The sequence below is a fragment of the Ictidomys tridecemlineatus genome, chromosome 8, assembly GCF_052094955.1.
Source record: "Ictidomys tridecemlineatus isolate mIctTri1 chromosome 8, mIctTri1.hap1, whole genome shotgun sequence".
Lineage (NCBI taxonomy): Eukaryota > Metazoa > Chordata > Mammalia > Rodentia > Sciuridae > Ictidomys > Ictidomys tridecemlineatus.
In genome coordinates, this window is record NC_135484.1 from 120,672,343 (window position 1) to 120,742,426 (window position 70,084).

The following is a 70,084-nucleotide window of genomic DNA, read 5'->3' on the forward strand; positions in this document are numbered from 1 at the left end:
AGCTGATGTAAATAGAATTCCCAAACCAGATGCAGTGGCTCACACATGTAATCCTTGTGGCTTGGGAGGCTGAGACAGAGGACTGCCAGTTCAAAGCCAGGGTCAGAAATGGCAAGGCACTAAGCTACTCAGTGAGACCTTGTCTATAAATAAAATACAAAATAGGGCTGGGGATGTGGCTCTGCGGTTGAGTGCCCCTGAGTTGAGTCCCCCAGTAATACCCCCCCCAAAAAAGAAACAAAATTCACAACCGAGAAGCCAATACTTCAGAACATACTTAAGGAAAAACTCCACATGAGAAATTAAGAGAAACCCCATTAGCTACATGTGTGGCTCGGTGTCAAAGACTTGTCTAGCATGTGTCAGGCCTTTGGTTCAACCCAGGGGAGAGGGGTAAACAAGCAAGACTCCATGACTGGAGAATACATTACAAGTGTTGCTAAGCAAATAAGAAAGAGAATCACATTAAACATGAGAAATCAATCAAGATGGCTTGAATTCATGCACATATCTCTTCTTTTTATAGGAACACTGAATATAAGTGGTCACATCTCCAATTAAACAATGGACACCATCACAAAGTGTTTTTTTTTAATAAGACCCACTTGTGTGATGTTTACCAAAGACTCATCACAAAGACAAATGCTCTCATAGGGTCTTTGCTTTTTAAACTTTTGATGATCATGACTCCATGAATAAGATTGTCGTTCAGAAATACCATACTGTGAAGGCCACAACTGTGAACTGAGGAAAGCCCTGTCAATGTAAGAGCTGGCCAAAGAAGTTGACATGGTTGTACAAAGTTTGGTGGTGATTGTGGGGGTGGTTTCGATGTAAACAACAATTTTGGTTGTGGACAAAACTTCAGTGGCTTTGGTGGCAGCCATGGTGGTGTTGGATATGGTGGCAGTGGGGATGGCTACAATAGATTTGGTAGTGACAGAAGAAATTTTGGTAGTGGTAAAGGCTACAATGATTCTGGCAATGACAACAATCAGTCATCAAATTTTGGTCCCATGAAGGGTGGAAACTTTGGAGGCAGAGAAACTCTGGACCTGATGGTGGTGGAGGACAATACTCTGCCAAACCATGAAACCAAGGTGGTTCTGGTAGCTCCAGCAGCAGCAGTAGCTATGACAATGGCAGAAGGTTTTAATGTTGCCAGGAAACAAAGCTTAGCAGGAGAGAAAGTGACAGGGAAGCCACAGGTTACAACAGATTTGTGAACTCAGCCAAGCACACTGGGGCAGGGGCTCACTGCTACAAAAAAGATATGGTTTAGACAACACTCATGTGTATGCGCAAAAAAATTCAAGTACTGTATTTGTGACTATTGGTATAACAGATTATTTTAGTTTCTGTTCTGTGGAAAGTGTAAGCACAAAAGATTTTAATGTAGACTTCTTTTTTTTTTGCACCCCTGATGTTAATTGCTAAATGTAATAGTCTGATTATGACACTGAATAAACATGTCTTTTTTAATATGTGCTGTTTAAAGTTAGTCTACTCTGAAGCCATCTTGGTAAAACTTCCACAAGAGTGTGAAGTTAGAAGTCATTCGGGATAATACCAGGTTCACACAGCTTGGTGTAGTTGTGACCTTTTGAAGTTCACATTGAAAGGGTCACACAAGCACAGTCATGGAATTATTTGGTTATAAAAATGATTGTTGACACATCCTATTCAATATCTAAATTGAATAATGATACTGTACACTTAACAGATGGGAATGAAGTTTGCATATCATCCATTTTCATGTGTAATCAACAAACAATTTAATTCTCCTGAATGGAAAAAGAAAGCCCTCAAATCTTTCTACCTACCCACTATGTTTAACATTATATTCAATTTCCATTTATGTATCCACAGTACAGTGTTCTGGGTAAATTAATGAATTACATGTGGTGTCCTTCATTTTCTTATTGTTGTCATTTTTATAATGAGAATTAAACTACAAGTCATTTTTTTTTTTGAAACAGGATCTTGATATGTTGTTGAGACTGACCTTGAACTTGGGTTCCTCCTGCCTCAGCCTCCTGAGATGCTGGGATCAGAGGCATGCAATGCCAAACTGATGTCTGTCATCTTTTATGTCAAAATTGATACATTATTAAATATTGGTATGTTATATTCTAATAAATAATGTACTGTGTTTACACAGGCTTGCCTTCCTTTTAATTATCTTTTCCCCATGTGACATAAAATTACTGTGCTAGATTTTAAATTCAGGATGACAATAATTTTTAGAGTCGTCTAGACAATTATAAACAGTTTTCATAAAGAATTTAGTGAAAGAAAACTACTCAGTTAAAAAAGAAAGAAAGAAAACTACTTACTTTACAAATTTCCTAGTTACAGCAAGATTTGGGATTGGAAAAGTCCGTCAGTTCACATATAAATGAAAATTTGTTACTACATCTACAGAGAACAGTGATAGATACCTTTCTTGTGATTCAAATATTTTATTAGCTTCTGAATTTAAGAAAATCTCATCCCTGAAGAAAGCTTCAATCACCTGTGTTGACATTCTTCCCAAAAGTTTCAAGGACAAAGCTGTCATTGAAAGCCATTGGGGGACTAAAAAACCCAGGGACAATGGACCCTTCACTCATTTTGTTTCTCTAATGCTGCCCTGTTCACATGTGACTGCCTAAAATTACTTCAATTAAAATTAAAGAAAGTGTAAGATCCAGTTCTCACTTGTACTAGCCACATTTCAAAAGCTCAGTCACAGGTGGCTCCTGACTGTGCTGATGAGCAGCACAGACAGAATATCATCATGGCAGGAGGGACCACAGGACACTGGTGTTCTAGTGAATTCTGATTCTATAGATGGGCTCCTGAGTACAATTAAGAGATGACGATAATTCCTCATTTCAATTACTCTTCATGATCTCTTCTCTGGTTAGTCTGGGTCCATCTCCTTTTTGACCAAAATATTAATTTTTCCAGTTATAAATAAATATTTAATATTACTTTTTAAACTGATTTTACCCCATAAATGAAAAGAGAGTGAAGTATATTTATATATTATCAAAAGAATTTAGAAGAAAGAACCATGTTAAAAAATTAGAAATACATAAACACACCAGTTTCTGTACCAATTTCCATAGCAATAACAATTCATTGCTCCCCTGAGATATACCCATCATCTTGTTCCAGAATCATCCTCTTCAGCCTGGTCCATGAAATTTTAATCCTATTGGTGCATCTCTAAACAACACATATTACTTAAAACTCTATACACATTTTTAATTTTTATACAAATGTGATCATGTTATCTTTGACCTCATTTTGGCTCAATGTGTGTTTGTTAAGTTTTTATAGGTATGTATTGATCTTTGCTGCATTATTGCTTTCCATTAAATAAGCAATTCACATGTTAAATTGCTCCTTCTATTCTTGGTGGTCATGTGGTTTATTTTCAGGCTTGGGAAATGATAAACAAAGTTGCTCTAAGCCTCGTGGTACATGTCCGTTGCTGCACATGAGCATGTGGCTCTCAGAATTATGTGTCCAGGAGTAGAACTACTGGGTGTGTAACATCCACCCTAATAGGCGATGCCACACTGCGGTCCAGGTGTCTGTACCCCTGTGTACTATGGTGCAGTGTAAGGAAGCTCTTGATGGTCCAACTTCTCATCCACATGGAAGTATCATTGATTGTAATTTAGAAATTCCTTTGAATTTTTCATGAGATTTATTTCTTACAACTTGACTGAGTTATGATTCACATACCATTCACACATTTAAAGTCTACACTTCAGTACATTCACAGAGTTGTGCACCAGTCACCACATTCAGTTTTAGAATATTCCCATCACCCCAAGAAGAAACCCCATGCCCATCACAGTCACCCCTTCCCCTGTCCAGGACTTCACCCAGGCACTAGGCCCCTGCTCTTCTGCTCTCGATCTCTATAGGCTTCATTATCTGAACATTTCATGTAAATGGGGTCCTACAGCATGTGGTGTTTTGTGGCTGGCGTCCTTCACTTAGCCTGTTTTCAAAGTTCATCCAGGTTGTCATTGTGGTTTGAAGGGCATTTCCCTATTGGATAATGGGAAACTGATGAGCTAATGAGGTGAATTTATGTTTCCATTGGTTTGTTGGAAAATAGATTTATTTTCATTTTAGAATTTTCCATTCATCCTTCATCTGAACACACCATACTCTGTGAGCTGGGGGCTATTCTTCTCAGTTTCATAAGATGATTGTAATTCCAAATGTCCCCTCGCCTTCTGCCTCCCATTGGATTTGGTAAATTGGGTCCCAAGTCCATCTCTCTTTGAAGCAGACTGCCTTAGACTCATTGGCTGACCAGTTTTACATATTCTATTTACGAGTCCTTGTCACATTGGATGCTTGGCAAATATTTTCTCCCACTCTACCTTATTTTTTCACTTTATTTATTTATTTATTTATTTATTTATTTATTTGGTGTAGAGGATTGAACTCAGGGGGCTCAACCACTGAGCCACATCCCCAGCCCTATTTTGTATTTTATGTAGAGAGAGGGTCTCACTGAGTTGCTTGGCACCTCGCTGTTGCTGAGCCCGACTTTGCCCTCTCAGTCCTCCTTCCTCAGCCTCCTGAGCCAGGGATTATAGGCATGCTCCACCATGCCTGGCTCACTGGTGACTTTTTAAAGTTGAAGATACTCTTTTCCAACATTCCACAAAAAACGTTATTTTTGGTTGGAATTACACTTAATAAATAGGTTTGAAGACTGCTAATAATTTTTTTCCACATGGAGACTCATACATCATTCATGGATGTGGGGTAGTCCCCTATTAAAATATTTTAATAAAACATTACTGTTCGCATTGTCTATCTTCTGGTGGCCTCCTTCCAAATATCTTGAAAGCTTGCTCTAGTGATCACAGTCTCTTGCAATTACATTTTTGAAGTATTAATTGTGTCCTGTAGAAGTACAAGTGATTTTTGTCTCTAGTTCTTGTCCAATAACAGCTATAAATTTTTGTCAGTTCTTATATAGTTTATATTTTCTCTTGCTTGATCACACTTGCTAGGAAATCCAGTATACTTTTGAATGTAGTGGAGCTAGCAGGTGTTCAGTGTCTCCCTGCAGATCCAGTCTCCATGTAGGTCCCTGCTTGTGTCCTGGGAATGGCCCTGTATGGACTGCCTGATCTGCAAAGTCAGCCCTGCTGTCTGTCCCTCAGCTAGCCTGGGCTCCACAGGAGCATTGTGATGGGAGAGAGGGTGAAGGAGCATTGGTTTGTGTTTTTTCGTCCCCTGGATTCCTCTTACAGTATTGGAACAAATAGAAATGAGTCATGATTGGTCTGAATTCTTTTCTGTGTCCTCTCAGTAAGCATCTCAGATTAAATGTGTTGTTCTGAGTGCCAAGCTTTTTTTTTTTTAACAAACAGTTTAGCTAAATTCATCTGTGCACTAGACCAATATTTCTCAAACTTGTCTTCAAGTTAAGTCATCTTTAGATATTTTAAATAGGTGCAGGCAAGGATCAAACATCAAACTCTTAAACCTGATTCACCAAAAGAGTAATTCAGGTACCAATCCTGTCTGTGAACCTCCCTAGGGGATTCTAATGAGTAGCCAAGGGAAGAAGCAGAGGCTCAGAGCAAGAGCCTCAGTAATGGATGTGAATCAAAACAAGCTGGAAATTGCAGTAAACTCAGAGCCTGTACATTATTCTAGTCAGCTGAGCAGTGAACTTAGTGAAAACTACCATCCCATATCAATGAAGATGTATCACAGATATATATGTCAGATAAATTGTATACAAAGGTGTCTTCAGCAGTGCAGAGAGTTGGTAATGTTGGATGCAAAATTTATGTACAACCTGTTCAACTCTTTCCTCACCAAATCTCCTCAGAGGGTTGGAAGATCCTCCCCAAGAAGTAGATGTGCCATTTGACACATGTAGTTGTAAGAAGGTATGTTCTGCATAGTAACTAACCTCAAATCCCATGTCTTCTGAATTCTTACCCAGTTCCAACCAAAATCAATTTATGTCAGATGCCACCCACTGAGTGGAAGTCTGGTGCCTTTAAGAAAGATCCCTATAATTCATTCTGAGGTATATTCTCCTTACAGGGATCTTTCAGAGGGACATTTAGCTGTTGCCACTGTCCACTGAGGAATGGAAAATCTCCAAAAGATTTGTGGAAGCTGATATTTAATGTCTCCCTTAGGGCAAATGCTTTACTGTAACTTGAATAAAATAATTTTCCAATACTTAGGTCACAAAGGTAGTCTATAATATTAAGTAATATTTTGAAAGAGATGCATATAATTCCATTTTTTCCATATGGACCAATTATATTTAAAGCATTTGTTCAAAATTTGTCCTTTACACAACAGACTCTAATGATTCCAGTGTTGTACATTTACACTGTATATTACATACAGTATCAGTTTGTATGTATACATGGGTTATACGTCTCCATCTGTCTCTGTCATACACACAGTAACAAATGTCTAATGTCTAAATGTGTATTGTTTGGTTTGTGGCTTCCTACTCTGTTCTAAAATCTACTTGTCTAACCCTGAATCAACACCGTACTCTCTATCTATAAGAACTCTAATGTAAGTTTTGATATCTACTAAGACAATATCTATGCCCTTGTTCTTTTTGTTTAAATGTGTCTTGCCTATAATTCATAAATATTTCCAAACAAGGCATAGAATCAGTTAACCAGGTATAACAAAATGCCTAGTGGATATTTAACTAGATTTATTAGAATTCTTGTACATTTTAGGAATTTAATGTCATTATAATATTGAATCACAAGTGAGAATCTTGGCAATTTTCTTCAGTTAATTGTTTATTCTAATTGCTGAATAAGGTTTTTAAAATACCCCAATTGCTATATTGAGGAAAACTTGTAGGTTTCATTCTAGAAGTTTGTAAAAGAGTATTTTTACTATGCCAATGACTTCTCTGTAAGTTTTCACACTCTGCTTACTTCTGGAGTATAAAACACCTAAGAGGGGAAACTATGTTATTAATTCCAAGAATTTGTAATGATTTGGGATTTTATAAATTCAACATAGTATCATTTGCAATTTATGAGACTTCTGTATCTCAGTTCAAACCTTCTATATTTATTTATTTTCTCCCTTGACTGCATTGAGGAGGTCCTCAATTATAATGCTTAATAAGACTAGTAGGAAATAAGACTTTACCATAAATTTGCTCTTCAGATTTCCTGAATTACACCTGTCAAAGTAGAGCTATAACCCACAGGAGAACTGGATGACAGATTCTTAAGGGACAGCTTTTTGGGCCCATCCCAACACAAGGGATCCCTGGTGCCCCCAAAGTGCCCTTTGCAGCCTTTAACTCTAACTTTACCCTCCTGCCATGAGAGGCTCCCAGGCACTGGCCCAGCCAGCAGACACCTTAGGACAAAAGTGCAATGTGCTCCATTTCTAATTCTCGATTTCTGGATCCAGGCTTTGTAAACCTTTAGGGCTTTCTTAGGCTGTCCACACCTTCAACCATTTCCTTCAAGTATGTGCGTTTCCCCTCAGTTTTCCAGTTGTAGTCCATGGGAAGTGTCCTTTAGAGTAATTTGGAGTTGCTGGAAACCAAAGAACAATTTTATGTGTTAGTGTCATATATCAAGGAGAAAAACTGTAGGTACCAATAAATGGCCACTTAAACAAGGGTAACTTGGAATAAAAACAAAAGGTTTATATCATCTCCATAGGCCCTAATTAAAATATGTCAACAAATAATGACTCAAATATTGCATATTTAACATAGATGATGATCCTGATAGATAAACATGGGAGTAAAGACACATTTGGACACAAAATTGAAAAACACATGCACAATAAGTGTGGGAAGTTAGGGAAGTGAGTGGCAGTGTGAGGTGGGCTTGTGCCAAGGTGAAGGTGCAGCAGGGGTGGCCTGTGTTACACAAGGGCATGAAGACTGAGTGGCAGTGGGGTGTCGGTGACCTTCTGGAGTGGCCCTTGCATGTTGTAGCTAGAATACCAGGATGACAATTTTGCTAAAAACAGAATTAATCTGATCACAGCAGAGCTCACCAGCCCATCACTGCCCAGTATAAACCACAGAGAGCTCTGGATTGTGCATCTCATGTTGTTTACATGAGACTCAAAAAACAAAAGGTCTACCTTGAGGGCTGTAGTTGAATTTTTGTGTCCTTGCCATCTTCAAATTCTTGGGTACAATCTTTGAAAAAAGGAAGCTGTCTGTTCAGGATGCCCCACAGGACTTCCTCCTGGCTCGCCTCATCTCTGCCAGGATACAGAGCAACTGGGCTTAAAGGCCTTGCCTCAGCTGTTATAAAGAACACTGCAAATTCCTCAGAATTTGAAGCCATTCATTCAACATCATCCGCAAAATGCCACAGACTCTGGGTCTCACCATCATATATGCTAGATGAATATAGTAAATTAAATAGTTGTGGGAGACCAACCTTACACGTGACTGAGTCACACTCCCTGACTGGGTGCTGAGGTGCTCAGTCACAGAAATGTGGCAGAGATTTCCTCACCCTTCTTGAGTTCCAGAGTCAGTGTCTCATGCATGGGTGTGTCTTGCTACAGCCCCATGGGTAGAGCTATGCTCACCTATTCCTTTGTTATATAACCCCTTTCCCTGTTTAGGATACATTCTTCTAAGGAAGTGTCTTGTGTGTGTCCCCTTCTCTAACTGTGTCCTTGTGTGTGGCCTACCCAGGTGTCAGTCAACCTGCTGACAGTGGACATCCTGAAGATAGGTTCAATCCCCTGAAACCTGACCCCTTGCCTCATTTGAATAGCTTCTCCTCAATAAAAGGGGTCAGCCCTTGCTCTCTCGCTCTCTCTCTCTTTCTCTGGACTCTTAATGTCAGAGGAGCCATCACGGGACTCCAAAGAAGAAGGTATTTGAGTCTCTTATGTGGTTATTTTGTGCAGCCCATTTAGCCCAGTTTAACTGGAATGACCCCTGAGCCTTTTAGTCGCTAACCAAAACCCGGCAATTGGCGCCCAACAATCTTTACATATTTTATTAGATAATTATGAGATTTGAGAGAACATTTTATTAAAACTGAGATTCTCCAAATTAAAGTTGTATGTTACTTTTGAGCAATAAAGGTTACAAACTTTAAAATATCATTGATATTATGTAAGTTCTCTGACTGAACCTGTTTTCCATAAAAAATACAATAAGATTTATGTACTACTCCCTACACTAAAAAATAAGCTTAATCATATTTTTAAAAGCAATTAACAGATACCTATTTAAAGGATAAATTCTATAATATAGAGATATTTTGAGACCTACTGTCAAAAAGAGATTGGGAGTTCTTTCTAAATTGTTAGGATGGATCAACTAGTCTATATTGAAAAATTATAATAATAAAAGGTAAATCTATTCTTATCATCTAAAAACTTGTACTAAAATATATAACTTAAACTAATGATACTATGACTTATGCCAAGCTTTTACTCAACTTTATTAAATAAAGAAAAGGGGGAATACAGGACCTTAGAAACACACTAGATTTTACAAATATTTTAAAATTTTTTCTTAAATTTGTAATACTGAGAGTCTTAATGTTACTGAACACAATTCAGTAAATTAAATCAGGTATCAAAGGAGAGTTTAAACCAGTCATTATAATGACTGAGAAACCTGGCACAGGAAGTTAAATTTCAAGCTACAGAGTTTATAGCCATGCAGCTTCACGAGCTTGTCAGAAAAGTAAAAATTATGAAAAGACTTGTATGGACCGATTTTCCAGGTCCACCTTTAATGTATCTTGCAGTGTGTACTGGAAAGTCCACCCATAAAACTAGATTAATTGTCCCTGACTGTAATGGTCAGTTATACCTATATATTGATTCTATGGTAAACAGGCTGTCTGGAAGTATCTTTTGAGAAAAAGACAGTGTTGAAATAGTGGACTCTTCCACATCCATAAGGATGGTGGCTATGGACCAGATGTAAGTAACACCAACTAAGGGCCAGTTCTCTATAAGGGATCATTCCCCGAGTCTTAGAACTGCTCTCCTCTTCATCTATCTGTGTCTTTCAGCTTTGTCACAATATTACTGTTTGTCTGTCTATGGCTTTTTTCCTTCCTTCCTGAACACAGCCCCACCAGCCCAGTGCTGTGAGCTGGGCCCTCCGTGGAGAAGAAACCTGAGTTTGCTGATCTCAAGATAAATGCTGGTGTGGAGGCCATGGGGACATTATCTATCAAGGAACAGAGAGCCCTCTCAAGGACAATGCCATGTACACTCCACATCACCCTGTTTCGCCCTGGAGGATGGCTAATTTGTCAATGATGGGTAAGATTCCACAAGGGAGGGACAACCTAAGACAGACCCAGTCACAGAGGGGCCATCAGGAGAAAACTTGGGAGCCAACAGAGGTGAGGCACAGAATCTCACCCCCCACACACACTGGTGCAAAGGCCTAATTCTTCTCCCCTTCTGAGAGAGTCTCCTGCCCCATGGCTGCTTTGCTCCCCACATCCTGCTCAGATCAGAACCCAAGTGACAGAGACCTAGTCAACAGTGACTGCCTGCTCACCACAGCAGGAAACACCTACAGCTACAGGGATAGGCCATGTCTGGATGCTTTTCTCTTTCTTGGTTCTTCTCTGTTTTTTCCATGCTTTTCCCTTTTCCCTGTTCTCTCATCAGGGTTCTCCTTTGGCAACAAGTTTAATGAAAGGGAAGGAAATGTTGGAATAACTTTCAGTTGCAACTAGCAGCTATGAACAGCTTGGAGTGCTTGAGGGATCCACATTCCTTGAGGTATTCCTGATGGAAATACCTGTAGGGTGGGGCCTCTGCTTTAATGAGCCATCAATGAAACCATATGCTCAGCACTTGTGGTTATCCTTGCCAAACTACCAGGCCAAACTACCCAGACTCAGTAAGCCCCTTCCCTTAGGGACAAAGAGCCTTCCATATTGCTTTCCACCATGACATCAGCATTTAGAGTTTCTTCACAGTATGGTTATATTAGGCAGAAGATGATTGGCTTATGGATATTGTCTTGCTTACGTATGATTGAAGGGCACGCCCCACTGAAACCCTAAAACAGTTGAGTGCATTCCAAAAAGAAACTGAACTACTGGACATCAACTTGAGGTTTATCACCAGCTCCCATGACTGAGGTAGCCAAAGTAGCTGAGCAATAAATTGACCACACCAGTGACAGAAACGTATGCTAGACAACAGATAAAAAACCCTAAAGCAGCCAATTATGCTGGACTTTAGTGATTAAGACTACATTTACCTATATGGACAATTGTTGGAAAGATTATCAAAATAGATTTTTCCAAGACTATTTATATTACTTACAGACCTAATTAACTCCTTAAATGTGAGAGCGAAGAGAAAAAATGATAAATACCCTGTAGCCTGTAAGAATACAACTTATGGTATCATTAGTTATTGCCAGCTAATATTTCAGAGCTATAATATGCTGAAGTTAATATTCAGGCTTTAAAATAGGTGTATGTCAATTAACCAGACCTAGGCAAGCAGTTGTTCTCATAATCCCTGAAGTGGCTACTTTAAATATTATTCCTTGCTTATTCAATTGCAGCCTTTGTGGCTATATCTTAAAACTTACAATGTATGGATTTTCTTAATGTTTGACTTAAATTACTTAAAAAATCCTTCATGGTCAGATAAGTGCTGATGAAAGGATGAGAACTAAGTAATGATGCTCTAGAAGACAATGTAATAAACAATGTGAGTGAGCCCTTTGCTCTATGGTTTATGGAGAGGCCTAAATGCCATGGCAATGAAAATATCTGTTACTATGGCCAAACACAATGCCTCCCAATAAAATTGGAAAAAGATTAAAAATCTTCTGATGAGTGTTTGACAAAGTTGATTGTGTTATGAAGATGATATATTTTCTACTAATTCTTTTTGTGTTTCACTAGCAGATTGTGAAGAACTTGGACAAAGAGTCAAGTGACTGAAAGATAAAATTTCCCAGTTACATTTTTTTATATATATTAAGAAAGGGGAAATATATGGGAGACCTGCCAAAGGCCAATGTCTCGGCTTGGCACCAGAATCACGAGGCACTCACAGCTTTGTAGGTTCAAACAGCAATTCTTTATTCCAGCTCTCACACCGCCTCCACACAGGTCCAGGGGCAAACGCGTTCTGCTGTCTCCCGCACAAACCACCTACTCCACGAGGCTATCTCCAAATCCCATTTTAATCTCACGAGAACTCAATGGGAACAAGCAGCAGGAACACCCTAATCCCAGCAATAATCTTCAACTTCCAACTTCCCTAAAACCTATTATCTTAAACTGGCAATGCCTTAAACTCAAGGAGCCGGTTACTTCCTCAAACCTGATCAGCTCTAAACCCGGATCTGCCTTGGTCCTTGAGCAAGGTCACCTCATTAAAGCATGCATGCAATGTCCCATCAAATGTCCTCTAAGCAGCATGGGGTACGCTTGGCAAGGAAATTTCGATGCGTCATTCCTACTTGGTAATGGCCCTCAGCAAGACCAACCTTACACGTGAGTGAGTCACTCTCCACAGCTGGGTGCTGAGGTGCTCAGTCACAGAAATGTGGCAGAGATTTCCTCACCCTTCTTGGGTTCAGGGGTCGGTGTCTCATGCATGGGTGTATCTTGCTACAGCCCCATGGGTGGAGCTATGCTCACCTGTTCCTTTGTAATATGACCCCTTGCCCTGTTTAGGATAGAATTTTCCATGGAAGTGCCTTCTGTGTATCCCTTTCTCTTACTGTGCCCTTGGGTGTGGCCTACCCAGGTGTCAGTCAACCTGTTGACAGTGGACATCATGAAGATAGACTCAGTCCCCTGAAACCTGACCCGTTGCCAAATTTGAATAGTTTCTCCTCAATAAAAGGGGTCAGCGTGTGCTCTTGCTCTCTCTCTTCCTGCGGACCCTTAAGGTCAGAGGACAAGTCACAGCGACCCCAAAGAAAAAGATATCTGCATCTCTTGTGTGGTTATTTTGTGCCACCCAGTCAGCCCAATTTAACTGGAGTGACCCCTGAGCCTTTTAGTTGCTAACTGAAACCGGGCAAATATGGAACTTTTTGTTTCTTGAGGCAAAGCTGGGAATCAAAAAAGGGCCTCACATGTGCTAGGAAAGTTCTCTACTACTGAGGTTGTGGCATCTTAAATTCAGGTATTTCAAGGAAATGGAGAGGATCCCAAGAGTTTATGACATCATTATACCAAATACAGAGACATGGTAACAAGCTTTGGTTGAAGCACTTAGTACTTAGACAGACAGTGAAATTACTACTGGACTTGAACATATGCAGATAAATTCACAGGAATTTATTTCTATTGTGAGAATGGTGACTTCTTTGCGATATATTATGGTCAGAATAAATCTATTAAACATTAAAAAAATGACAATCCTTGTTTTCATGCTGGTCACATGGTTACAGTTCATTTGCTCTGCTCCCTAATCTGTGCTCTCTTTGCCTTGAGCAAACACCTCAGCTGGTCATACTTCTTCACCTGGTGGGTGAAGAACCTTGCCCCAGTCCTGTAACCCAGTACAACCTGGTTGGCACTGAAATGACTTAGTCAAAAGGACCTTCCACCCTCCTTCCAAATCAACTGCATCAGGATGGTAGAGAACATGGTTAAGATGTGTGACTTCCAGAAACATTGGACCATCGTCTCAATTTTGGGGCTGTGAATTGAGTTCCTTAATACATAGCAATGCTGTGTAGAACACCATGGTGGTGGACAGGGCATTCTGGAAGCCCACAGATGGTCATTCTGCCAAACATATTGCATATAGGAAGGGAAAATCCAAATGTGATTTTCTATGTTCTTGTAAGAAGAAACTGTCTATGTTCTTGTAAGAAGAAAACACTGATCCTTCTAACACTGTAGATGTCCAGCATAATCCAATTGCTAGCAGAGAACTGGTGATAATTAGTGTTGTTTGGGGATCTCAGGGTTGTCACTGCTGCTAGCAGATTGGACACTGCCACATGGTCCTTGGTGAGTGGAAGTCCTTCTTACTAAGCTCATGCATAACCTTCACCTATGGCACAATGGGCACATTTTGCACAAACCCACTGGGCAATGGCAAGAATGACTGGGGAAAGAGGCTGGCTGGTATATGCAAAATAATTCACCCTATCCTCTTGATGATTATAATCTTCCATGTGAATTCAGCCATTGCCCCAGATTCCCTTGTTCAGGAGTTACTAGAATATCCCTTCCAAACCTTTACCTATCCAACTAATCTGTTGGCCACATCTCATGGACTGATATGTATTAGATATATGCTCATTACTCCCTCCAAGCAAAGAAAACAACAAGTTTCACTGCTTCAAGTTCTGCCTACTGGAGATTTCGCTTCAGCACTGTCATTCCAGGCTGTCCCAAGAAGGGACTGTAGGATGGCAGCTGTCCACTTTTGCATGGTACCTGCATATCATGCAGAAACATCTGTAAATCAGACAGATTTCACTTATGCTTTCAACTGGTCATCAGGAAATGAGTCTCAAATTAAAGGCTGGGACAGGAGGTAGTATAACAGGAATGAAGACTATGGACCTGGGGCCACTTCTACATGTAACTGACTTTAACCTTGAGGGACTGCTCGGTCTGAGCAAATGCATACCACTAGCATTTGACGATGGAGTGCTAGTGTGCACGCACAACTTTAAGACTTGATGGTTGAGAGAGCACACAATTCATGCTGGGAAGCTCTGATGGAGAGTACTTATCTGTGGGGGATGGAGGGCTTTGCTCCAAAGTCATCAGGAGCCTATGCTTCAATTTACCTATGGGAGCTTCCAGAGGCTCCAAATAGCAGCTGTACATGCTACTTCCACAGCAGCCTACACTATCACAGTCTTCCCTTGTTTTGAGCCCCACTCAGAAACAGGAGCTTTTCAGGTCACTCCAAATAAACAACAGGCCTTTCCCACTCTTTTCTTGGGCACAGCCCTAGTGATATTCCAAGCAAACATTTCTGACCAGAGGAAAGTAGAACTAACATTCCCCTTGCTCCCCCTGCTGGAGAGGCCACAGGTGAGAGCAGCAGAGAGTGCACAGTTGCCTGGCCTACTAGTGGAGTCACCTGGAGGGACCCTGCTGTGGGGCAGTCTGCCCTAGCCTGTGGGGACCAACACCCCTAGGGGCTACCTGGGAAAATTCCTGACATCAGAGAAAATGAATAACCACAGCTGCCCCCAAATGGACTGGTCTCTTTCTCCAGATGGTCAGGGTCATCAGCTATTCTCCTGTCCATGTCATCTGCAAGGCCACTAGGAGGAAGAGCTGTGTGGTGGGAACTGGGAGGCCTGAGTGACCCAGAGGACATATTGAGGAGGCAACTCCTGAGGGGGGGCGGAGGTGCTGCCCACAGAACAAAGGAGGTGCCTGTGATGCAGAGCCATGGGCCTGCTGTATACGGGCCTCCCAGGGCCTGCACTGGTGGGACTCTGGCAATGTCAGTCTTTTTTTTTGTTTGCTCGTGACACCTGGAGAGGCTGGCAGAGAGCAAGGCAGACAGGAAGGGACCACAGGCATAATGTTCATGGGATTCTTCTTCTATTTCTAAGCACCCAAAAATAATGACTCTTTTATTCTGTGTCCCCTGGAGGCCATGATAATCTAGCCCACACCAATCAGCCCACCATTCCCAACACAGCCCCATGGACAAGGCAGCAGGGCCTGAGAGAGAGACAAGGACAGAGCAGGAGCCATGGCACAATGGCTGCTCACTCCTCACCCTGCAGCCAGAAGAGGCTATCGCTGGACAGTGAAGGAGTTGACAGCCCTGGCTTTGGGCAGCACTAAGGGGGTAGCTGGAGGCTTGGCTTCCATCCCTCACAGATACACAGACCTCCATCCTCTCTTACAAAGGCTGCTCAACTCCATGGCTCTCTGAGAAGCAGGAGGCATGAGGGGCCCTATATCCCAGACAGGCCCTGCCATCCTCAGCCACTGAATTATTTTCTCGCCTGAACCCTCTGCAGCTGATGTCCTCCTCTTCTTGCACGAAGGAATACAAGAAAATAATCCCAGGAGTAACAGTGGATACCACCACAAAGGTGGCCATTGGCTCTCCAGCAGCAGTGCAGTCCCTGAAAGCAGGCTTCTTACACTCTGGGTACCACAGTCTCAAGGCTTCTCCCCTCTCACCACCCAGGGTCACTGACTCACCTGGTTGGAAACTCCGGCAGGAATGCCCAGGCTCACCACAGGACACACGGCCAGTGCTGTTGTTCCCTCTGTATCCCACATAGCAGCAGAACCTCTGCTCTTGTCCTTGGGGAATCCTAATGGACACCCAGGTCTGGCAGGTCCCATTCACATAGGGAAAAACACCCCAAGACTGCTGGGTGTCCTGGCTCCGTGGTTCCCCATCCTGAAGCCAGGTCACAGAGATATTCTGGGGATAAAAGCCAAAAGCCCAACATATCATGTTGATGGTGTCCTCCAGCGCCTCACCACAGGTCACATTTACTGCTGGGGACACTAGAGAAGAAAGGGCAAAGTAAGTCAGACATGTGACCAAAGTTGTTCCCCTCTAAGGGATGGAACAGGGCTGACCTTCTCCACTCTTCTGACTATTGTCAAAGTCCTCATTGAGCCCAGACCCTGGAAAGTCTGTTCTCAGCCTGGGGCCTGAGTCCTCTAACTAGCAGGAGCATGGGCCTCGGGCTTGTGGCCTCGCATCCTCAATTCCACATATTGAAGTTGAGGAGAGGCTGTTTCAGGGACTCCTGGTTTTTGAGGTTCAGAAGGGCATTTTGGGGAGGTCCAGGGTTGTGGAGCCAAGTTGGAGCTCTCTATATTAGCAAGCTGGCAGGCACTTAGGCAGGGGGGGCTCACTAGTGTCTGGGCACATACAACCTCTTGTCTCTGTCTAGTGGTATAACAGGACAGGAAAACCACAACAGACACACACAAAAGCTCACACAAGTTCCCCTGGGCAGAGGCTCCAGAGGAGAGAGAGGAGCCCTTCCAGGAGACTTGATATCTCCTGAGTCTTCCACAAAGCTCTCCCTGCATGTGGGCCCGGTAATCCTTGCTTTGAATGCCATCTGCATCCCAGGAATTCTTGACTTCCATTGCCAAGATCTGAGCTGAAGATGGTTCCACTTTCCAGCTGCGTGTCTCTGGGTGGTAGGAGAGGAAGGGCTTCCCATCATAGTGGAAATTCCAGAAGCCCCTGGTGTGGTTGTCCTCTTCAATCTTGCAACCCCAAGTCTCCTGGAGGGAATGAGACCCTGCCTGCACCCTCCAGTCACTTTTCCATCCCCTGGCCCTTATGCCTCCCTGCCCACCAAGTAGAAACTCCAGCCCACAGAAGACCCCCAAAGTAATTCTCCTCAATATCCCATGTGCTGAGCTGCATGGAGCCCATTTCTTGCTCTCCCAAGTCAACTGCAGTGAAAAGAGACAGGACCCTGCTCTTTGCCACCAGTCTCCCAGGAGAAAGCTCATGTCACCCTTGCTCCCACCCACACTCACCTTCTTTCTGCTCCTGCTGGGCATTGATTTCTGCCAGGGTTGCTTTTAGATTCTTGCTGTGCTCTATCAACTCCCAGATCTCTGTGTCCCAGCTCTCAGTTCCCAAAGGTTTTTCTGCCCATAGCTCCTGGGGCTTTGCACTTTCTTTATGGTGACTATCATAGTGAAGGAAGAGCTGATGGTCCCAATAACAATCAGCAAAAAACCTTGATTGCACTGATCCACCTCGGGACCTCACTGTGAGGTTATAGTGAAGACTGTGGGTACCTGTGGAAGAGGAAACAGCTGATGACCCTTCTACCTGTGGACAAGTGCTCACCAATGCTCACCACAAAGGCTCTGCTGTCCTGAGCATCTGAGGAGGCAGCAAACACACAGACAAAGGGACAGAAAATAGATTTCCAATGCAATGAAGACAGGAAAGTAGAGAGGAAGGAGAGGGGAAGTGAGGGATGGAGAAAGGGGAATTGGAGAGGGGCAGCATGTAGGCCAGGGCCCAAGACAAGGCCACAGACTTGTTTAGGGTATAGGGAGTGTTTGAAATGAGAGGCTGGAGCCGGGTGCTGTGGCACACAACTGTAACTCCAGTGGCTTGGTAGGGTGAGGCAGGAGGATCGAAAGTTAAAAACCAGCCTCAGAAAAAGTGAGGCACTAAGCAACACAATGAAATCATGTCTCTAATTAAAACACACAAAAAAAGTCTGAGGACATGGCTCAGTGGTAGAATGCCCCTGAGTTCAATCCCTGGGAGAAGAAAGAAAGAAAGAAAGAAAGAAAGGAAGAAAGGAAGGAAGGAAGGAAGAAAGGAAGGAAGGAAGGAAGGAAGGAAGGAAGGAAGGAAGGAAGGAAGGAAGGAAGGAAGGAAGGAAAAGAAAAAATAATGGAGGCCAGGGGCCCAGAGGGGTGTGCTGCCTCTGCACAGACTTCTCACAGATAAGGTGGGACAGGCAGGAATTTTAGTGGGAGGGAGGGTTGTAGCCCCAAAAGTGTTGAGTGCTGTTGTACCCTAAAGGAATGTAAAGCTTTGGGCTGGGTCCTAATCAGCATCTTGAAGCTCCAGATTGAGAGATCCTGCTAGCATCTCCTGGGACTCCACAGGTCTCAGTTTCCAAGACCTGATACATCTTTTCAATAGATGGTGCTAGAACAAATGGATTTCCAAATGCAAACAACAAAGTTGGACAATTTACTTACTCACATACAGATATTTACTCAGAACTGGGGATGTAGCTCAATGATAGAGTGCTTGCCTACAATGTGCAAGTGCCTAGGTTCAATACTTAAGAGTGTGTGTGTACACACACACAAACTCAAAACGAAAAGTAAACTATAAAACCAAATAGTCTTAGAAGAAAACACATTGGCAGCTGGATGTGGTGATGCATGCCTATAATCCTAGCCACTCAGGAAACTGAGGCAGATGAATGCTAGTTCCAGGCCAAACTGGCAACTTAGTGAGACCTTGTCTCAAAATAAGTTATTGAAAAGTCCTGGGGGTAGCTCACAGGTAGATCGCTTACTGGCATGTGAGAGATCCTGGGTTCATCTCTCACTTTCATATATATACACATACATACACACACATAATGGAAAATGTGTTTGCAATAATCTTCACAACGAAGGATTTGACCACATTTTCAATGATATGACACAAAAATCACAGACACTATAGAAAAATAATTAATAAATTGGACTCATCCAAATTAAAATCATAAAAACTTCAATATAGCAAAGGATATCCACAGAAATGATGACCTGCAGGATGGGAAAAGATATTTGCAAGTCACATATATAATAAGAGGTGAACATTCAGAACATATGAAGAACTCCCAGTCTTGGATTAGCTCAGTTATGGGGGACTTGACTAGCCATGTGCAATGTCTGAGATTGATCCCAGCTCCACATACAAGCAAACAAAAAAGAATCTCAACAACTCAACCATATAAAATATTTCAACCTATTTAGAACTGGCAAAGGCCAGTTACCTAAGGAGTTATACAAATAGCCAATGAGCACTTGAAGAGATGCTCAACATTAGCAGTCATTAGGGAAATGAAAATAAAAGCACAATAAGATTCCTCTTTGGATCCATGAGGATGGCTACTGTTTAGAAAAAAAGAATGCAGAACAAACAAGTTCCTAAGTACATAGAAAACTGCAGCACGGGTGCACTGCTTCCTATATATACAATGGAGCAGCTGTTATGAAAATTGGATGGTGGTTCCTCCAAATGCTCAAAGGATACATTCTAAATGATCCAGTAATTCTATTTCTGGATATAAACACAAAAGTAATGAAGGCAGATAAGTGCAGAGATATTTGTACGTGCAAATATATAGCAGCATTGTTTCCAAAAGCCAAAAGATAGAAGTAACCTCAGTATCTATCAACTGAGGAGCATCTAATCAAAATATGGCTTTTATGCAGAATCGATATTATTCAGCATTAAAAACAAAGGACATTCTCACAATTGCTACACCATGGATGATCATGAGGACATTATGCTAAGTGAAGAAGCCAGTCATGAAAGGACAAACTCTGAATGATTGCACCTGTATGAGGCACTTAGGGAGCCAAATTCATAGAGACAGAATGTAGAATGCTGCAGAAAGACAACAGGGACTGGGGTGGGGAGGATGGATGCTTACTGTTTAATGGGTACAAAGTTTCAGTTTCCACAAAAATGTGAACACACTAAATGCCACTGAATTGCACACTTAAAATGGTTCAAGTTTTAAACTGTACATTATGTCTATTTTACCACAGTTAAACACCAAACAGAAATCAGGGCAGTGTACTACAGATTAATGTAGAATCAGAAAGAAGAAAGAGGTGTAGGCCTGAAAAGAGAGAATCAAGGCAGGTGGACAAGTTGCACAACCTGGGGGAGGCCTTTCAGAGTGGGAGGGGGTGGTGGGAGCTGGTCACACCCCAAAAAAGCACCAGGTTAGAAAACCATTATGGGTGGTTGAGGGGTTGCTCGGGGGGGGGGGGGTCATGGTTGAGGTCTTGAGTCCAATGACCAGAACAAAGAAACGAATAACCAAATGAAAACACTCCAGGAGGAAGCTGGTGCTGGGAGAGGAGAGAGTAAGGGAACAGCAGGAGCAACTGAGTAGCAGTTTTTGGAAACACAGATTTTGGATACATAGTGAAGGGAGCCAAAGTCCTCTGAGATAAAGGAACCATAAGAAGGGGGAAGGTCAAGAGGTAGGTGGACCAAGAGCCTTCTTCTGGTATGATGGGGAGGGGAGATAAGAAGGGCAAAGAGATTAGTGGTCTGGGCAAGGAATGACCTGGAGTATGCAGGGTGAACATGGCATACAGGTGACCCTAGGAGAACTTGGGTTAGGGTGAGAACAGGGGTGTTGTTTTGGATGAAGGCAGATGAGAGTGGCTGTAGTGACTGCAAAGTTCCCACCAGAGGGGGCTTGTGACAGATGGAAGTTGGTGAGGGCTCAGGGTAGCTAGGCAGGCAGTGTGTGCAGGAAAAGGTCCCACAGTGGAGAGATACAGAGGCACCAGGGAAAGAGAATAGGGTGAAGTATGGAGGCCTTGAAAGGGTGAGGGTTTAGATGAAAGCAGGCAAAGGTCCATCAAGAAGGAGATGCCTGCACTATAGGGAGAAAGAGGATGCAGAACTGAGAAGAGCAGGGAGGTCAAGGTGCCCTGCACTGTGCTTAAGGCAAATGTCAGCACCAAGATTTTCAGGGGACTCGGAGCAGTGGGGATGAAGAGAAGACCCAAGGACAGAAGGCTCCACCAGAAACTTAGGGTCATCAGGCTGGGAGTGCAGCTCAGTGGCAGAGCACTTGCCTGGCATGCTTGAGGTCATGGGTTTAATCCCAGCACTAAAAAAATGAAAAAAAAGAAAATTAAAAAGCAAAAACATTTAGGTTTCTAAAAATTCTAATTTCATTCTACATAGAAATGGGAAAATTTTTTTCTAAAATTCACAAGGAACCATAAAAGACCCAGTTATGGTTTAGATAGGAGGTGTCTCTCAAAGCTCATGTGGAAGATAATGCAAGAAAGTTTAGAGGTGAGATGATGATTGGGTTATGAGAGTCTTAACATAATCAGTGTATTAATTTCCAGAAGGTGTTAACAGTGGGTAACTGAGGCAGGTAGAGTGCCACTGGTGGAAGTGGGTCATTGGGAACATTTGTCCTTTTTGGGTGGAACTCACTCTCTCTGCTCCCTGGTACAGTGTCGTGAGCTGCTTTTCTTTACCTCAGTCAGCTGCCATGATATCCTGCCTTTCCTCGGGCCCTGTGGAATGGAGCCAGCGATCTATGGAGGAGACCTCTGAAACCATGAGCTCAAAATAAATCTTTCCTCTTCTAAAATTGTTCTGCAGGTCTTTTGTTCACAGTAGCAAAAAACTAGCTGACTAAAAGAGACCCCCCCAAAAAACAATGCAATATAGACCAAAAAGGACAATGTCAGATTTCAGCATAGATTACAAAACTACTGTAAATAAAACAGCATGGTATCAGCATAAAAACAAATGCTATGACCAATAGAAGAGAACTCAGAAATAAACTCACACATGTATAGTGCATGGATTTTTGACAAAGGTGCCAAGTATACAATATGGGAGATGAGTATCTCAAAAAAAAAAAAAGACTGTTGAGAAAATAAGATATTCACAAACATAAGAATGGGAATAGACCCTTATGTCAGCCCTTATATAATAATAAAACTCAAAATGCATTGAAGATTTAAATGTAAGACCTGAAGCAGTGGGTGATAGAGCTGGCCCGTAGTTCCAGTTACCCGAGAGATTGATGCAAGATGAGCACATGAGTTCAAGACCAGCCTGAGCAGAAGAGCAACAAACCTTCCAAAAAAATCCTACTTGAAACTATGAAATTGACAGAAGAAAACACAGGAGCAAAGTCCCTGACATGGGTCAGGACAGAACTTTCTCAGCTACGACCCTCAAAGCACAGGCCACCAGAGCAAAAATAGAACAATTGGATAGCTTTCAACTAAAATTCTTTTTCAGAGCATGGAAAACGAGGATGAAGAGATAACTCACACACTGGGAGAGTATTTACAAATCATACTTCAGACAAGGGGTGACTATCCAAAATATACAGGGGATTCAAACTTCCCAATAACAAACTAAATAACCCAACATAAAAATGGCCAAAGAAGAGACATTCAACATGGTGTGTTAGAGGCTGTTCTGCATTTCCAGTTGCTCTGTGGTTTGGGATTCAAGCAGTAGGAGTACTGCTTGTCAGGTGAGGTGGGTGAAAGAGGAAATTCACTGAAATTCAATGGACAGTCAGAGGCTCTTAGAGGCTTAGAAATTCAAGTGCATTAAACATAGTAGGAGACATACATTGAAACTAATCTGGTTGTGTAGGTGGCGCTAGTTCACCACAGAGGAGAGGGATGACAAAAACACACAGAAAAGCACATTTGGCACAGAAAAATATGGAGATCAGAAAAGCTTATGTATTCAGCTGATCCAGAGGTTTGCAAGGTGGATGGGTATTTGAAAAGAGCTTTGTGTTTCTCAACTGGCAAGCTGACAGTTGAGGTGGCAATCATTTTGTGGAGGCCATGCTTCAGCTTGCTGCTGCCAGAGCCCAGGAGATCCTAACAATATCACCATAAGGTCCAGAAAAGCACCTATAGTGTGGACTCGATTGCACCTAGAACAATTAGTGAAACAAGCATAGAAAGTACTTTGCTCAGGGGGCATAAAGTCAGAGAAAGGGCAACTCACTGTCCCATTGAGTCTGATGGCTCACATGACCTCCCTGAAAAGGGTTGGGAATCTGAAGGAGGGCATGAGCACACTCAGGGACTAACCCTGGGAAGGCCATATTTGTGGGCAGCTGAGTGTGTGACACCTGTGCAGGGTTGGCTCTCCTGCCCCACAAGTAGAGGTCTTGGGAGGCTCCAGAGATCCAGACTCCCAGCAGAGATATGCATCTTCCTGACCATAGAAGTGTGCTGATCTAATCTCTCCAGAGCAGATACCACCCAACCAAGTTCCTAAGGACTAAACAGACCCAAGCCACAGCCACCAGCTCTCCCCAGTTGAAACTCTGTAGCAGCCTCACCCTGGGAGTGCATCAGTCTCATCTGTGAGAGAAAACTCCAGTAAACAGTCCTTCCCATTCCATGGCCACTTACACTGGGAAGAAGCTGAGAGCTGTTTCAATAAACTTCAGTTTTAGACCACTCCTCCTGGCAATTTTGTGAGCAATAGAAAAAGAGGAATGGGATAACAACTCCCAGAGCTTGGTCTCTCTCTTCATACAGCTGAAGAAGAAATGGAAAGTAGGACAGTTGGACAAAGGCAGTGACCATCATCCTCATTAGCAGTTTGACTACCTCAATAGAGAAATTTTTTCTGTTTCTTTCTTTCTTTGTTATTGGCAGAGAGTGGGGGGTACTGGGGATTGAATGCAGGGACAGTCAACCACTGAGCCACATCCCCAATCCTATTTTGTATTTTATGTAGAGACAAGGTCTCACTGTCCTGCTTAGGGCCCCACTTGCTAAGGCTGGTTTTGAACTCACAAACCTACTGCCTCAGCCTGCCAAGCCAATGGGGTTACAGTTGTGCATCACGCTGCCTGTCTAATTTTTCATTAAGAACTATTTTTTTGGTGGTCTTGCTGTGCTGATTATTTCATGAATGCATATAACCATTCATTTATGTTTCCTTTTGTCTCATGTTGTTAGCATTTTTAAGCAATAGTTATTTTATCTTGTGGGTGATAGGGTTGTTTTTTATTTAGGTATTGTTTTGTTTTTGTTTGTTTATGCCTCTTGTTTCTCTTTTCTCCTCTCTTCTCTCACTAACAGCCATATTCTCCTGTCCTCTCTCTCCCTGTACTTTTTTTTCCCATTTATTTTACTCATTCTTCACAGCCATCACTTGCTACATCTCTTCTATATGCCCTCTGTTCACATTTTGAACATTCTAAACTTTCCATTACTATCCTATCACATTTTCTTCTCTCTTATTGAACAACATTTTCACCATTTTGTAAAATACCTAATTTATAAAACTCCTGCTCACAACATTCATGCTGTTGCAATGATTATTTCTGTGGCTAGCATAGTTGATACCTGTTGTTTATTTTAATGCTTGAACTAGTTCATGGATATGTGTGTTATTGTTGTTGGAAATTGCTGACCTGACCTAACTATTCCTGTTTTTGTGGTAATTAGTGTTGTACATGTGCACCATGTATTGATTTTAATGCTGTATATTGTTTGTTTCAGTTGTTGAGATTTTTTGTTTCCTTTTTCTGTGAAGTTCTGGGAATCTACAGGGATACCACCATTCACAGAATAGACACTCTATTACTGAAATAAACCCATCCAAGAGACAGCATATCTTAGTGCTGGGCACACCTCTAATCCCAGCTTGGGAGACTGAGGAAGGAGGACGGTAAGTTCAAAGACAGCCTCAGCAAAAGTGAGGCACAAAGCAACTCAGTGAGACCCTGTCTCTCAATAAAATACAAAAAAGGGCTGGGGATGTGTCTCAGTGGCTGAGTGCCCCTGGGTTCAATCCCCTGGTACCAAAAAAACTAAAACAAAACAAAAAACAAAAACAAGAAATAGTGTATCTTGCTACACATACAAATTAATCACACTAACTTCAGAATATCTAGCACAAAGAAGAGAAAAGAATCCAACTAAACATAAGATGCTATATGAGAATGATTCAGGGGGCCCTTGGTTCCCACTCCTGGGCATCCACTCCTATAACAAAAAGAGAGTGAAAACAAAGTCTGTGGGTATCATACTGCTGAGGGTTCTCAAATTAGAGTGCTCTAGGCCACTGTGGCAAGAGAAGGCTGTGCCCTAAAAAAGCCCACACATATGAGCAAAAAAGAAATCCATCCCCAAAGATGCATAAAACCCAACAGAGGAACACAAGAACTACAAAAAAATCAAGCTAACACAACACCTAAATTCATAATTCTCCAGAAAATTACTCTAAAGATATTTGAGTGGATGAAATATCAGAATAAGAATTTAGAAGAATGATTATTAAAATAATCAAAGAATTTTTAGACAATACACACACACAAAAAAAATGGAAGAAATCAAGGAAGTCACTGAAGAGTAGAAGAAGAAGTTCAATAAGGACTTTGAAATATTGAAAAAGAACCAAAGAGAAATCTTATAAATGAAAAAAAAATAAGTCAAATACAATCTTCAGTTGAAAGTCTTTCTAGTAAAGTAGACCATGCTGTAGACAGAATCTCAGAGTTTGAGGTCAAAGTGGCAGGCCTTGTACATTCAGACAATAATAATGAGAATAAGTAATGTGACCAGGATATATAAACTCTGGGACAACATTGAGAGGCAAATTTAAGAATCCTTGGAATTGAAGAGGGTTATGAGAGGAAGCCTAATGGTGTGGATAACCTCTTCAGAGAAATAACAGAAAAATTTCCAAAACATGAGAATGAGAGGACATCCAGTACAGGAAGCAATGAAAAAAAACAGACAACATCAAAAAGGAACCTCTACAGAACACATAATAATTAAAATGCCTAACATACAGAGCAAGGATAAAATGGTAAAAGCCTCTGGAAAAAATGTCACTTCACATTTAAAGTCAAGTCTATCAGAATTATATCTGATTTCTTAGCTCAAACACTAAAATCCAGGAAGGCTTTGAATGATGTGCTCCAAGCTCTGAAAGAAAATAACTGTCCGCCAAGTTGGCTATATACAGCAAAGCTCTCCTTCTGAATCTAAGTGGGAATAAAAATGTTCCAAGGTAAGAAACAAAAAGAATTCATGGGTATTCAGATGGTACTATAGAAGATGCTTAAACCAATAATTCATACAGAAGAAATATCAGCATAATATAAAAACCAACTCCAATGTTCACAAATGGGTAAGTGTCATTTGAAGAGTTGCCAAGCAAATGAAAAACAGGACAAATTAAACATTAGAAATAAATCAAAATGGCAGGCGTTAACAGATATCTCTCTGTATAACATCAAATGTAAATAGTCTCACCTCATCAATTAAAAAACATAGGCTCGCAGAATAGATTTAAAAACAAGACTCAACTACGTGTTGTTGTAAGAGGATTACCATACAAACACAGCCACAGGCTGAAAGTGAAAGGATGGAAAAGGATACACCATGCCAATGGAGCCCCCACAAAAAAGCATAAGTTTATATTCTCATACTCAAAACCTAGACCTCAAAACAAAATTAATCAGAAGAGATAAAGGTCACTTCATAGTGGTAAAGAGAGCAATTCAAAAAGAAAAAATAATGACAATAAATATATAGAATCCATAAGATGGTGCCCCTAATTATACAAAATAGTCACTACATACATGACTCAGGCCCCAGTACAGTAATACTTGTTGATTTCAATACACCTCTCACCAGTGGGTATGTCATCTAAACCTAAGTTTGTAAAGACTCATTGAACAAATATATATATATATATATATATATATATATATATATATAAAATCAAATGGACTTAACAGACTTCTACAGAATATTCCACCCAACAATAATAGAATACACTTTCTTCTCAGTTGTTTATGCATCTTTCTCACAAACAGACCATATATCAGGCGACAAAGCAACCCATACCAAACTTAAAAAATTAATATAATTCCTTATATCTATTTGATTATGTTGGAATAAAATTAAAAATAAACACCAAAAACACCTTCATAATCTATAAACATACATGGAGATTAACCAATATATTTTTGATAATTAATGGGTGCTAGGAGAAATTTAAAAATTCTTACAGACAAAGAAAAATAGTGATACAACATACCAGAACCTCAGCAACACCATAAACTCAGTTCTCGAGTTTATAACTATGAGTAATTATATTAGAAAATCAAAAAGATCTCAGATAAACAATTAAAGGATGCATCTCAAGATCCTTGAAAAACAAAAACAAGCCAATTCCAAAACCAGTAGAAGGGAACAAATAATTAAAATCAGAGGTGAAATTGATGAAATAGAGGATACAACAACAATAAAAAGTATCAATAACAAGAAGAGTTGGCTCTTTGAAAAGATACACAAGATTGAAAATCCCCTAGCCAAACAATCAAAACAAAAAGAGAGAAGACCCAAATTAATCAAACTATAAATGAAAAAGGAGAAATCCTTACAGATAACACAGAAATCCAGAGGATTATTAGGATCAGTTTTGAAAACTTATACTCCAATACATTGGAAAACGATAAAGAAATTGATAGGTTTTGACTATTTTAGGGGGGTAGCGGGGGGGGGGGAGGGTATAGTTCTGGAGATTGTACCCAGGGCCTTGTGTGTAGGAGACAAGCACTCTACCAGCTGAACTATATCCCCAGCCCAAATTAGATATACTTCTAGACACATATCACTTACCAAAATCACATCAAGAAGACATAGAAAACTTACACAGACCAATTACTATCTATGAGTTAGAAGCATTAATAAAAAGCCATCAGTTATGGTTTAGATAAGAAGTGTCCCCAAAACCTTATGTGTAAGAAAATTCGGGAGTTTTTAGAGGCAAAGTGATTAGATTAGAGAAGCATGACCTAAGCAGTGGATTAATTCAGAAGAAACTGTAGCCAGACAGTGTGTGGATGGATGGTATAGGTCACTGGAGATGTATCCTTTGGTCCTATATTTTATTCCTGGTTCATGAAAGAATATCTCTCTCTCTCTCTCTCTCTCTCTCTCTCTCTCTCTCTCTCTCTCTCTCTCTCTCTCTCTCTCTCTCTTTCTCCTCCCTTCCTGATCTCTATGTGCTGAGCTGTTTTCCTCCTCCATTTCACCATGATGTTCTGCCTGACCTAGGACCCAGAACAATGGAGTGGGCCAAGGATGGACTGAGATCTCTAAAATCATGAGTAACAAATAACATTTCCTCTTCTAAAATGGTTCTTGTCACAACTTTTGGTTGCACTAACAAAAATGCTGACTAAAACACCATCCACAGAGAAAACCCCAGGAACACAATGCTTCTCAGCTGAATTCTGTCAGAATGTTAAAGGAGAATGCACACCAATGCTCCTCAAATTATTCCAAAAATAGAGTGAGAATGAATACTTCAAATTCATTCTATGAGCCAATATCACCATCAGACCAAAACCAATATCACTATGGATCAATATCTCTGATAAACTTAGATGCAAAAATTCTTTAAAAATATTAGCAAATTATATTCACCAACATAATAAGATGATTGTACATCACAACAAAGATGGATTTATTGAAGTGATGCAAGATGGATTAGTATTCACAAATCAATACATGCAATATACCACATAAGTAGAACTAAGGACAGAAATCACATACTCATCTCAATAGATGCAAAGAAAGCCTTCAAAAAAACTTGACACCCATTCATGATAAAGAAAATGAGGAAAGTAGGCACAAAAGGAATTTACTTGAATATCATAAAGGCTCCATAAAACAAATCCAAAGCCAACATCATAGTGAAGGGGGGAAAACTGAAAACATTTCCATGAAAATCTAGAACAAGTAAAGGATGTCTACACTCATCACTCTGATTCAATGTACTACTAGAAATTCTAGACAGAGCAAACAAGAAAGAGAAGAAAATCAAAGGTATAAAAATAGGAAAAGAAGAAGTCGATTATCAATGATAATTTGTTTCAAATGAAACAATCCTATACTTAGAAGATCCAAAAAGCTCCACCATAAGACTGCTAGAACCAATAAACAAATCCAGCAAAATAGCAGGTTACAAGATCAACACACAAAAATCGAAAGCTTTCTTATACACCAATAATGGAACTCCTGAGGAAAAAAATCAGAAAAACAATCCTATGCATTATATCCTTAAAAAATAAAATACCTGGAAATAAATCAAACCAAGAAGGTAAAATTTTACCTCTACAATGTAAACTATAGAACAATGAAGAAATAAATTGAAGAAGACACAAGAACATGGAGAGACATCCCATGTTCACAAGTAGGCAGAATTAATATTGCTAAAATGGTCATAAAATCAAAAGCAAGACACAGATTCAATGCAATCCTCATCAAAACATCAATGACAGTTTTTCACAGAACTAGAGAAAACAGTTCTAAAAGGCAGTCTAAAGAATAAAAAAAATGTTTATCTATCTATCTCAATGGTACAGAATAGAAGACACAGAGACAAACCCACACAGATACAGCCATCTGATCCTTGACAAAGGTACTAAAAGATACTTTGGAGAAAAACAGCCTTTTAAACAAGTGATGCTATGCAGAGAGTTGCCTCACTTACCTACCCAGGAGCCTGGGCCCAGGGTAGGCTAGAGTCCATACTGTCACCAACAGACACCCACCGGAGTCAGGCTCCACCCCGACGCACCTCACTGACCTGCATGGGAGCCAGGGCCCGGGTAAGCTTGGGTCCACCCCCACCCCACAACCACCTGGTAGCCCAGGTCTAACCCACTTCCATCTTGAGACACTGCAGTCATCCCCATAGCCTTCCCATGCAGTAGCCTCTACCTTGGGTCAATAGAAAGGGCATAGAAGAAGCTGCATCTTGGAGCAGTCATCCCAAAGCCAGTATAAAGCCCGCCCACCCTTTTACCCCATCTCTGAATTTGGATCCATCTTGGGGCACCTCCACTGCTATCTTGAGTTACCTCCTGCTATTACCACCACCTGTAGTTGCAGTAGCATTCATTCTGGGATACTGGCAGGGTCTGGAAGCCCAACACCAAGGTGAGATACAGATAATCTGTACAGACACTACAAGATTATAGGGTAGTGTGGAGGCCAAACTAGCATCTAACTGCATTTGTCTCCTCTTCTGATTGGTGAGGCATCCTGGGTCACTCTGTGATCTGGTTGCCTAGGTAACCCAGACAGATTCCCCAATCTTTAGGGTCAAGCCTGTGTCTTTGTGCATGGGCGTGCCTTCCCACATCCCCAGGGATCCAATTACCTCATCTGTCCTTGTAACACTGCCCCGCTTGACCTTCATTGGATGGAAATTTCTAAGAATTTAGAGCCCCCCTAATAAAATGTGCTCAGCCTCTCTCACCAGCCTCTCATGTGATTCCTCACTCTCCAGTTTGGGAAGCTTGAGGCAAAGGGTGAGGAGCCATCCCAGAGCTTGATTTAAAGGTAAATTGTGTGTCTGTGTTTTATTCTGATGCCTTGGGAATTTTCCTCAAGTAACCTTTAGTTAGATGTCTGCTCGTTTGTAGATGGCAGGGTAGAAACTGTAGTACCTCAAATCCACACTGCAAGTAAGGAAACCACATAGACAACATGAAAAAACAAGGGAGGAAAGTGCCCCAAACAAACCAGGAAACTACAAAAACAGAACCCATGGACAGTACAGTTGATGATATGTCAGAGAAGGAGTTCAGAATGTTCATGATTAAAATAACCTGTGAATTAAATAATAACCGAAATAAGCAAATACAGGCAAAAATTGATCAACCCAACAAAGACACAAGAGACAAAATACAGGCAACCATTGATGACACCAATAAACAGATAAGGGAGCAAATACAGGCATTCATTAATCACATCAACAAAGAGATAAGGGAGCGAATACAGGTAGCAAAAGGTTACTTCAAGAAAGAAATAGAGATTCTGAAAAAAAAAAAACAACTATCAGAAGTCCTTGAAATAAAGGAAACAATAAAAAACTCAATAGAAAGCATCACCAACAGACTGGATCACTTGGAAGACAGATCGTCAGAGAAGGAAGATAAAGTATGCAATCTGGAAAATAAAGTTAACCACACAGTGAAGATGGTAAGGAACCATGAGCCGAACATCCAAGAATTATGGGATAGCATCAAAAGTCCAAATATAAGAGTTATTGGGATAGAGGAAGGCACAGAGTTTCAAACCAAAGGAATGCACAGTCTCTTCAATGAGATAATATCAGAAAATTTCACAAACATGAAGAATGAAATGGAAAATCAAATATAAGAGGCTTACAGGACACCAAATGTTCAAAATTACAACAGATCTACCAAGGCACATTATAATGAAAATGCCTAGCATACAGGATAAGGATAGAATCCTAAAGGCCACAAGAGAGAGGAATCAGATCAAATATAAGAGGAGACAGATTCATATCTCAGCAGATTTTTCAACCCAGACCCTCAAAGCCAGGAGATCCTGGAACAACATATACCAAGCCCTGAAGGACAATGGATGCCAACGAAGAATCTTATATGATATATTTCTCTTTTATGTGGAAATTACAGAGGAAAACTAAAAGAAAGGGATGGAAGGTCTGATTAAAATGGAAGAGAGATGAGTAGAGTAGAGGAGCTATCAGGGGGAGGGAGGAAGAGATGGAAAGAGGAAACACTGAGTAATGATAGTAGACAATTACATGAATATGTAACAACACATTCCACCCTTATGTACACCTATCATGTGCCAAAAAAATATAGAAAACAAAAAATGGACAAAGCACCAGGCACTATGTTACATGCCTGTAATCCCTGCTACTTAAGAGGCTGAGGCAGGAGCATTCCCTGAATCAAAGAGTTTTAGGCCAGCCTGAGAAACACATTTCCAAAAGTATCACATCCATTTCAAAAACTAAACTAAGCACACCCATTTCACAATACACTGTGGCAAACACACAAAGTATACTAATCAGTCTTAACAACAACAAAAAGAAATGAGGGCTTAGAATGGAGCTCAGGGACATAGGGATTGCCTAGCAGACACAGACCCTGAGATTAGTACCTTCTGTATTTATTTTAAAAAGGGGGGGACCCTAAAAACCAGGAAATTGTGTCATTGATGACAATATAGATAAACCTGAGGGCATTAGTGAGAATAAAACAGACACATAAATGATCTCACTTTTATGTAGAAACTGGAGCAAGCAGAAGGAATGCTGCTTAGGACCAGTAGAGAGTAGAGAGGGGAGACACTGGTCAAAAGGTACAAAATTTCAAGATGGAATGGCTCCTGTGTCATTCTATAGCACAGCAAGATAACTACATTACATAATAATATAGTGTATGCTGCAAAATAGCTAAATGAGAGAATTTTGAATGATCTGATCACAAGGAAATGATAAATATTTGAGCTGATCAATATGCTAACCATTCTGATTTGATCATTATAAAATGTGTACATGTATCAAAACATCACAATTATATACAACTATGTGTTAACAAAAGTAAATAAATAAAACAGTTAACAAAAATCTTAAAAAAAAAAAAGCTAAGTTTGGGCCTGGGAAGGGGCAGTAGTGTAGTCTATGGCAGCATTGGGTACAGTAAGCTCCTTGTAGGCAATGACTCAGGGAAGGAGGAAGGACCTGCAGTGAGGGGGGAGGTGAGATAGGGGCAGACCTCCCAAAAATAGATCAGAGAACTTCAAGCAGGAGGGGAGAGCAGGGAGGGGGAGGGCAACAGGAAAGACAGGGTGGGGTGTGTGAGACAGCAGCTGAGGAGGTTGGAGAGAGCTGGGGAGAACGCTGGAGTTCATATTAGACTAGGGAGCTGGAGGAGAGGAGATCCTCCCTTGCCCAGGCAGCAGGAGGCCAGGGGACCTTGAGGGTGGAGATGAGAGAAGTCACAGGAAGAATCTCTTGGCCCAGAAGTCCTCAGCTTCCAACCTCCCTCAGTCTGTGTGGGGCAGCGACAGAAAAGCAGTGGGAGGCTGGGAGGCCCCTATCAGCTCCTGGCAGGAAGAAAGGAAGACCCCTAACTCCAGATACTGGGCACTCCAGTGAGAACACACTGCTGACTCCAGGAAGACGACGGGTGAGGGAGAGGGGCTGGAAATTGTCTCCATCACTGCTAACAGGTGGCCCCATGAAAGGCAGACCTCCAGGGGTACTTGAATATCTCTCTAAGTGCAAACTAGAAGGCAGACCCGGGCTCTGGGCATCCTAAAAACCAGAATGTTCGAAAAGAAAGAGCAAGGCTCAGAGGGGAGGGAGGGAAGCAAAGTGCAGCACAGATCCAGATGCTGGAGATGGCGGCGGGATGCGCCCTGAAAAGCGGCCTTGAAGTTTTGTGGCAAGTGGACCAGGTCCAGCCCCCCGCTGCACCACCTCCAGAGCCAGCCTGGAGGGGTAGACGCTCCCTGGAAGATGCCGCCCACCTGGATTCGCCAGACCTTTCTGAAGACTCACAATAAGCGCACTCACCGGAGGCACCCAGAGATGCAAAAATTGCGGAGCCAGCCAGGAGCAGCATGACAATGTTCTGACCCATAGCGCGTTTGCCTTCCTCCTAGATCTTAGCGGGTGTAGTGTCTTTGGGGTTTTGCTCAATGAGCACACACCCAAGGACAGCCATCAGAAGTCTGACTCAGACTCAAGACCAATCCCTAGAGAGAGCTGACTGGGAGGCGGGGACTGAAGCAGGCCAGGCTGCAAAGCATGGAAGGAACCTTTGGGTACAGGCATGACTGCCAAATCTACTCCACCTACACAGAGAAGCAGCCTGTCCCCTCTGGGCAGGTGTGTAGCTGAAGGCCAGACTACACTGGGGTGACAGTGAGCCTCAGCCCTGTCAAGACAGAGCCAGGTTCTCCAGCCCAACAAGGATCCAAAGATAATTCACAGATATGAAAAGGGAAGGCTCAAAGCATTGGGAATAGAGATTAGAAACAGACTTCAAACTATGTTCATTGTGGGTTTTTTTTTTTTTTTGGCTTTTTGTTTTGTTTGGTTGGTTGTTGTTACTTTGTTTACTGGATCTCTTGTTCTTATTAAATAGGTATCATTTGTGAGATTAAAATTCTAAAACATTTTTTAAAATCTCTGTTGAAGATTTTGTTCACTCCAAATACACTACAGGATTATTTGGTCTCTTTTTATATAATGTTTCAATAGAGATAAGCTTAAGTACTCTGTCCTTCATAGTAATAAAATCTTAATCTTTAAGCTTGAAACTAAAACATGAATATTTTTATTGCAGAAACTCTTGATTTTACAAAATTTCAAATTTCTCCAGTAAATATTTGGATTTCAAGTTGTTTTTTTTTTAGAAATAACTCTTTATATGTTTGTATATTTCAGTGTATATATACAGATAATGCTGTTGGATAATTTGCATTACTCATTATTAAATAATAGTTTGGGATCATTTGTGATATTGAGAGCACAATAAAGTTCACAGCTTGAGGGGAAAAAAAAGACCAATAAGGAACAGAGAGGGAGGAGCTACACTTAAATGGAAATTCTCTAAAGCACAGATCAAAGGCTAAACTATCCCAAGACACTGGGAAATATTCACTGGGTTGTACCAGCCTCAATGTCCAGAAAAGTGCCTGTGATTTAGGATTCTCCAGGTAGATTAGACGCACAAATAAGCACAGCTAGGTGAATGCTGTAAGGTCAGATTCTGAGCAAGTGTCGTGGCCTAACCTTAGAAGCACTCCCACATCACTATGAACCTAGTTGAATCTCTGCCTACAGAGAAGCATGGGTCTCCCCAAGCTCCCGCAGCACCCCACCTCATATAGCTAGCTCAACCTTGTTCCTTTTATACACACTTCCAGAAGAGTCAAGCCTTGTTACTTTCCCAGCACTGCCCTCTATCAAGTACAGCCTTGCTGGCAATGTCACCAATAACAAGATTACAAGAGCTCTGCAGATTTCAGCCACCTCTGTTCTCAGAAGCACTTTCTGCCCTAAAATCGCTCAGGCCCTTAGATGTTTCAGCCATTCTAATCTGCTCCTTTTCCTGCCACTGACTCCAAGACACAACCAGGTCTGCTTTTCCTCTGGCCATATTCTGTAACTGCCCTAGCTCTCCCAGGGCAACTCATGAGCCCCATCAGGCTGTTCCCCATGACCATTCCAACCCAACCAGACTTCTGGGGCATCTGCAACTCTGAGCCCTCAAATCAGAAAGGTCTATAAGCCCACTCTACACCTTTTCCACCACTATAGACCTCTCCCCATGGATTTTCCTACTTCTCTTAACTGTATCATCATCCTTGATCTCTACTAATTGACCCTTTCCTCTGCCTCTCTGGCTTCTCCAATCAGCTCCTGAAACTGTTTTAGAGCTTCACAGTCACTACCTTGGTCCAGATTTTCATCTACCTTCATTCTAGAATACTGTAAAGGCTTCTTCTTAAATATTGTGCCTGAACCCAGCCAACCCACAGCTGCTGCATCTGCTGATTTTAACACAGGATGCCTCTACTCTTCCATCAAAGCCCACAGGTGTCACAACTTGCTGTCTGGCATCACCCTCTCCCCCCATTTCCCTGGTGACGTCTCTCCTAGGCTGAGGTTAGAGCAGGCTCCTGTAGTCTCCTCACCCTCCTCACCCTATCTCAACAGGATGCTATTGCTAAGCAATCTCCCTGGGGACTGCTCTTGCCTGGAAGTTTTTGTGAGTTCTGGGGTAGAAAGGACCTATTTGGGACTGCAGCCCAACAGTCCCTACATCTCAGGGCCCCTTGAAGTTCCCTCTTCATTCAGCAATGCACAGTGATCCCAGGTTTTAACATGTACTTTATTATTTGGTAGATGTGGGCTTCATACTTAAATTCTTATCCTTTGTTTGACTCTAAGTGTATATATAACCAGAAACTGTACTTGAATCAGAAGCCAGGACCTGCCCATGGGAACTAAGGCCCCCACCCAGTGGCTTTTTATGATACATATAGGACACTGAAAGCCAACACTGTCCATGGATAAATATGTTACTACAATGCTTTGAGAAGCAATTCAACAATATATCATTTATCTTATTTATCTTTTATTTTATTCCTGTTCAACAAATTCTTGATCTTAAAACAAAAACCCAAAATATAGAAGAATCTTTAGATATTAGATGGTATAATCTTATTTATCTTATTCCTATTTAACAAATTCTTGATCTTAAAACAAAAACCCAAAATATAGAAGAATCTTTAGATATTAGATGGTATAATCAGGCATTATTTACAACAAGGGGGGAAAAAGATACAAAAGAGGACTGGGGATATAACTCTACGGTAGAGCATGTGTTTAGCATTATCCAGGTCCTGGCTTCAACCTCTACAACCACAAACAAAGCAAAACAAAACCAACAAAAAGAAAAAACAGAGATACAGAAGAGGACTGCTTATGTTCTTTAAAATAATGAAATAGTGTACAGCTGGCACAAACAGTGTTGAAGAGGTGTTTGAAGTCTCAGACAAAGTTGCTGATCAACTATAATGTTTCCAAATACAAGATTTAAAATAACTCATCATGGAAGACTGTGGCTGTGTAGTTTTGTGTGCGCACCCAGATAGAAATGACTGTGTAGACAGCAGGGTCTCTGGGCAGCACAGCCCCAGAGGCCCCTTCACACCCAAGCCCAACTCATCTGCCAGGTTAATCAGGATCCTCCAGTGGAAACAAAGGTGGTTTTACACCTTTCTGTTTTGTGTATTTTAAAATATTTTCTTGATTTATCAATTTTTATTTTCTTATAGAATAAAATACATACAATGAAACAAAGCTTTAATCAAAAATCCACCAGGAGGCCTGGGGCCTCTTCTCCCTGCTGTGTCATTGGTCTAAACAGCTTTTGACAGCCTTTGACTCTTTCTTTTTCTTTTCTTTTTTTCCCTCTATCTTTTCTTTTCATTGGACCCTGTTCCCACTATGTTGTTCACCTGTTCTCAAACTCCTAGGCTCAAGTGACTCACCTCAGCCTCCCCAGGTGCTGGGACTACAGGCCAGCACCACCTTACCTGGCTTCAGCCTGTTTTCTATCGAGGGTTTCAAGCATTTCACAGCCCTCCAAGTTGTTTACATAAACTTAAAAATTAAATTAAAACATGCAGATAAAAGTTCTCTATTCACAATTCAGTGTTAGTTTCTGCACTTGAAACCACTCCCAGCCCAGACACAGATCAGAAGCCTTTCTCCATCTTTTTCTGGACACTATCTTTCCTTCACCCAAGTAGCTGCCTTCCTCTCTTAAAATGCCATAAATTACTTTGATCTGTTTTTAAAAATTTATGCACAAGGAATCACAGAAAATCCACTCTTTTGTGTCTGGTTTGAAGTCAAATACAATAGAATGACAAATCTCAAGCAACAGGTTTTATTTGATTTCAGCACAGAATAGAATTGACCTTTTGGACACATGCAGACCACTTTGGTGTCTTGTTTATTGGAAAATCAAAGGATATACTTGAGGAATTTGGGGGAAAGTTACATAAATCATGTGAAGGAAAGTTCCTGGGCACTTGTGGCACTATATAGGGGCTGGTGAGCTCTGATGGGCAGGTGGCTGTAGCATTGGCAGATACCAGGTAAACTTGTTACCCTAACATACCAGGCTGCTTCCTTGGATTGAATTTGCAAAACAGTGCATCAGGCAAGTGTTCCATAAACTACTAGCTGTCTTTGTGCTACTTGCTGTGCTTGTATGTCTGCAGTCACAAGCTGCAGATTAGAAAAATTTCTTGTGATAATCTCTGTTGTCAGACAAATCACTTGTGAGAGCCTTCATTCTATGGGCTTCTCCAAATTCATTTGCTGGGCTTGAGATAAATGATTCCATACACCCTTATTTTGCTCAAATTTGTTGATTTTTGGTGAGGTCATCCACTTTTTTTGCTACTCTACCAGTGAAATTTTTCTGAAAATCCCACTCTGCTTCCCAGGCTCCCAGCTACCAGCCTGAACTTGACATATACTTTGAAGCAGAGAGTTGTCAAATGTACTGCTCACATACCTGGGGTTTTCCTCTGTCTAAACTCTGGTCTCAGGGACTTCATTGTCTTGATCAGTCTCCAGTGCCTTCACGTGGATGTTTTTACCTACTGACCAATTCACCATTGTTCCTGGGGGGATGGGTTGGTTTGAAACAGCTGATCTGTCATCTTTGGAAGTGGAATCCTGCCAGATAGACTAAGAATTTCTGAATCTTTACACTCTAGTTATCTTGAATGATTTTTTAGTAGAGGGGAGGAAACATGCATGAATTAACATAGAGATTCAATCCAGAAAGAAAGGAAGGATCTCCCAGAAGACCAGAACTGACCACAAATGCAACTCCTTCTTCTCACAGGTGAACAAGAAACTAGACCAGAAAATGTTTAATTACTAGATTAGGACAGCCACAAGATTACTCTTTCTTGGTGTCAATGACCTAAAAATGAAACACATACATCCTGGCCACAGTTAAATTTGTGATATTGTTGAGAATATAAGTTTTACTTACAGAAGGTGTGTGTGTGTGTGTGTGTGTGTGTGTGTGTGTGTGTGTGTGTGTGTGTGTATTTAGAGTTTCCTTGAGAGAGAAAGAGAGGAGAGAACATGCAACAGGCGCTGGGGACAATATCTACCCTTCAATGATACACTCCCACATACTTACCTACTTCCTTCAACTAGGTCCCAAGTCCCAGATCCTAGAATTTCCACCACCTCCCAAAAGTGCTGTCAGCTGGAGACCAACCCTTTAAACACATGAGCTTTTGGTGGCCATTTAAGATTCAAACCGTAACACCCTAATACATCCAAAACGTATAACATCTGTTCTGCATAGAACAGATCCTTCATCCTAAAATTTTCTCTTGAATCTTGTTTATCACTCTCCTATCCAACTCTTGATAACAATCTAAAGCTGTTTTCTGTTCCTGTAGATTTTCTTCTTCCAGAATTATATATGAATATAGTCAGACAACATGTGCTTCTCAAACTCATCTTCACTTTGAGTCACCTGGGATAGCCTTAAATAGCCCCAGGCCTGGATCAAAAATTATACCCTTCAATCTCATTCACCAGAAGAGTAATTCAAGTACCAATCCTGTCTGTGAAACTCTCCAGGGATTCCAATGAGCAGCCAATGCAAGAAGCAGTGGCTCAGAGCAGAGAGTCTCACTGTTGGGTGTGAATCAAAACCAGCTAGAAATTGAAGCAAACTCTAGAGCCAGGAAATATCCTAGTCTGCTGTGAAGATACCTCAGATAAATTGTAGAGGGAGGCATCTACAGTGGCTCAGAGAAATGGGAATGTGGTATGTAAAGATTACATATAACCTGCTCAACTCTCTCCTCACCGTATCTCCTCAGAGTGCTGGGAGGACACTCTCCTCATCAAGGAGTTTATGTGCCACTCGACACATGTAGGTGTAAGAACTGCTAAGTGTTCTGGGTAATCTCATGTCTTCTGAACTCTTACCCAGTTCCAACCAAAGCCAATATATGTCAGATGCCAGCCTTTGAATAGAAGGTTAGGTGCCTTTAAGAAAGATCCCTATAATGCATTCCAAGGTATATTCTTCTTAATGAGATTTTGCTGAAGAACATTTAGTCATTACCATTGTCCACTAGGAATGGAAAATGTCCAAATGATCTGGAATCTCAAATTTAATATCTTTAATTTTATCCCATTTCCCTTAGAGTAAATGTTTTATTGTCACTTGGATGAAAAACATTTCCCTTTGCTAAGGTAGTGAAGGTAGTCTACCATGTTAATTAATATTTTGGAAAAGATGAGTACAATTCCATTTTTTTCCATATGGGTAACCAATTGCACTAAAATCATTTCTTCAAAATTTGTCCTTTACCCATCAATCTCTAATGTTATCAGTATTATATGTCAACACTCTAGAGCCAGGAAATATCTTAGTCTGCTGTGTAGATATCTCAGATATCACTATATTACATATAGTGCCAGTTTGTATCTATCTCTGATACACACTGTAGTCTCATAATATCTTCATGTGTATTGTTTGGTTTGTGTCTTTCTACTTACAAATCTATTTGTCTATCTCTGTATCAACACTCTACTCTCGGCTTATGATAACTGCAATGTAAGTCTTGATATCTACTAAGAGAATACAGTCCCTTATTCTTCTTTTTTAAAGGTGTCTTGGCTATTATTCATGCATATTTCTATATAAGGCTTAGAATCCCCTAACCAAGTGCCATACAATGCCTAGTGGATATTTGATTGAGGTTGATTAGAATTCTTGAAACAGTTTTGGAAATTAATGCCATTGAAATATTGAATCACAAGCCAGAATCTTGGCAATTGTCTTCAGTTAGTTAACTGTCTACTCTGATTACTGAATAACTTTGTTAAAATACCCCATTTGCTATTTGAAGGAAAAATTGTAGATTTCATTCTAGAAGTGTATAAAATGTATTCTTACTATGTCAATGATTTCTTGTTAAATTTATACTCTGTTCACTTCTGGAATATAAAACATTGAAATAGATATATTAATCTAGCAACCATAGGAAACTATGTTATTAATTCCATGAATTTGTAATAATTTGAGACTTTATGAATTCAACATATTATTATTTGCAAATTATGAGAGTTCAATATCTCTGTTCAAACCCTTCTATATTTATTTATTTTCTCCCTTGAAAATATTGAGGAGGTTCTCAATTATAATGCATAATTGAGGAGGTTCTCAATTATAATGTTAAGCTGGGGGCTGCAGTTGTGGCTTAGTGGTGGAGCGCTTGCCCAGCACGTGTAAGGCCCTGGGTTCGATTCTCAGCACCACATATAAATAAATAGATAGATAGATAGATAGATAGATAGATAGATAGATAGATAAAAATAAAGATCTTGATAACTTAAAAAAGTTAAAAGAAAAAAATTTTAAAATAAGAGTGGTGGGAAATAACACCTTAATGTACTTTTTGCTATTCAGATTCTCTGGATCACATATGTTAAAATACAACTGTAACTCATAGAAGAATTGGCTGATAGAATCTTAAAGGATAGCCTTTTGGGCCCATCCCAACGTAAGGGATCCCTGTTGCCCCCTATGTCCCTTTTGCACCCTTTAACTGTAGCCTTTACCCTCCAACCCTGAGAGGCTCCCAGGCACTGGCCCAGTCAGCAGACACCACCAGCACAAAAGCTCAGTGCGCTTAACTTCTTATTCTAGATTTATGCCTTCTGGTTCCAGGCCTAGTACACTTTCAGTGCTTTCTTAGCCCATCTACCCCTTTAGCCATATTTTTCAGTTAGGTGCTTTTGCCCTCAGATTTTCAGTTGTATTCTGTGAGGGATGGTCCAAATTAATTGGCAGCTGGAAACCAAAGTACAGAGTACAATTTTATATCTTACCATCACCTATCAAGGAAGAAAACCATAAGCACCAATAATGGCCACTTAGGCAAGTATAACTTAGATATAATAAAAACAAAAAGTTCCATAGCATCTCTATATGAAAATGTATATCAATAAATGATGACTTGAAAATTGCATATTTAACATGTGACTATGATCCTGATGAACAAACATGAGAGTAAAGGGAATAGATCTGAATATTAAATTGAAAAACACATGCACAGTAAATGGTTGGAAATTGGAATAGTTGAGTGGCAGTATGAAGAGGGCTTGTGCTAAGGGTGCAGGAGCCGCAGAGGTGGCCTATGTTACACAGGGGTATGAACACTGTGTGGGCAGTAGGTGTCTCTGACATTCTGGAGAGACCCTTGCATCTTGGAGTTAGAACACCAGAATAACACACTTGCTAAAAAGGAAGGAAGTAATCACAGCATGGCTCACTGCCTCAGTCACTGTACAATGTAAACCACACAAGAGAGCTCAGGATATGTGCATGCTGTTCACATTAGGCTATAAAAGAGGAAAAGGTCTTCCTTGGAGGCTGTAGTCGAATTTTTGTGTCCTTGCTACCTTCAAATTCTTGCTGAGCAATTTCTGAGAAAGGAAAGTTCAAGATGCCCTGTGGGACTTCCTCCCAGATCACCTCATCTCTAGAGGCCAGGTTACAGAGCAGCTGTGCTTAAAGGTTGTGAAACATTGGCACCAATGCCCCAGATGTTGTAAAGAACACTGGAAAATTACACAGAACTTGAAGCCAGCACGCTCATGCAGCATCTGCAAACTACCACAGACTCTGGCTCTCATCATTGTATATGTTAGATGAATACAGGTAAGTTAAATAGTGGAACTTAGGGTTTCTTGAGGCAAAGGTGGGAATCAAACACAGGCCTCACATGTGCTAGGCAAGTCTCTACTACTGAGATCTATCACTAGCCTAATAGTGGCATTTTAATCCAGATATTTCAAGGAAATCAAACAAGATTTTATGACATTAGTACACCAATACAGAGGCATAGCAATAAGTGAAGCATTCTCAGTGCTCAGATAGTGAAATCATTACTGGACTTGGATACCCAGAGATAAATTCACAGGAATCAGAGGGGTTTTATTTTTATTGTGATAATGGCAAAGTCTTTGGAAAATAATATTTTGCAATATATCATGGTAATAATAAATTTATTAATCATAAAAACTATGATAACTCTTGTTTTCATGTCAGTCACAAATTAGAGTTGGTTTACTCTATTCCCTGTTCTGTGTTCTCTTTGCTTTGAGTAAACACCTCAGCTGGTCACAGTTCTTCACCTACTGGGTGACAAACTTGCCCCAGTCCTGTAAGTTATTACCACCTATTTGGCACTATAATGACTTAGTCCAAAGGCCCTTCCACCAGCTTACCAAGTTAACTGCTTCAGCATGGTACAGACTGCTTTTAGGGAAGGCAAATCCATTTATGGACCACCTGTCTATATTCCACTAAGAAGAAAAGACCTTACATACATTCCCCAGTCCTAAGTCAATCAATGTGTTTCCACATCATTGAGAAGGAGGGAAAGTGCTGCTCAGAGCAGGGCCATACAGGCTAAGCTCCCTGAGATGCCTTAGGAGCTCTCAGCAGAGGCTGACACCCCAGCTGTGTGGATCCAGCGTGGTCACTTGGTGGTCTTTGCAGCCCATCCAGGACTTGCAGACTCACTTGCTCTGGGGAAGAAGGAGAACCAGTCAGTGTTCAATTGGTGGCAGAACATTGCTCTTTATTCCCTTACACTTCTCTCTCTTCAGTTCCTCAAAAACCAAACTCGGCCATTCTCTGAGGGAAGTAAATATCCTGACTATTTTTTCTCTCTCATCCCATTTTCCTGCCTTATCAGGCTCCTCTGTGTGTCTATCGGCAACATCACCAGTCTTTGTTTCCACCATGGAAGAGAGTGAAAAGGCTTCAGGATTCAGAGTCTAGATTTGGAAGTGAGACCCAATGCCCCCTCCTCCACAGACAGTAGGAGCCTCCCAGAGAGGGCAGCTCTTGGTTCTTCCAGGCTGGACAGGGGCTCACTCACACAGAGCCCTTTTTCCCCTTAGTTCCCAAACCTCCTCCCATGGACAGGCAGGTGGTCACCCAACAGGGCTTCCCCACTTGCAGCTCAGCATCCCTCCCTCTCAGCTGTGAGCCAGCAGCTCTTAACTGGACAGTCCACCAGGAATCCCAGGGACACCAGAAGGCCCAGCCTGGAAAAGCATGCCTGCTACATGATCTGCTGCTCCCCTGCCTACAACAGCCCATGCAGAGAACACTCAGAATCACCTGCCCAGGCTCTCAATCTGCACTTTTGCTTCCTCCTACCTGCACGGTCTACTCACCCCTGAGAACCCAGCTCTTCCCCGTGGGTTCCTTTTTCCTAAGGCTGCTCTGAACTCCCTATGTCCATTCCTGGCATGAAATCCTGCAGGCCACAACCCTCCCAGCCCATAGGGGTCTTCTCCCCAAAGCAGATTAAAGGCCTTCCAGAGATCCTGCAGTATGGACTGCCAGCCCACACTCTGCATCCTTAAATGGCCATGGTCACAATCCAGGTCTCCCACAGGGGGCACTCCTGTAGAGGGATCTCCAAGGGTGACATTTAGTGCACATTATCACATGGGCACTGGAGAACTGCCTTTCACACCATACAGCTGAAACTGGGAACATCCTTACTGAGGTTCAACATTTAAAGGAGAAATTTGCAGAAATAAGCAACAGGCCTTTCCCACTCTTCCCAGGTACTGCCCTAGTGACAGTCCCCATTTCTGACCAGAGGAAAGTAGAACTAACATTCCCCTGCTGCACCTATCAGAGAGGCCACAGGTGGGAGCAGCAGATGGCACATAGCTGCTTACCCTACTAGAGGAGTCACCTGCATGGGCCTCTGCTCTGGGGCAGTCTGCCCTGTCTGTGGTGACCAACACTCCTAGGGGCTGCAATGGAAAATGGTAGATATACGAAAAAACTGTAACTATAACTGCCCCAGAATGGGCTGGTCTCTCTCCCCAGATGGTCAAGGACATCAGCTATTCTACTGTCCATGTCATCTGCAAGGCCACTCTAGGAGGAAGACCTGTGTGGTGGTAATAGAATAGAGACTGGGAGGCTCAGTGACCCTGAAGACACACTCAGGAGACAGCTTCTGAGGAAGGACTAGAGAAACTACTCACAGAGCAGAGGTGGGGTCAGGATGCAAAGCCATGGCCTATTCTATGTGGCCTCCAGGGACTGCACTGGTGGGGTGCTGGCCCTGTGAGTCTTTGATTATGTCAGCTGGAGAGACTAGGGGAGAGCAAGGCATACAGGAAGGGACCAGAGGCATTACCTCTGTGGAATTCCTCTTTAGTTTCTAAGCATCCAAAGATCACAACTCATTTTTGACTCTGTGACCCCTTCAGGCCATGATAATCTAGTCCACACCAGCCACCATTCTCAACCCAAACCCTAGTCAAGCCAGCAAAGTGTGAGAGAAAGAGACATAGACAGAGCAGGAGCCACAGCTACAGCCAGAAGAGGCCACAGCAGGATGTTCAAGGATGTTACTGCCTGGCTTTTGGCAGCACTGAAGATTCTAACTGGAGACATGGCTCCCACCCCCCACAAATACACAGCCTTCCAACCCCTGTTCCTGGTCACGTCCATGGCTCTCTGTGCAGCAGAAGGCATAAGGGCCCTACATCCCAGGCAGGCCTTCACATCTACAGCCAATGACCACTTTTCTCACCTGAAGCCTCTGCAACTGATGGCGTCTTGCTCTTCTTGTAGCAATAGACACAAACAGGAATCAACCGTCATAATCAGAAGAACAGCAACAGATAGGAAGATGGGCCATTCCTTGCAAAGTCCAACACCTAAAAACAGGATTGTTCCACTCTAGGTACCAGAACTTCAAGGCTTCTTTCTTCTCACCACCATGGTCACTGGCCAACGTGGTTGGGAACCCCTGCTGGGATCCCCAAGCTTACCACAGGACACAGGGACAGTGGTGTTCTTCCCAATGTGTACCACATGGCAGCTTAACCTCTGCTCCTGTCCTTGGGGAATCCTGGTGGACAGCCAGGTCTGGTAGGTCCCATTCCCATAGGGAAAAACATCCACAGAGTCCTGGGTGTCCTGACTCAGGAGTTCTCCATCTTGAAGCCAGGTCACAGAGATACTCTGGGGATAGAAGCCACAAGCCCAACATGTCACGTTGATGGTGTCCTCAGAGGTTTCACCACAGGTCACATTCACTGTTGGCAACACTGGAGAAGAAAGGGCAGAGCTACTCAGACATGGGACCAAACCTCATGTCCCTCTCAGGGAGGGAATAGGGCTGGTCTTCTCCAATCTCTGACTCTGGCCTAAGACCTCATTGACCCCAGACCTTCTACAAGTCTGTTCTCAGCCTGGGGCCTGAGTCATCTGACAGGAGGATGGGCTTCTGGCCTCACATTCTCACTCCACATGTTCATGTTGAGGAGAGGTTGTTACAGGGACTCTGGTATGTGAGGTCATCAGGGGTATTTTGGGGGACTCGGGGTTGTGGGGACAAGTGGGAGCTCTATGATAGCAGGCAGGCAGGCATGTGGGGGCTCACTAGTGTCTGGCACATACACCCTCCTGACTCTATCTAGTGGTGTGACAGGACAGGCAAATCACAACACAAACTCACACAAGGTCCCCTGGGCAGAGGCTCTGGGGGAGAGGGAGGAGCCCTTCCAGGAGACTTGATAAGTTCGAAGTTTTCCACAAAGTTCTCCCTGCACATGGGCCCAGATGTCCTTGCTTTGAATGCCATCTGCATCCCAGGAATTCTTCACTTCCATAACCAAGGTCTGAGCTGAGGATGGCTCCACTCTCAAGCTGCGCGTCTCTGGGTGATAGGAGAGGAAGGGCTCCCCATCATAGTAGATCATCCAGAAGCTCCTGGTGTGGTTGTCCTCTTCAATCTTGCAGCCCCAAATCTCCTGAAGGGAATGAGACCCTGCCCCCACGCAACAGTCACTTCTCCATCCCCTGGCCCCTCTGCCTCCCTGCCCTCCAAGTGAAAAATTCCAGCCCACAGAGGACCTCAACCTGGCTCTTCTCAGTGTCTCCTCACTGTCAATTGCAGTGAGAAGAGACAGGTCCCTGCTCTTTGCCCCAGCCTTCCTGGAGTAAGCTCATGTCACCCTTGCTCCAACCCACACTCACCTCCTCTCTGCTCCTGCTGGGCATTGATTTCTGCCAGGGTTGCTTTTGCTTTCTTGATATGCTCTTTCAACTCCTGGATCTCTGTGTTCCATCTCTCAGTTCCCAAGGGTTTTTCTGCCCATGGCCCTTGGGGTTTGGGGCTTTCTTTAGAGTCACTATCATAGTGAAGGAAGAGCTGATGGTCCCAATAACCATCAGCAGAAGATTGCACTGATCCACCTTGGGACCTCACTAAGGTTATAGTGAAGACTGTGGGTCCCTGTGGAAGAGGAAGCAAGAGATGACACTTCTTCCTGGAAACAAGTGCTCACCAATGCTCACCACAAAGGCTCTGCTGTCCTGAGCACCTGAGGAGGCAGCAAACACACACAGACAAAGGGACAGAAGAAAGGTTCCCAATACAATGCAGATAGTAAAGTAAAGAGGAAGGAGAGGGGAAGTGAGGGATGGAGAAGGGGGAAATGGAGAGGGGCAGGCATGTAAGCCAGGGCCCAAGACAGGGGAAGAGGTTGCCTAAGTGTATAGGAGAGAGTTCAAGAGGAGAGGCTGGCCTGCAGGGGCAGGAGGAACAGGAGGTCCAGATGTGCACAGCAGGGAAGGCCCAGGAAGGGTGGAGGGAGGGTGGACCCATGGTCACACATGTTCAGGGGATAGGGCAGGGGGGCAGGGGGATGAAATAGGGGTGCTGCCTCTCTGCAGACTTCTCATGGATAAGGTGGGACAGGCAGGTTGGGGCAGTGTAAGGGAGGGTTGTGGCCCCAAAAGTATTGAGCAGGGTTGTACCATAAAGGGATGTAAAGCAGAAGGTGGGCCCAACTAAAAGATCAACATCTGGAGGCCCTAGGTAGGGGAGGTAAATGGTCCTATTAGTATCTCCTGGGAAAAGGCAGCTGGCAGTGTTTTCAAAGATCTGATGTATCTTTTCAATAGATGATGCTGGAAAAATTGGATTTCCACTCACAAACAATGAAGTTGGACCCTTTACTTATTCACAGATAGAAATTAACTCTGGACTAGAAATTAACTCTCAATGAGAGAGTGCTTGCCTAGCTTGTCCAAGTGCCTGGGTTCAATATGTAGATTGTATGCACACACACACGCACACATAAACTCAAAATGTAAACTATAAAACTTAGAAGAAAACCCACTGGCAGCTACATATAGTGATATATGCCTGTAATTCCAGCTACTCAGGAAACTGAAGCAGATGAATGCAAGTTCAAGGTCAACTTGGGAAACTTAGTCAGAGACCCTATCTCACAATAAAATTTTTAAAATGCTTGTCATGTAGCTCAGTGTTAGATTTCTTATTAGCATGTGAGAGATTATAGGTTCAATTCATATTACTAATAATATATATATATATATGTATATATGTATATACATATGCATACATGTATGTATATATTATATAAACATATTTGTTAGAAAATGTATTGGCAATAATCTTCAGAAAAAAGAATTGACTAATTTTCAATGATATGACACCACAAGCACTTGTCAGACACTATAGAAAACAATTGATAAATTTGACCCATCAAAATAATTAACATAAAAACATCTGAACACCAAAGCATACCCACAGAAATGGTGACCTTCAGAATGGGGTAAAAATATTTGCAATACTTGAGCTGGGGTAGAAATCCTCAGCTGTAGAGCACTTGCCTACTATATGCAAGAGCCTGGGATTGATCCCAGTTCCAAAAACAAGCAAACAGAGAAGGATCTTGACAACTCAAAAATAATATAAATGTTGAATCTATTCAGAATTGGGCAAAATATCTCTACAGCCAGTTCCCTGGTAGATTTACAAATACCTAAGAAGCACATGAACAGATACTCAACATCAGCAGTCATTAGGGAAATGAAAATAAAAGCACAATAAGACTCCATGTTGTACACATGAGGATGGCTACCACTTAGAAAAAAAGAATGTGGAATGAACAATTTCACAAATACATAGAAAACTGCAGCACAGGTGAATTGCTTACCTATGCATACAATGGTGCAGCTGCTATGAAAATAGTAAGAGGGTCCCTCCAAATGCTCAAAAGATACTTTCTGTACAATCCAGTTACTGTATTTCTGGGCATAAACACAACAGTAGTGAAGGCAGGTGAATGCAGAGATGTGCACACCCACATTAATAATAGCATTGTTCCAAAAAGCCAAAAGATACAAGTAACCCAAGTACCCATAAACTGAGGAACACCTCATCAAAATGTGGCTTATATGCCAAAGGAATATTACTCTGAATTAAAAAGGAAGGGCATTCTGTTAGTTGTTATACTATGGATGATCTTGAGGTTACTATACAAAGTGTATAAAGGAAGAGGGACAAGTTGCACAACCTGGGGGAGGCCCTTCACAGTGGAAGGGCTGGAGTGGAGCAGGTCACACCCCAAAAGAGCATCAGGTTAGGAAAACATAGGGGCCGGGGGTGTTACTCAGAGGTGGAGTGCATGGTTGAGGCCAGGTTCAATACCAAGCACAAAGAAATGAACAACAAATAAAAAACATCACAGGACGAAAGTGGTGATGGGAGAACATAGTTGGGGAACACCAGGACAAACCAAGTACCAAAACACAGATTTGGACACATGGTTGAGGGAGCCAAAGCCCTCTAAGGTAAAGGAACCCCCAAAAGGAGGGAGAAGGGCAAAGAGCAGGAGGACCAAGAGCCTTTTTCTAATATGGATGGGAAGGGGAGGAGGGAAGGGCAAGAGAGATTAGTAGCCTGGTCAAGGAATGACTAGGGGTGGGGGTTGAACACAGCATAGAGGTGACCCTAGGAGAACCGGGGTTAGAGGGAAGACAGGGGTGTTGCTCTGGATGAAGGCAGATGAGAGTGGCTATAGATTGCAAAGGTCCTACCAGAGGGGGCTTGTGACAGGTGGAAGTTGGTGAGGGCTCCAGGCAGGGAGGCAGGGGTAGTGAGGAAAAGGTCCCACAGCAGAGAGGTGTAGAGAGACCAAGGAGAGACAAAGTCCAGCACCTGTAGGGTAGAGAGTAGAGGTATAAAAAGGGCAAGGGTTGGATAAAGAAGTGAGCAAGAGGCCATCAGGAGGGAGATGCCCACACTGGGAGAAAGAGGGCATGATGCTGAGAACAGCAGGGAGGTCAAGGTGTCCTGCACTGTGCTCAGAGCCAATGACTGTCAGCACCAAGACCCCTGCTGGGGAGGGCTCGGAGCAGTGGGATGAAGAGAAGACCCAAGGACAGAAGGCTCCACCAGAAACAGGGTCATCAGGCTGGGAGTGGAGCTCAGTGGCAGAGCAATTGCCTGGCATACTTGAGGTCATGGGTTTAATCCCAGCACCACAGAAAAAGAAAAAGGAAAAGGAAAAAACAAAACCAGTTGGGTTTATCAAAATTCTAATTTCATTCAACAAAGAAATGGGAAAAAATTTCTAGAATTCATGTGGAACCACAAAAGACCCTGCTGTGGTTTAGATATGAGGTATCCCCCAAAAACTCATGTGCGAGATAATACAAGAAAGTTTAGATGTGAAATGACTTGGTTATGAGAGTCTTAACCTAACTAGTATTAATGCCAGGTAGGAGCTACAGAGTGGTAACTGAAGGAAGGTAGGTTGTGGCTAGGTAAGATGGGTCATTGGCAGTATGCATTTGGGGTACATATTTTATGTAGTTGGGTGGAGCTCACTCTCTCAGCTTCCTGGTGAAATGTCCTGAGCTGCTTTCCTCCAACTCACTCCTCTGCCATGATGTCCTGCCTTACTTAGGGCCCCGAGGAATGGAGTCAGCCATCTATGCATAGTGACCTCTGAAACTGCAAGTCCCCAAGTAAACTCTTCCTCCTCTAAAATTGTTCTGGTCAGGTCTTTTGTTCACAGCAATCAAAAAGATGACAAAAATAGGCCCCCCAAAAATATCAAAACTGTATTGATCAAAAAGGACAATGCTGGGAATATCATAAAACCAGATTTCAAAATAGATTTTAAAACTACAATAAATAAAACATCATGGTATTGGCAAGAAAACAAACATGACGACCAATGGAAAGGAACTCAGAAATAAACCCACACATGTAGAGTGAATGCATTCTTGACAAAAGTGCCAAGTGTACAGAATATGAAATTGGTATCTCAAGAAAAGCTGTTGAAAAAAACAATCTATTCACAAACATAAGAATGGAAATGGACCTTCATATAAGCCCTTATATGAGAATCAAACTCAAAGTGCATAAAAGATTAAAATGTAAGTCCTGAAGCAGGGTATGGTAGAGAAGGCCTGAGTTCTAGTTACGTGGTAGGTTGAGGCAGGATGAGCACAAGAGTTTAAGACCATCCTGAGAAAAAGAGGAAAAACGCTTACCAAAACACACACACACACACACACACACACACACACACACACACACACCAACTGAAACTACAAAGCCACCAGAAGAAAACATAGGAGCAAAGTCCCTGACATTGGTCTGGATAGAACTTTCTTGGATATGATCCTCAAAGCACAGGCAACAAAAGGAAAAATATATCAATATAAAAGCATTAAACCAAAGTGTTTCTTCCCCCAAAAGAAAATAATTAAGAAGTGAAAAGAAACTCACACACTGGAAGAAAGTATTTGCAAATCATACATCAGATAAGGGCTACTCCCCAAAATATATAAGGAACACAAAGTTCCCCATAACAAAACAACAAGCAACCCTATTTAAAAATTGCCAAAGAAGTGAGATTCAAGATGGTGCATTAGAGGATGTCTGCATTTCCAGTTTCTCTGGGACTTTGGATGCAAACAGTAGGTGTACTGCTTTTCAGAGAGTTAGGTAAAAGAGGAAATTCACTGAAATTCAATATTAGACAGCCAGAGGCTATTCAAGACTCAGAAATCCTTGTGCATTGAACAAAAAGTAAAAATACATTGGAACCAAGTTGGTTGTGGCAGTGGCACTGGCTCACCACAGAGAGGAGGAAAGATACAGAGAAAAACACACTTGGAACAGAAAAACCTGTAGATCAGAAAAACAGCATGTATTTAATTGATCCACTGGCCGCACAGTGAACAGGAGTTTGAAAAGAGTTCCCTGGCAAGCAGACAGCTGAGACAGGAACCATTTTGAGGAGGCCATGCTGTGGCTTCCTGCTTCCAGAGCCCCGGAGATCCTAACAAATATCTCCATACTGTCCAGATGAGTACCCACAGTATGGCCTGGGTTGAACCTAGAACAATGAGTGAAACAGGCACACACAACACTGTGTGTGTCGGGTGAAGGGGGGGGGGAACTTCAAGTCAGAAACACTGCAAGAATTGCAAGTCACTGTCCCATTCAGTCTGGTGGCTCACGTGACTTCCCTGAAGAGGGTTGGGAATCTGAAGGAGGGCATGAGCACACTCAAGGACTAACCCTGGGAAGGCCATATTTGTGGGCAGCTGAGTGTGTGACACCTGTACAGGGTTGACTCTCCTGCCCCACAAGTAGAGGTCTTGGGAAGCTCAAGAGATCCAGACTCCCAGCAGAGATCTGCATCCATCTGGCCATAGAGTGTGTTGATCTAATCTCTCCAGAGCAAATACCATCCAACCAAGTTCCAAAGGCTTCAAGCCACAGCCACCAGATCTCCCCAGTTGGAACTCTGTAGCAGGCTAGACTCTAGGAGTGCATCTATCTGGTCTGTGAGAGAAAACTCCAGTCAACAGTCCTTCCCATGCCATCACCCTTTACACTGGTAAGAAGCTGAGAGCTATTTCAACCAGCTTCAGTTTTAGACATTCCTGTTGGCAACTTTTGAGAGCAATAGAAAAAGAGGAAGGGGTTAACAACTCCCAGAGCTTGGTCTCCATCTCTCATATAGCCCAAAAGAGGAAAATTCTTTTACTTATCATAAAATGTTGTATCCTTTTTTGGTGTTTTTATTGTGCTGAATATTTCATAAATATATATATACCTATATATATTGTTTAAATTTTTTTCTAATTTTTAGCATTTTTTAACATTACTTATTTTCCCTTGTCTTTGAGAACTAAAATGTTATTTTTTTATGTTTTAGTTTTGCTTTATTTTAATTTGTTTATTTCCCTTGTTCTCTTTTTCTCCTTTCTTTTCCCACTAACAGCCAAATTCTCTTTCTCTCTCCCTTTTCTTTTCTATTTTCTGGCATCCCTCTTTACAACCATCACTTGCTACATCTCTTCTGTATTCACTCTGTTTACATTTTGAACATTCTAAATATTCCTTTACTATCCGATTTTCTTCTCTCTCTCTCTGTCTCTCTCTCTCTCTTTGGAATTGGAGCTTGAACTCAGGGGCACTGAACCACTAAGATACATCCTTAGTGCTTTTTGGGGGGATTTTATTTAGAGTCCAGGTCTCTCAGGGTTGCTTAGAGCCTCTCCATTGCTAAGCCTCAATTTGAACTCATCATCCTCCTGCCTCAGCCTCCCGAGCCACTGGGATTATAAGCCTGCACCACCACACCCATATTCTTCTCTCTTCTGAACAGCATTTTCACCATCTCTTAGAATGCCTAATTAATATAACTCCTGCTCACATTATTCATGTTGTTGCAAGGATTAGTTCTGTGGCTGCTATAGTTGATACCCATTGTTTATTTACTACTGGATCTAGGTCATGGCTATTTATGTTTTTGCTATTGGCAACTGCTGACCCCACTATTCCTAATTTTGTAGTATTAGTGTTGTAAATGTGCACTTTTAGTATTAGTTTTAATGCTGTACATTATTTGTTTCAGTGGTTGAGACTTTTATTTTCTCTTTTTCTGTGAAGTGCTGGGAATCTACATGGACACCACAGGTCACAGGGTAGACACTCTGCTGCTGAAATAAACCAGCAATGAGACTACATAACTTGCACATGCAAAAATTAACCACACAAACTTCAGCAAAATTAACCACACAAAGAATAAAAGAGAAAAAAAAATACACCTAAACGCCAATGCTATGTGGGAATGGCTAGGGGGGCCCTTGGGTCTCACTCCTGAACATCCACTTCTACTGCAAAAAAGAGAGAGAATGTACACAAAGGCTGTGGGTACCACTCTGCAGAGGGTTCTCAGTCGAGAGTGCTCTAGAACACTGTGGTAAGAGAAGGCTATGGCCTAAAAAGGCCCACAGATAACAGCAAAAGAGAAATCTATCCTAATAGATGCATAAAACCCAACACAGGAAATCTAGAGTCATGAAAACCAAGCTAACAATACCTGCTAAAGTTCATAATTCACCAGAAAATAACTAAGGATATTCAAGTGGGTGAAATATCAGATAAAGAATTCAAAAGAATGATTATAAAAATGATGAATGAATTTCAAGTCAACACAGGAAAACCACTGAATGAATTAAGAAAGTCAGTGAAGAGTATGAAAGAGAAGTTCAATAAGGAGATAGAGATATTGAAAAGGAACCAAACAGAAATCTTGGTTCACAATAAGTCAATTAAAATCTACAGTTGAAAGTCTCTTTAATAGAGTAGGTCATGCTAAAAACAGAATCTCAAAGTTCGAAGAGAAAATGGCAGGCCCTAAACATTCAGACAATATTACAGAGACTAAGTAAGGTGGCCAGAATATATAAGAACTTTGGGACAACATTGAGAGACCAAATTTAAGAATCCTTGGAATTGAAGAGAGTTATGGGAGACAGGCTAATGGCATAGATAACCTCTTCAGGGAAAAAATAGAAAAATTTCCAAACCTTGAGAATGAGGGGCCATTCAATACAAGAAGTATTGAAACCCCAAACAGACAACATCAAAAAAGAACCTCTACAGAACATATAATTAAAATGCTTAACATACAGAGCAAGGAAAAAATGGTAAAACCTATGGAAAGAATGTCAGGTCACATTTAAAGGCAATTCAATCAGAATTACATCTGGTTTCTCAGCACAAACTCTAAAATCCAGGAGGGCTTTGAATGATGTGTTCCAAGCCCAGAAAGAAAATAACTGTCAGCCAAAATGGCTATATACAGCAAAGCTCTCCTTCAGAATCTAAGTGGAAAGGAAAACTTTTCAAAATGAGCAAAAAAAAAAATAGAATTTATGAGTCCTCTGCTGGTTATTTTTGACCTAATAATTCACACAGAAGAAATAAAAAACAACCCCAGAGTTCAAAAATGGACAAGTGTCATTTGAAGTGTCCCTACACAAATGAGAAACAGGGCAAATTAAACATTAGAAATAAATCAAAATGGGGGCTGGGACTGTGGCTCAGCGGTATCGCACTTGCATGGCATGTGTGAGACACTAAGTTCGATTCTCAGCACCATGTATAAATAAATCAAATAAAGATCTATCAACAACTAAAATTTTTGTTTTTAAAAAGAAAGAAATCAAAATGGCAGGAATTTATAGACACTTCTCTGTAATAACATCAAATGTAAATGATCTCACCTCTCCAATTAATTACACAGGCTGGCAGGATGAACTAAAAAACAAGACTCAACTGTATGTTGTTGTAAGAGGCTCATCCTCTAGATAAAGAGAACCACAGGTTGAAAGTGAAAGGATGGAAATGGATAGACCATGCAAATGAAGTCCCCCCCAAATCATGAGTTTACACTCTCACACCCAACAAAGCAGACTTCAAGACAAAATTAATCACAAGAGACAAAGGTCACTTCCTAATGGTAAAGAGAACAACAAAGATAATGGTAAAGAGAGCAACCCAACAAGAAGATTTAACTATAATAAACAGTTAAAACCAGGGCTGGGGGTTGTGGCTCAGTGGTGGAGCAATTGCCTAGCACGTGTGAGGTACTAGGTTTGATTCTCAGCACCACATATAAATAAATGAATAAAATAAAGGTCCATCAACATTTAAAAAATGTTTTTAAAAAAGTTTAAACCCAAAATGTGGTGCACCTAATTATATAAAACAGTCACTACTCACATGAAAGAATCAGATAGATCCTGGTATAATAATACTGGTTGATTTTAACACACTTCTCTCATCAGTAGATGAGTCATCCAGACATAAATTTAGTAAAGAGTTTTATAATGAAAAACAAATGTTATAAATCAAATAGACTTAACAGATTCTAGAGACTAATTCATCCAACTGCAGCCAAGTACATTCTTCTCAGATGACCATGGACTTTTTTCATAAACAGATCATATATTAGGCCACAAAGCAACCCATACCAAATTTTAAAAATTGATACAATTCCTTGCATCTTATTTGATCATAATGAAATGAAATTAGAAATCAACCCCCCAAAATACCTTCAGAACCTATAAAAACATGTGGAGACTGAACAATACACTTTTGAATAATTAATGAGTAATAGAAGAAATCAAGAGAAAAACAAAAACAGTGATACAACATACCAGAAACTTGGCAACACTATGAACTAACACACAAGTTTATAACTATGACTGCCTATACTAGAAAATCAGAAAGATCCCCGTTAAACAAAGGAGGCATCTCAAAATTCTTGAAAAACAAGAACAAACCAATTCCAAAACCAGTAGAAGGGAGTGAATAATTAAGCTCAGAAGGGAAATTGATGAAAAAGAGAATACAGAAACAATAAAAAGGATCAATGACATGAAAAGTTGATTTGTTGAAAAGATAAAGAAGATTAATAAGCCCTTAGCTGAATTACAAAGAAAAAGAGAGAAGATCCAAATTAATCAAATTAGAAATGAAAAAGGAGAAATCACTACAGATATTACAGAAATCCAGAGGTTTATAAGGACAATTTTGAAAACTTATACTCCAATACATTGGAAAACATAGAATCAATGGATACATTTCTAGACACATATGACCTGCCAAAATCCAATCAAGAAGACATAGAAAATTTACATAGACAAATAACTAGAAAGGAGATAGAAGCATTAATAAAAAGCCTTCTGTTATTGTTTAGATATGAGATGTCCTTCAAAGCTACGGAGGGTGCATCTTTATACTAAGGAATACTTCAAACCAAGGGGTAAAAAAACCTCTACAATGAAGAAAGAAATTGAAGACACAGAAGATGGATGAGACCTCCCATGCTCATGGATAGGAAGAATGAATATTGCTAAAATGAACATAAAACCAAAGGCAAGACACAGACTCAATGCAATCCCCATAAAAATACCAAAGACATTTTTTTTTTCACAGAATTAGAGAAAAGTTTTATTGTGCAGTTAGAAGATTGAAAGATCCAGAACACCCAAAGGAATTCTGAGCCCAAAAAGCAATGCTGGAGGCATTACAACACCTGACTTCAAATTGTACACAGAGCAATAGTGACCAAAAAATGCACGGTACTTAGCATAAAAACAGATACTTATACCAATGGTACACAACAGGAGATACAGAAACAAATCCACACAGATACAGTCATCTGATCCTTGAAAAAGGCGCTAAAACACACACTGGAGAAAAGACAACCCTGTAAACAAATGATGCTGAAAAACAGGCTATGCCTATGTGGAAGATTGTGAGGTGGCGTTTTTCTCTTACAGTGCACAAGTCAACTCAAAATGGATCAAAGACCAAAAATGGGAATTAGACCAGAAACTATGCAACTCCTAGAAGAAAAAGGAGGTTCAACACTTCACCCAGATTCAGGTGATGACTTTCTCAACAGGACACTTAAAGCTCAGAAAATGATGCCCAGAGTTAATAAATGGGATGGCATAAGATGAAAAAGCTTCTGTACAATAAATAAAACAATTAAGAATGTGAAGAGAACAAAATAAACTGAAATTGGCTGCTATATTTTATATAATTGTTTCTGCAAAAGCCCATTTTTTTGATTCCAATGTTTGACATGGTTAATTCTTATTAATTTATTGGACTTTATTGTTAATTATGCAAATAGATAATTTTTAATTTTCCACAAGTAAAATTTTACTATTAGTGGTTTAAAATGGATGATGAGAAAACCAATTTGATATAACATATGAACATTTTCCATTGTATTATAACACTATACACTTTCTTGACAGTTAAATTTTTAAAAATGTTTTTATAGCATGTATTATATATGTTTATAGTATATGTAGTAAATAAAAATATGGCCAAATGTAAAAAAATCAAAACTACACTGAGTTTCATTTGACTCCAGTTTGAATGGTAGCCATCATGAATACAAAAAAAAAAAAGAAAAAGAAATACTGATGACAAAGATGTGAAGAAAGAACAACAATGTTAGTTCATTTGTAAATTAGTAAAACCACTATGGAAATCAGTATGGAAGTTCCTCAGTAAACTAGGAATGGAACTACCACCCAGCTGTACTACTCCTCTATATTTGTACTACAGAATCAAAGTCGTCATACCGTCATGCAAATTCATGTTTATAGCAGCACAAATCACAGTAGTCTCAATAGGGTACCAGCCTAGATTTCCATCACTGGATGAACGGAAAAAAAAATATGGTATATATAAATGATGAAGATTTACTTAGCCAAAGGAAGAATAAAATTTTTGCATTGTTCAGGAAAATGGATAGAACTTTGACAATATTATGTTCAGGGAATTAAGTCCAACTCGGAAAGTCAACGGTCATATGTTTTCTCTCTTATGTGGAAGCTAGAGAAGACAAACCAAAAGAAAGCTGGGAGGGTCTCATGAAAATCAAAGGAAGCTCACTAGAGTAGAGGAAAAGAATCAGGGGAGGGAGGAGGAGATGGAAAGGGAAAATACTGGGGAATGATATTAGACAATTACATTGTTATATTTGGTACATGTATGAATATGCAAACAAACTCTACCATTAAGTACATCTATCATATCAATTAAAAATATAGAAAACAAAAAATGGACAAAGAGCCAGGCACTATGGTGCATGTCAGTAATCCCAGCTACTTGGGAGAATAAGGTAGGAGAATTTCTTGAGCCAAGGTGTTTAATGCCAGCCTGGGAAACAGCAGCAGACCCACCTACAAAACAAGACAAAAACAAAAGAACAATACATTGGGGCAAATACATAGGAAAAATACTAATCACTCTTAATAACAATAGCAACAACAAAAAAGTAATTAGGGCTGAGGGTGAAGCTCAGGAATAAAGGGATTGCCCAGCAGACACAAGACCCTGAGATCAATCTCCAATATATTTATCTTTAAAAGTCCCGAAAAAACAAGAAATTGTGTTATTTGTGACAATAAAGATGAACCTAGAGGACATTAAAAGAGAATAAAACAGACACAAAATGATATCACTTATATGTGGAGACTGGGGCAGACAGGAGGGGTGCTGGTTAGCACAGGTAGAGAGCAGACAGAGGAGGGGAGACACTGATCAAGGAATACAAAGTTTCAATTAGAAAGGAGAAATAACTTCTATGCAGTTCTATAGCACATCAAGATGATTACAGTAAATAATAATGTAGAGTATGTTACAAAATAGATCAAAGAGAGGATTTTAAATAATCTGACCACAAGGAAATGATAAATATTTGAGGTGATAGATATGCTAATTACTCTGATTTGATCATTATAAAATGTGTATATGTATCAAAATTTCACATTGCATCCCATAAAAAGAAAAGAAAACTTGAAAAAAAAACCCACTCCAACTAAAAACTTTTTTTTTTTTTTAACAGCAAAATACAGGCCTGGGAAGGGTGGGTGGGCAGGGGGTGGTTACAGCAACATTAGGTATAGCTACTCTAGGCAATGACTAACAGGGAAGGAGAAAGGATCTAGAGGAGAGGGTGAGAAGATGAGGGGCAGACACCTTAGAAGTAAATCAGAGAACTGCAGGCAGGAGGGGAGAGCAGGGAGGTGGAGGGCACCAGGACAGACAGGGTGGGGTGAGTGAGTCATGCAGCTGAGGAGGTTGGAGAAATCCAGTGAGATCATAGGAGTTATAGGATAAGGGGAGGTGTAAGGGGGGAGAAGACCCCTTCCCTTAGGCAGCAGGAGGCCAGAGGACGTTGAGGGTGGAGATGAGAGAAGTCACTGGAACAATCTCTTGGCCCAGAAGTTGTCAGCTTCTAATCTCCCTCACTTGAGTGTTTGGAGTAGTCAGTACCCACAGCGACAGGAAACACAGTGGGAGGCTGGGATGGCCCTACAAGCTCCTGGCAGGAAGAAAGGAAGACCCCTAACTCCAGGTACTGAAGACTCAAGTGAGAACACGCGGCTGACTCCAGAAACTGCCCCCCACCCCCCGCCCTGCAGTGGGAAGTGGTTCTATGAAAGGCAGACCTCCAAGGGTCCTTGAATATCTCTCAAAGAGTAAAGCAGGAGGCAGACCTGGGGACTCCAAGGCATCCTAAGAACCGAGATGTTCGAAAAGGAAGCACAAGGCTCAGAGCAGAGGGAGGGAAGCGAGTTAAGGCACAGATCCACTTGCGGAAGGTGATGAGGAATGCGCCCTGAAAAGCGGAGTTGAGGTTTTGTTGGAAACAGGCCTCCTCCAGCTCCGAACGCCTCCTTAACCCCCCAGAGTCCGCCAAGTGGGCTCCACACTCCTTGGAAGCCGCTGGACGCCCTGGATCTCTCAAGCATTTCCCGCTCTGAAGACCCACAGTGAGCGCACTCACCAGCGGCGGTACCCAAAGATGCACAGATGGCGGCCGCTGCCAGGAGCAGCATGACAGGCTTCAGCTTCATAGTGCGCGACTTTGCCGCCCTCCCAGCTGATCTGCAGGACTAGCCTCAAATTCCCGGGAAGAGAGGCACTGGTGAATTACCAGGCAAGAGGTGTGGCTCAATAAGCACTCACCCAATGAGGACATACCTCTGACTCTAACCAATCAGGAGCAGAGAGGGAGGAGCTACGCTTAAAGTGGAAATTCCCTGCAAGCACAAGGCCAAGCTAAACCTTTCCAAAGACTCTGGGAACTATCCACCAAGTCCCTACAGCCTCAAGGTCCAGAAAAGCGCCTGTGATTTAGGATTTCCCAGGTAACTTAGACGTGAAGATAAGGGCAGCTAGGTGAATGCTTGAGGGTCAGATTCTGAGCAACTGCCATGGCCCAACCTTAGAAACACTGCCACATCACTGGGAACCTAGTGGAATCCCGCCCACAGAGAAACATGGGTCTCCCCAAGCTCCTGTAGTACATTACCCCATATGGTCGGCTCTAGCTTGTTCTTTCCATGGCCACTTCTGGAAGAGCCAAGCCTTGTTACTCTCCCAGTATACTGCCCTCAATCAAGTACATTCACCAATAACCAGATTACAAGAACTCTTTGTAAGAATTCAGCCTCCTCTACTCCCAGAAGCCCCTTCAGCACTACATCACTCAGGCTCCAAACTCCCTAAGAGGCTACAGCCAGTCCAATCTGCTCCTTCTCCTGCCATTGACCAGGTCTCCTTTCCTCTGGCCACATCCTGTAACGGCCCTAGCTATCCCACAGCAATGCATGAGCCCCATCAGACTGCTCTCCATGGGCCAATCCAACACCAACCAGACTCTCTTTGCCAGCCCACCTAAGGCATCTGCATCTCTGGGCCCATTTGACCCTCAAATCAGACAAATCTATAAGCCCACTCTACACCTCTCCAACCATTACAGACCCACCCCCTTTCCCTACTTCACTTAACTGCATCACCACCCTTGGTCACTTCTAATTGGCCCTTACCTCTGCCTGTATGGCTTCCCCAGTCAGCTCCTGAAACACGTTTACAGCTTCACAGAAACTACCTTAGTCCAGACTTTCATCTACCTTCATCCAGGAATACTGCAAATGCTTCTGCCTAAATATTGAACCTACCTCCAGTTGTCACCATAATGCCTGAAGCCAATCCACAGCTGCTGCATCTGCTGATTTTAACACAGGATGCCTCTACTCTCCCAACAAAGCCCATAAGTGCCACAATCTGCTGTCTAGCATCACCCTCTTCCCTCATTTCCCTGGTGATATCTCCCCTAGGCTGAGGTCAAAACAGACTCCCCTGGTCTCCTTACCCTGTCTGAACAGGATGCTACTGCTAAGCAGTTTCCCTGGCAACTGCTCCTGCTTTCGTTCCAGCCATCAGACCCGATTACATCCTTAAAATAATCCCATGAAGACAGTGGTGATGGTGGTACAACCGCATGATTGTACCAAAAACCATTGAATTGCACTCTTTCAAAGTCTGACTTCTGGTAAATGAATTATATCTCAGTACTAACAATAATAATATGCTTACCAGAGAGCTGCTTCTGCTGGAAGTTTGCCTTGTCCTCAACACACATTTCCTGGTCTTTGGAACATGGAGTCAGTTGTTCTGTACCTTGGCTGCTTAGCAGAACCACTTGGAGAGTCCTTAATATCCTTATGCCCAAGCCACGTCCAAAACATATTCAATAGGTAAAGCTAGGTGGGAAGTAGGCTGCAGTGTCTTTTAAAATTCCTTTAGTGCTGTAAATATGTAGGAAAGTTTCATAATCCAGGGTTCTGGCCCATGATGGTCCTAGCTATGCCTTGCCTTGAATCCCTCTTACCATCCATGACATCCCCCTGGACTGCAGACAACTTCAGGATCAGAAATTGTTCATTTCATCTTTGTTGCCCCTAAAATGCCTTTATAAAAATGAACTCTACCTACCCTTCCTAACTATTCCCTAAGGCCCTCCTCTAGACTTTTTCTGTGGGTGGAAAGGCCATTCATGGAGATGTTTTGGCAAGCTCTTAGACTTACTTTCCTTTTTATTAACAGTCAATTTTTTTGTTTTGTTTGTTTTCAAGCACAAAAGGAGTTGAAGGATTAGGGTCCAGTCTCCTTCCTGAGAGGCTATTTTCATTAGTGAAGGTCCCCAAGGTGGTGGTGATGCAGAGTGGGAGAGGGAACACAGCTCTCCTGACAGCTGGTCCCAAACCCTTTCCTCTCTGTTGTCTACCCTCCTTCCAGGACTTCTTAGGTGTGGCAGCTCCAACAAGCTGTCTTATTCTGCTTATTTCCCCAAAAGACTGACTGCCTTAATAATTACATGCTAGTTTTGCTCCGGGACATTTACATATGACAGCAAGGAGAGAGCCTCAGAAGAGGCCCTGCAGGTCTTGGGCTCAGGATTTGGGGCTCTTCAGGACCTAGGCCTGGCTGCCCCTTCCTCTCCAAGACTCTCAGGTAATCTGTGCAAGGAGCTTCTGCACCTCCCCTGCCCCCATGCCCCCTTCTTCTCTGCTGTCACTAAACACCCTCCACTCTCCCCTTAGGGCCCCTGGACTCACAAAAATACCGGGGGCTTTCTCCTCGATAATCTGCTGACCTTGAGTGCCACTGCTCAGTTCCCAAATAGAAACAGAAACCACCCAGCTCTGATTTACATAAATCAGGAAGCACACCCTCCTGCCCTAGTTGGGTGGTGATTTGTGGCACAAGACTTTACTGAGATTGCAGAAGATCACAAGTCACGCCCACTTTGGCCCAAAGAAAATAAAAATTGTTGGTTGATATAAACGCAGATCGAAGGTGCTTATGGGCGCCTAGCGGGAGGCTAGCGATCTGCATCTGCGTTTGGGGTTCTCTGGTGCCGGGCTGTGAGAACGCAGACCCCGCGGCTGGCTTAATCCATGTAGTGAAGTGGGATGTGCAGTGGGTCACAGTCCATGCATCATCTACCTGGATTTCGCCTGTGGGTACCGATTTTAGCTTTTCCCATCTCCTCCCTCTGGGGGCCAGCCTTTGGGTTCTAGGATCAGAAAACACTTCCTAGGGCTCCTGCCCGCCAGGATTCAAATTCCCGCCTCAGTGTGGTACTGAGTCCTCCAGATTACAGGGTGGAGGGGACCAATTCCAAGAAAAATCCTCTCAACAGACCACACGGGGGCGCCGCTACGTTGCTCTTGGATCCTCCCTGAGCAGCCAAGGAGAGGGCTGGGTGACAGAGGTAATGAGGAAGTTTCTGAGCACCTTGAACTGCACAGGTGTCCAGGTCCTGGATGTAGCAGAGACTGAAGGAGAGAAGAGCTCATGAGGCCTTGTGCCCTGCCTGAGGGAATTGCCTCCTCTCTGCCACCCCTTCCACCAGCCCCTGACAATAACATCCCAGAAAGCAGAAAAGTAGAACTTTTTTCCTCTGCTTCTATGCTTTCCAGTGCTCCTTCTTTATTTTACATTTAAGTGGTTCTGAGGATCGAACCCAGTACCTCATGCATGCTAGGTGAGCACTCTTCCACTGAGTCACATCCCCAGCCTCCAGTGCTCCTTCTTAATGCAGCAAGTATGGCAGTATTTGCATAACTTTTTCTCAGGTGAGATACATGAAAAATTGATGACATGTTCATCTGTGGCAAGGTCCCTGAAACCCTGGGGCTTGGGGCCTGAATAAAATTTCCCAAGGGCTAGGGATATAGCTCAGTTGGTAGAGTGCTTGCTTTGCATGCACAAGGCCCTGGGTTCAATCCCCAGCACCACAAAAAAAGAAAGAAAAGAAAGGTGAATAAAATTTCCCCTGTAATTTCTCTGGAAATTCTTGAAGGATCTTTCAAAGGACATTACCTAAACTTCTCTGTCATTTGCAAGAACTTATCTCAAAAAAATTGCAGATTGAATGGATGAATAAATGTCCACAGAGACTGACACACGTGTTCACACATACACCCCCTCCACTATGGTTTGATATAGGCCTGCATGTCACCCACAGGTCCCTATATGAAGGCTTGATCCTCAGCCCAGTGGTATTGCGGATGCTGTGAACTTTAAGAGTTGAGGCCCAGTGGAAGGTCCTTAAGGCACAGAGGTTTTGGGGGCATGGTCTCAAGTCTCTTTCTGCTTCCTAGATAGTGATGTCACAGGTTAGCTCTGGCACATGCTCACACCAAGGCAGGCCACCATTCACTGTCCTACCAGTACTTGGCTGATACAGGTACAGGCTTTGGACCCTCCAAACTGTGCCTTGAATAAAACTTTTCTTGTATAAATTAGTTGCCTCAGGTATTGAACTGTAGTACTATGACGCTGACAAATACTAACACACCCTCAACTGAGGCATTCTCAAAACATGCACTTTTTTCTCCTACATTCTTTTTTACTAACACTCAAATCAAGTGATACTGTACCACTGAGGTACATTGTCTTTTAAATTTCAATTTTGAGTCAGTGTCTCACTAAGTTGCACAGGCTGGCCTTGAACTTGCCATCATCTTGTCTCTGGGTGTAGAATAGCTGGGTTTCTAGTCATGCGCCACCATATGGCTCATACACATTTTGGGGGGTGAAGGGGTAACAGAAATTCAACTCAGGGACACTCAATCACTGAGCCAGACAGGGTCTCACTGAGTTGCTTAGTGCCTCGCCATTGCTGAGGCTGACTTTGAGCTCAGGATCATTCTATCTCAGCCTCAGGAGACACTAGGATTACAGGCATGTGCCACCGCTCCCCGAGAAACTTAATTTTTGTCCAGCATTGTATTGTGAATATTTCCCATGTTGTTAGAAAGTATTAAATTAAATTATATCCAAATTACATGAAAAAGATCAAGATTCCAAGCTTTGAAAGAATAATACAATGGTGACCATAGGCCTAATTGGTTCAACATTTTCTTATATTTCTTTAGGATGTAAGAATAATTTCTTGAAGTTGTATAATTTCTTATGTCCCTCTCTGAGGATCCCATATAAACTTGCAGCCCCAGTCCCTTAGGGACCACAGCCAGGACATGAGAAAAGTAGAAATATCTCTTCCACTCCTTATTTCTCACTTTTTGGAAAATATTTTGTTGGAAACACCCTATTCACTAAGGTTTTTAAAGCAAAATGATCCCTTACTTAGGAACAGCAACTCACTGCCCACCAAATACCCACAATAGTATGAATATGAACGCTGAGACTATCACAACAAGGTCACAGCCTCTCTTTTCCCTGGGCCTCTGCCCCCTCAGCAGGACAGAACAGGGCTCTGTGTCTGTGTTGCACCTCCAACAGCAGGGGTCAGCACACCTGAGCCTAGGGGTGAGCACCCAACTTTCCTCAGTTGAGGAATAAATTATGCACAGACTAGCCAATCTTCACCTCAGATGCTCCACCTAATAATCAGGGGGCGAGAAAGGTTCCAAGTGGCATTAAGACCCTACAACGCACATCTCATCTCCATCTTCAGAGAAAAAGCCCAGACCCACCTGCTCCCATACCTGGCCCTCTCCCAGCCCACCTCACATGCCATGGTGTGAGCATGAATCCCCCAGGACTAACCTCATGTGTCTTTTCCCTGTTTGGCTAGCCATGGTAGGTCCCCTCCAATGTCCTGCATTGTCATCCTCCCGAGGCTCTGTATATCCCTGTCTCTTCTCATGCCCTCTCCCCAAAACTGGAATCTCCCATGGCACCTTCTGAATCTCAGCTCATGAAAAACAAACCTCCAAAGACCTCTCAAGATGTCCTCACCTCCAAGCTCTACCAGAAACTGGGTCTCCTAAAGGACACAGGCCCTCTGAAGTCCCCTCCCTTGGGGGTTTCCCTGGGGGTCAGCAGCTGGGGTGAACAAGTGTTCCACATTGAGGTTCTCAGATCATCTGCTGCCCCTTCCCAATATCTGCTAACCTGCATAAGATGGGAGCCCCCAACTCCCCTCATGGTAGTCATTCCCAGGGACCCCATCTCAGCACTCTTGGCTCCTCCCTGCCTATCACCTTCTCAGAAGTACTGTCTCCTGCTCTTCACTGATTTCAATGCAAGAAGAAATGGGGACTGAAAAATTTTTCCAAAGATGCCCAGGCCCTAATCTTTGGAAGAGTGAAGACTTTGTATCATATGACAGAAAGGACATTATTGATGTAACTAAGGTGAACATCTGAAATTGGGGAGATTGTCCTGGGTAGACCAATCAAATCACAGTAAAATTCCAAGCTGATATACTCCTCTACCTGGAGTCTGAGAGATGCTACAGGAAAGGCAGGTGGAGGAGATGCAGCAGAGAGGATATCAGAGGTTCTAGTGGAAGAAGCATGACACCTGCTGTAGGTCACATATGAGGACCTGGGAGAGGGCTCCAGGGGCTAAAAGTGGCTCCTTCATGACAATCAGCAAGGAGATAGGGACTGAATTCTCAAAACAACCATATTGACCCTGGAAGCAGATTCCTCACCAGAGCCTCCAGTAAGGAACAAAGACCAGCTGACACCTTGACCTTAGCCCTGTGAACCTCATGGGGGACTTGGAACCTATGTAACTGTGAGGTCACAAATGGAGCTACATAAAGCCACTTGAGTTATGGTATTTTCTGTGGTTCTGTGACCTCTGTGAAGACAGGAAAAACTGATGTCCACCCCTCAGCAAGTGGATATGACTTAGATGCTCAAGAAGACAATGGAGGATGGAATACAGAGGCTGAGGGAAGAGGGAATGTGGAATGGAGAGATTCTGTGAGGCCACAAGACCCACCAGAGAGTTGAATTCTTATATCTCAACCTGTCCAAAAGTCAACTTGAAATGGAAATAAGGCCCAAGAATTACAACAACAACTTTGCAATTTCTAGAAGAAAACATAAGGTCAAACTCCTCCCTATAAGCAAAGAGAATGATTTTCTCTATAGGATTCCTAAAGCTCAGGAAACCACACCAAGAACTAGTACAAGGGATGGCATCAAAGTAAGAAGGTTCTGCACAGCAACAGAAATCATTAAGACCATGAAGAGAGAACCTACAGAGTGAGAGAAAAATTTTGCCAGATACCCTTCCAATAAGATAAGTATTCCAAATATATGAAGAAATAAAAAGACAGATGCCACTGCCCTGCTGAGAGGTCTCTACTCTGGGCACGCCCTCTGTTACATTGGAGGTGAATTCCAGCACTAGCTCCATGGTCCCTGTGGCTGAACTGGAAGTCTCCTGTCAATCAACCACTGCCAGCACTGCTACCATCATTGCTGCTGCCTCTGATTCCACTGCTGCCAGCCTGAGATCTCCAGGCAGTCTTTTTTTCTGGGTGCTACTGCCACAGAAGAAACTACTGCCTTAGATGCAACTGAAGCCAACACTGCTGCTGACCCCTGGAGATGGCCTGGAGAGTATGCCCCCACGCTGCAGTTGTAGCTGCCAGTGCAGCCACTGCTACTGCTGACCTGCTGCCTGCTGCCAACAACCACTGCCACTGCTGCTGCCACCACAGCCTAGAGGACTGCTTTGGAGGAGACTCCAGGTTTGGTTGTACATGGCTGCACCCATGTTGGGGACACCAGCCAGGCCCGGGGGCCTGGGTGCCAGCAGGTTTACCACCACAAGAGCCTCTGTCTGGGGATTCCAGCTGGTACCTGCAGGTCCAGTGTAGGGGTGCCTGCAGGTTTGGAGGAGCCTGGAGTCTTCCTACTGAGAGTGCTGGTGGCCATTATTTTGCTGATGCTGCATCTTGGCATTACTCCTTTGCATGAGTTTATCCTGGTGGTCTCTCTGCAAATCAATAAACCAAATTATAAATTTAATAGAAATTTAATAGAGCAGCATTGAGATTTTGGGAATGCAGTATGACCAATCTTGAAGTATCTAAAGCCCAGATTGGTGGAACAGAGACTTGGGTTTCAAGGCCTGATCTGGGTTTGGTGATCCCAAGAGATATCAGAGACAGGGCTGAGAAACTGTTGAACACTGACAGAGACAGTTTGACTTTCCAGCAAGACTTATTTTATTTTATGTTATTTTCTGATTCACTAATCTTTCTACCATATTTGTAACAGAATGTTTTTTATGCATCAGTGTGTGGAGAACAATGATATATGATTGGGGTTTTGCATTTTTGATACATTCTTATGTATTTAATTATTTCTCTTTGTTCATATTCTTCCTCTCTCTTGCCTATTTTCTTTCCAACTTTTCTCCAACCATCAGCCAATCTCTGTCAGCTACTCTTCCACTCTTCCTGTGAAATTTTACTTTTAGCCTCTATCTTCCTCTTTCATGGATACTGCATACTACATTCACCTCTCTCATTCACCATTTAAATCATAAATCATTTTAACAATATTCTATTATACTATAGATAGTTATTGAACTCATCATTTTGGTTCAATGTGAGAAAGAAGGAGATGCCTTAGTGGGAGTTATTAGGTTTAAGGCTATATGTTGTGTTAATTGGGTGCAAAGTGCTGGAAACCTCAGGGACACTATATAGCTACAGGATAGAATGTATCCTGCCTTAGATCCTTACTTTTAGATGGGAAAACACACTAACAACATGAAAAAACAAGGGACTAAAGCATCCCAAAAAAACCAAGATGCCCCAACAATAGAAGCCACTGATAACACAGTAGAAGAAATGTCCAAGAAGGAGCTCCAATTGTATATAGTTAAACTGATATGTGAAGTAAAGGATAGTATAAAGAGAGAAATCAAAGAAAAATACAAGAAGTGCAAGACCAATAAAGAGGTAGAGATCATGGGGGGAGGGGGGGAGAAGCAGAAATCCTCAGCAAACCAAATTATAAATTCAATAGAAAGCATCACCAACATATTAGAGCAGTTGGAAGACAGAACCCTAGACAATGAAGCCAAATATACATAAAGATATGGAAGTGAAGAAAGTAAATGTTCAGCACATTATAGGACAAAATAAGATCTTGCTGTATATCAAATAGAATTTTCCTTAGAAAAAATGTGGTTGGGAATAATAATCAAAAACAGACTCTGAGATGTTTGAAAATCATAGTTTAAGCAAGATCAATAAAAATAAGTCTTCAATTAGGCATATTATAGATTTAAGAATACTAGGGGGCTGGGATTGTGGCTCAGTGGTAGAACACTTGCCTAGCATGTGTGAGGCACTTGGTTTGATCCTCAGCACCACATATAAATGAGATGAATAAAATAAAGGTCCATCAATGTCTAAAAAATATTTATAAAAAGACATTTTAAAAAAGAATACTAGGAACAAGAAAATTTACAACAATTGAAAGAATAATATGTTTATAAAAACAAATCATAAATGTATTATTTATTATTCAATACCAGTAGTAGAAACCAGAATAAATTCTATTGTATCCTTAAACTGTGCCAAAGTAATCAAAGTAGAATTTGATTCCCAGCTAACCTATCATCAAGGGTGTCTGAAATACACACATGCTTACATGAATACATAGGGCATACACTGAAAGGCTTGATTTCATAAGTAATGAGTAACTGCTAGGGTATGTTAAAACAAGGTAAAGTCCTATTTCAAAATTGATATGTGTGTGTTCAAAGAAAACTCAAAAAGATAGATCTATAATACTATAATAACATTTACACAGTAAAAGTTTAGAGGATTAAAACCTTTTAAGGTTGTTCAGTTACTGGGAAAAAAAGAGGTGCTGGATAAATTTATTCTTAACATTTTATTTCCATAATTCAGTTGTGTGAAACCACAATAGGAAATAAAACATATCAATAGAAGGAAAGAAATGAAGTAACATTAAGGAAGGGTAGAAACATTGATCAATAGAGGAGCATGCAGGGAAGGACTAATTGAAAAAGCTAATGTATAATAAAGTCTTACCTCAGATTGTACACAGCCTCTTCAGTTACTGCCATTTGCGTCATGCAGCCAGGAC

At 41.9% G+C, this 70,084-nt stretch overlaps 1 protein-coding gene and 1 long non-coding RNA gene across 2 annotated transcripts; both read right to left on the reverse strand.

Annotated features, from left to right (window-relative positions):
* Positions 1–15,054: 15,054 nt before the first annotated feature.
* LOC144365898 (uncharacterized) lies at positions 15,055–17,789 on the reverse strand. The gene is made up of 3 exons (XR_013424626.1): positions 17,484–17,789; positions 16,170–16,484; positions 15,055–16,090 (listed from the first exon to the last, which is right to left on the reverse strand). It is a non-coding gene; the product is annotated as an uncharacterized LOC144365898 (long non-coding RNA).
* Positions 17,790–42,598: 24,809 nt separating this feature from the next.
* LOC101956127 (MHC class I polypeptide-related sequence B) lies at positions 42,599–60,250 on the reverse strand. The gene is made up of 5 exons (XM_078018541.1): positions 59,987–60,250; positions 46,709–46,967; positions 46,188–46,499; positions 45,258–45,777; positions 42,599–43,215 (listed from the first exon to the last, which is right to left on the reverse strand). The coding sequence occupies exons 1-4, from the start codon at positions 60,248–60,250 to the stop codon at positions 45,422–45,424; spliced, it is 1,191 nt and encodes a 396-aa protein (XP_077874667.1). The 3' UTR covers positions 42,599–43,215; positions 45,258–45,421.
* Between the last annotated feature and the right edge of the window lie 9,834 nt (positions 60,251–70,084).

Coding starts and splice junctions, on each gene's coding strand:
- LOC101956127 (XM_078018541.1), bottom strand. CDS start 60,250: ATGAAGCTGAAGCCTGTCATGCTGCTCCTGGCAGCGGCCGCCATCTGT. Junction 46,968..59,986: donor TTCCTCATCACCTTCCGCAA/GTGGATCTGTGC, acceptor CCTCTTCCACAG/GGACCCACAGTCTTCACTAT. Junction 46,500..46,708: donor CCAGCAGGAGCAGAGAGGAG/GTGAGTGTGGGT, acceptor GCGTGGGGGCAG/GGTCTCATTCCCTTCAGGAG.